This window comes from Rana temporaria, chromosome 6 (assembly GCF_905171775.1).
Source record: "Rana temporaria chromosome 6, aRanTem1.1, whole genome shotgun sequence".
In the NCBI taxonomy this organism is placed as follows: Eukaryota; Metazoa; Chordata; class Amphibia; order Anura; family Ranidae; genus Rana; species Rana temporaria.
The window spans coordinates 22,656,459-22,728,547 of NC_053494.1; the positions used below are offsets into that span (position 1 = coordinate 22,656,459).

General features: G+C 44.7%; 1 long non-coding RNA gene and 1 other non-coding gene across 2 annotated transcripts; one reads left to right on the forward strand and one right to left on the reverse strand.

Moving 5' to 3' along the window:
- Positions 1 to 14,535: 14,535 nt before the first annotated feature.
- Positions 14,536 to 17,691, reverse strand: LOC120942613. The gene is made up of 2 exons (XR_005750201.1): positions 17,072 to 17,691; positions 14,536 to 14,879 (listed from the first exon to the last, which is right to left on the reverse strand). It is a non-coding gene; the product is annotated as an uncharacterized LOC120942613 (long non-coding RNA).
- A 21,864-nt stretch (positions 17,692 to 39,555) lies between these two features.
- On the forward strand, positions 39,556 to 39,628 carry TRNAV-UAC. The gene has a single exon. It is a non-coding gene; the product is annotated as a tRNA-Val (tRNA).
- Positions 39,629 to 72,089: the final 32,461 nt, after the last annotated feature.

Sequence of the window (72,089 nt, forward strand, 5' to 3'; positions counted from 1 at the left end):
GTTTTTTTTTTTAAGTTATTCTATGTATTGAATATTGAATTGAATATTGAATTTTGCTATATCATTCTGTACTGAACACCTAGTAAACTCAAATTTTCATTTAGATTATGAACATTACTGTAGATACCGTGTTTCCCCGAAAATAAGCCCGGGTCTTATATTAATTGTGGCAACAAAAGACACAGTAGGGCTTATTTTTGGGGTAGGTCTTACCATGTAATGTGCTGTCTTCTCTTCCCCTCTCTCGACCTGCCTGTTAGGAATCCCCAGTGTGAACTGAGTTAAAATGCTTGTAAAATCTTGTAATCCACTCTATTACTGTAGTATATAATGTACAATGTGTGTGTTCCTGTAATATAATTGTGCCAAATACCTTCATTATAGCACCGCTCTGCGCTTTTGTGACATGCCGGAGCACTCTTCCCTGCATTTATGTTACAGAAACACACACATTGTACATTGTGTACTACTGTAATAGAGTGGGTTTTAAACTAGGGCTTATTTTCAGGGTAGGGCTTATATTGCAGTCCTCCTGGAAAATTACGCTAGGTCTTATTTTAGGGGTAGGTTTTATTTTCAGGGAAACAGGGTACCATGAATAATCTCCTACTCTGCATTTAGGGCACACTAATGGCTCGTATACACACTATGGCCTGTACAGACGGTCGGACACAACCGATGAGAATGGACCGAGGTTCAGTTTCATTGGTCCAAACCGACGGTGTGTATAGCCCATCGGTCTGTTGTCCTTCGGTCCAAAATTTTAAAACATGCTTTAAAATCGAACCGATGGACCGCTGACCGATCGGGCCAAACCGATGGTTAGTACAGAAAGCATTAGTTCTAAACCCGCGCATGCTCAGAATCAAGTCGACGCATGCTTGAAAGCATTGAACTTCATTTTATTCAGCACGCTGTGTGTTTGACGTCACCGCGTTCTGACCCGATCGGTTTTTGGAACAATGGTGTGTACGCACATCAGACCATCAGGCCACTTCAGCGGTGAACCGATGGAAATGACACCATTCATTTTGAATGGTCTTCCCCCCCACTCCAAAAATGCACCAGAATTTGGCACTGAGCAAGGCGCATTTGATGTTGCATGTTTTGCGGAGATTTTTGTGTGTTTTGTCACATGACAATCGCGCTGAAACAGCACCCCTTTTGGGGTGACATGAAGAAATAATGGCACCGCAATCGCTGCCTGCCATTTCAATGCGCTCTGGCGAGAACGGGGCTTATGGGTACCAGTCTGACTGCCATTGTAAGGGGAGCATTCTTCTATTGACCACCAAGGCAAGGGACATAGGCCCAGATTCACAAAAGAGATACGACGGCGTATCTCTGTTTTAGGGGCTTCCTAACTATGCGGCTGATTCATAGAATCAGTTACGCATAGATATCCCTAAGATCCGACAGATGTAATTGTTTTACACTGTCGGATCTTAGGATGCAATACCTCGGCCGCCGCAGGGGGGAGTTTGCGTCGTAAACCAGCGTCGGGTATGCAAATTAGTAGTTACGGCGATCCACAATGGTTTTTCGCGTTCGCTACGTCGCTGCTAGTCTAGTTTCCCGTCGCAAAGTTAGTCGTCGTTTTAGGTGCCCTAACTTTACACAGCAACACGTATGTGCTGTATAAAGTATGGCCGTCGTTCCCGTGTCAAAATTTTAAAATGTTTCCTTCTTGCGTAAGACGTCCGGGAATACGGAAGTACGCTACGCACGTCGCCATTCGAAAAAATGACGTCACTTCGCGCAAAGCACGGCGGGAAATTCAAAAGGGAGCATGCGCAGTAGGTCCGGCGCGGGAGCGCGCCTAATTTAAATGGCACACGCCCCTTTGAATTACGCGGGCTTACGCCGGAGGCCGCCAGTGTAAGTTTTCTCACAAGTGCTTTGTGAATCAGGCACTTGCGATGAAAACTTGCGGCGCTGTAACGTATCTACGATACGTTACGCCGCCGCGATTCTACGTGAATCTGACCCATGCTTCCCATTGATAATTGCAAGGGTTCCTCTGGAGTAAAAAAGTTGAGAAAGGCGTATGGGTATCCATATGAGCGCACATCCACTTTCATCCATTGATCTAGGGCAGGGGTCTCAAAACTTTACAAAGAAAGAGCTGGTTTACTGTCCTTCTGACAATGGGGCTTAACAATGCTGATCTTTGGTATTAGGGGCAGAAATTGTTGGTGTCATCGAGAGAAATAGTGCCCCATTTTTATTGTCAGTGGAAGGAATTATCCCCCATTGTTGGTGTCAGCAAAAGGAATATTGTCACATTGTTGGTGTCAGTGACAGAAATAGTGCCCCATTGTTGGTGTCAGTGGCAGGAATAGTGCCCCATTGTTGGTGTCAGTGGCAGGAATAGTGCCCCATTGTTGTTGTTAGTGGCAGGTCTTATGCTCATTATTGGTGTTAGTGACAGGAATAGTTCCCCATTGTTGGTGTTAGTGGCAGGTCTTACGCCTATTGTTGGTGTCAGTGGCAGGAATCAGTGGCGGCTGGTGCTTAAAATTTTTGGGGGGGCGCAAACAAACTGAAAAAAAAAACATCAATTGCAGCCACTGTGCCCATCAATTGCCCCCACCTTGCCCATCAAATGCAGCCACTGTGCCCATCAATTGCCCCCACCTTGCCCATCAAATGCAGCCACTGTGCCCATCAATTGCCCCCACCTTGCCCATCAAATGCAGCCACTGTGCCCATCAATTGCTGCCAGTTTGCCCCATCAAAGGCAGCCAGTTTGCCCCGCCCGGCACTTATCTTTCTCGGGTCAGCGCCATCCTCCACGCTCCCTCCGAGTCCTCGACGTCTTCTCCCGTTCTCTTCATGTCATCTCTGCTATAATGGGACGCCGGATAGGCATCCAATCACAGCACCTGTCGCTTCAGCTAATCAGGTGACCGGTATCCAGACCCGGTGCACCTGATTGGCTGAGAGGTGGGTCAGTGTTAGGGAAGCGATTCCCTGAGGCCCCGTATATACGACCGAACATGTCCGCTGAAACTGGTCCGTGGACCAGTTTCAGCGGACATGTTCGGTCGTCTGTACGTCCGACCGGACAATTTTCCGGCGGATCGGACAGGTTTCCGGCGGACAAATATTTCTTAGCATGCTAAGAAACATGTCCGCTGGAAGCCTGTCCGTCGGACATGTTCGATCGTCTGTACAGACTCACCATACATGTCCGATCGGCCGAAAGCCCTCGCATGCGTCAAAGTGATTCGAAGCATGCGTGGAAGCATTGACCTTCCAGCGGCGACGGCACGGCCACGTCACCGCGTATCGTGTCCGCGTGGATTTCTGTTTGATGGTGTGTACAACCATCAGACAGAAATCCGGCAGCAGACTGTCAGATGAAAACGGTCCGGCATAAAGCCCAGCAAATGGCCGCAGTTTGAAGACCACTGATCTGTAGAAAGCAGCAGGTGTCTCTCGGTTTATCCAGTGTAGTATCTCCCAGTCTTAGGAAGAACATCATGTTATCCTTAGTGATTAGATGGAATTGTCTGAGAGATTTTCTATTACCCTCCAACATTCTACGATGTAATTCAAGTAGAGAGGTCCTTCTATGGTTACGTGATAAAGGGTCAGTCCCCCCCCCCGTCCCCCCCCCCCTCCGAGTCCAAAGTCGTTTCTGGCTGCCGGTGCCTTCTCCATTATGGGAAGATACAAGCAAATAGGAAAGTAAATAAATTAGGGATCCAACGGGGAGAACCAATGTCCTACCTAATGGTCATGGAGGGCAGGCAGAGCTGGGAACTCATACCATGGGACTGGTCAAGGGATAGAAGATTCTTGTAGGTGATCGATCTTACCGACACCTAGTTAGGTATGAACCTATAGAGGAAATGTGTACTGGAGGGACATGGAGGCTGCTATTGATGACCAGGGCCGCCATCAGGGGGGTACATGCAGTACACCTGTAAGGGGCCCGGAGGCCCACAGGGCCCCAGATGGCAACCCCCCACCCTTTTTTTTTTTATAAAAAGGTGTATATTTTTTTAATATATTTTTATTAGATTTTTTATTAAAGGGACAATTTTTTTTTTTTTTTTTTTAGGGGTCCGGAGGTCCCCAGGGCCCTGGATGACAACCCCCCTTTTTTATAAAAAAAAATATATTTAAAGGTCTTGAAATGAAAGGAAATCTATTATGAAAGAAATATAAGAAAGAAAGTTACCGCTCCAGGTGGATTGTGTTAGGATGATCAGTATAGTCTCAGGAGATCAAGGGTGCTGGCAATGCACAAGGCAACAAATGGAAAAAGAAAATATGGACAGCCGCACTCCAAAAAAACCTTGATGGCTGTCTTTATTTAAAAAAGAAAAAATGCACTACAAGTCACAGCACACTACACGGGAGTAAAACAGCTGACGCGTTTCACACTATAAATTGGTGCTTAATCATAGCATGATTAAGCACTAATTTATAGTGCGAAACGCGTCAGTGTGTTACTACCATGTAGTGTGCTGTGACTTGTAGTGCATTTTTCCTTTTTTAAATAAAGACAGCCATTACACCGAACTGATTCTTTGACCCGGATGAAATAATGTCTAGCTTCCCCACTGGTACTGCCTATAAGAGTACCAGTACCAGCTGTTCTACTCTAATAAAGTAGAACGGCTAGTGGCTAGTGAAGGGGGAGAGGGGGTGCGGGTGGCCGGGGGGGTGCGGGAGTTGTTCAGCCGCCGTGGCAGAGACCTGTCAAAGTGGGCCAGTCTGGATGAAGTCCAGGGCCAAATTTTTGTCCCAGTCCATCCCTGGGCTAGTGTGAACCTAGCCCAGTGTTTCTCAATTCCAGTCCTCAGGCCCCCCCAACAGGTCAGGTTTTCAGGATTTCCCTCAGATGAAAAGGCTGTGGTGATTACTAAGGCAGTGAAACTGATCAAATCACCTGTGCAAAATAATGGAAATCCTGAAAACCTGACCTGTTGGGGGGGCCTGAGGACTGAAATTGAGAAACACTGACCTAGCCTAAGTACATTTTTTCGGGGGGGGGGGGGGGTGTGGTCTCACCAAAGCCGCTGCACGCTGAATGATTTGGATGAACCTCCTCTATTGATGAACTTCTTATTAGTCAAGTTCAGCACCTCGAGATAAAAAGCTACAAAAAAGAAAAGCTGCCCGAAATTTTTTATTCTTCTCCACTCTATCCAAAAAAATTAATAAAAATGTCCGGATCAGGCTTTAAGGAGTTAAATCCGCGACAGCTCTGCGTATCGGAGAGAATTTTTCCTTGTCAGGCGAGTAATTCCTCCATCTGTCTCTGGACGGAAGCTGAAGGCATCTGCGCGTTATATGTAACAGATACCTCCAGAAGTTTGCAAACTCATTATCAGCGGGAGCCCCCCCTCAGACTGTATCACTCGGGGTCATTCCCAGCTGTTGTTATGGGCTTAAGCGACGGCTAAATTGACAGCTGCAGGGAAAGTGAGGCCCGCTCGCTGCACTCACCAGTTGCCTGTTTCATAACAATATGGGGGACGGGGCGGCAAAAAAAAAAAAAAAATCGCCCTAATTAAGATATCTGCCAGGCTACGCTAAACCCTAATTGACCTTATTCCTGCTCTCGGCTATTCCACCAGGTCTTGTTCAACGCACGGATCGCTGAAATGAAACCATTCGGGAGGCTCACATGTGTCTACATAAATGCTTACTTCTCCGATCTTGTTCACACATTGGTGCTGATAGACCAGGAACCGGCTGAGCGCCAGAAAACTCCAACATAGGTCCTGATTTATCAAACGGCATCAGCATTTAAAGCCCCATTCCGTCTGTCGTTGGGTGTATTAACCACTTAAGACCCCGAACCTTTAGGCAGCTAAAGGACCCGGCCAGTTTTTGCGATTCGGCACTGCGTCGCTTTAACTGACAATTGCGCGGTCGTGCGACGTGGCTCCCAAACAAAATTGGCGTCCTTTTTTCCCCACAAATAGAGCTTTCTTTTGGTGGTATTTGATCACCTCTGCAGTTTTTATTTTTTGCGCTATAAGCAAAAATAGAGCGACAATTTTGAAAAAAATTCAATATTTTTTACTTTTTTCTATAATAAATATCCCCAAAAATATATAAAACAGATTTTTTTTTCCTCAGTTTAGGCCGATATGTATTCTTCTACCTATTTTTGGTAAAAAAAAAATTGCAATAAGCATTTATCGTTTGGTTTGCGCAAAATTTATATAGGTAGATTCAGGTAGATTGAACTAAACTTGCGGCGGCGTAGCTTAGCGTGTTTAGGCTACGCCGCCGTAAGTTAGCTAGGCAAGTACTTGATTCTCAAAGTACTTGCCTGCTAAGTTACGGCGGCGTAGCCTAAAGCGGGCGGGCGTAAGGGCGCCTAATTCAAATGTGTCTAAGGGGGCGTGTTTTATGTTAATGGGGCTTGACCTTACGTTTTTGACGTTTTTTTCAAACTGCGCATGCGCCGGGCGCCTACATTTCCCAGTGTGCATTGCGGCTAAGTACGCCGCACGGGCCTATTGATTTCGACCTGGACGTAAATGACGTAAATCCCTATTCACGGACGACTTACGCAAACAACGTAAAAATTTCGAATTTCGAAGCGGGAACGGCGGCCATACTTTAACATTACTATTCCATCTACAAGATGGAATAACTTTAGGCCTGATATTGCCTTACGGAAACGGCGTAAATGTACTGCGGCGGCCGGGCGTACGTTCGTGAATCGGCGTATCTACTAATTTACATCTTCTACGCCGACCGCAATGGAAGCGCCACCTAGCGGCCAGCCTCAATATTGCAACCTAAGATAGGACAGCGCAAGCCGTCCTATCTTAGATATGTTTAAGCATATCTCTGTTTGAGAATACACTTAAACATAAGTTGGCATAGATTCTGAGTTAGGTCGGCTTATCTACTGATACAACGACCTAACTCTTTGTGAATCTACCTAATAGCGTTTACAAAAAAGGGGATAGTTTAATTGCATTTTTATAATTTTTTTTTTTTTTACTACTAATGGCGGCGATCAGCGATTTTTTTCGTGACTGCGACATTATGGCGGACACTTCGGACAATTTTGACAAATTTTTGGGACCATTGTCATTTTCACAGCAAAAAATGCATTTAAAATGCATTGTTTACTGTAAAAATGACAATTGCCGTTTGGGAGTTAACCACAGGGGGCGCTGAAGGGGTTATGTGTGACCTCATTTGTGTTTCTAACTGTAGGGGGGTGTGGCTGTAGGTGTGACATCATCGATTGTGGTTCCCTATAAAAGGGAACACACGATCGATGACAGCGCCACAGTGAAGAACGGGGAAGCTGTGTTTACACACAGCTCTCCCCGTTCTTCAGCTCCGGGGACCGATCGCGGGACTCCAGCGGCGAGCGGGTCCGCGAGTCCCGTGGCCACGGTCACGGAGCTTCGGACCACGTGCGCGACCCCACGGCTGGGCTTAAAGAGCCACGTACATGTACGTGGATGTGCCCAGCCGTGCCATTCTGCCGACGTATATCGCCGTGAATGGGTCCTTAAGTGGTTAAAGGTGCACTTTGTATTGAATGTCAAGGCACATCCTACTGTCCATCAATGTGCATTGACACACACAGCGAAATGCCCAAAAAGAAGAAGGAAAATCTGAGGATTTAAAAGAATAACTAACTAATAATAAGTAACTATCAAATTATATGTACCGTATATTGGAATTTCCTTTCAAAATTGTCTGTTAGTGAAAGTAACGAATACAAATTTATCTGAAGTTACAAATTATCCAAAAAAAAGCCACATATAAAAAAAATGGAACGACACGAATTAATAATAACTATTAATAATAAAACGTTTTTATTATTGTTATTTATTATTATTAATTTGTTACGTTCCATTCACTTCGTTTTGAAAGGAAATTCGTTTTGAAAGGAAATATCTATAATTTAATACAGGCATACCCCGCTTTACGGACACTCACTTTACGTACACTCACGAGTACGGACATGCCCGCGAGTGTACGTAAAGTGTCTCACAAGTACAAATATTCCCGCGCCGTGCACCCGCATTAGACGGAACTGAAGTTCTGAGCACTTAGCCTGCCCAGTTCCAGTGTGCTCTTTCTGTATCCTGGCTGCCTCCCCACCTCCGGTGACATCACATCCCCTCAGGCTTCCCTGTCAGCCACAGAATGCCATCCAGCCTCTCAATAGCACTGTCCTTTGTGCACAGCGCGATGTCCGGGGGATGGATTGGAGCGGCCCCCCTTGCATCAGATGAGCTTATTTACATGTAAGTGTACCCCTGATGCCCCCACTAAAGCCCCTGGCACCCCCACTACAGCCTAGAAGTGAAAAAAGGCATTGCTTCACTTTAAGTACATTTTCGTTTTACATCAATGCTCTGGTCCCGTTGTGTACTTAAAAGTGGGGTATGCCTGTAGTTAGTAAAAGTTAAGTTATTATAAGTTATTATAAGTTAGTTATTATTTCAGATTTTCGGGTTTTTGGAATTTCGATTTTCCGAATTTATGAATTTCCGAATTTACAAATTTCCGATTTTTCGAATATTCTGAAAAAAAATGTAAACTGGTTTTCGTTAATTCGGATATTTCCAAATGAACAAATATGCCAAAACTTGTTAAAAAACTAATTCGCAACGAAACGAATTGCACATGTCTCCTTCAGAGTAGAAAAGCCTGTCCCCTGCCAGCACCTGTAAAGTGTGACCTTTTCTCTTTGTAGGGAAGCAGTGATCTCTCTGCAGAGATCCAACACACCAGCTGCTGGTCATACCAATGGCTTTCTAAAGCAGCCACACTCTGCAGGGTAGAAAAACATGTCCCCTGCCAGCACCTGCAAAGTGTCCACTGCCAGCACCTGCAAAGTGTCCACTGCCAGCACCTGCAAAGTGTCCTCTGCCAGCACCTGCAAAGTGGTCTCTCTGCAAAGATACAACACCCCCCCCCCCCCCGGCTCGAGATCTTGCACACCCCTTGCTAAGTTAGACCAATGACTTTCTAAAGCAGCCACAGTCTACAGAGTAGATAAGCTGGTCCCCTGCCAGCACCTGCAAAGTGCAGCTTTTCCTCTCTGTAGGGCAGAGATCCGACACCCCCCCCCTGCTGAGTCCGACCTATGGCTCTGCAATCAGCAAAGCTCATACTCCCTGTTGATTGGACAGCTCCGGCTCAGTCGGGTGTCATGCCAGATCTCTGCAGAGAGAGGGCAAGGGTCCTTCTCTGTCACATGCTGGCAGGGACGGGCCTTTCTAAGGCTGTGACTGCTTTTTAAAGAAAATCAGCTGTAAGATTTTGCACACCTTTTTTTTTCAATTCGCCTGGAATGTATTTATCTGATTTCAACTGAGAGTTCAGTTGGGCTTTAACCACTTGCTTACTGGGCACATATACCCCCCTCCTGCCCAGGTGAAATTTCAGCTTTCGGCACTGCGTCGCTTTAACTAACAATTGCGCGGTCGTGCGCCGTGGCTCCCAAACAAAATTGACGTCCTTTTTTCCCCACAAGTAGAGCTTTCTTTTGGTGGTATTTGATCGCCTGTGCGGTTTTTATTTTTTGCGCTATAAACAAAAAAGAGCGACAATTTTGAAAAAAATACAATATTTTTTACTTGTTGCTATAATAAATTTGCCAATTAAAAAAAAAAAAAAAAAAAATGTTTCTCAGTTTAGGCCGATACGTATTCTTCTACATATTTTTGGTAAAAAAAAAAAAAATCGCAAAAGTTATAGCGCCTACAAAATAGGGGACAGAATTATTATTTTTTATTATTTTTTTTTTTTACTAGAAATGGCGGCGATCTGCGATTTTTATTGGGACTGCGACGTTATGGCGGACACATCGGACACTTTTGACACATTTTTGGCGCCATTCACATTTATACTGCGATCAGTGCTATAAATGTGCACTAATTACAGTATAAATGTGACTGGCATTGAAGGGGTTAACACTAGGGGGTAAGGAAGGGGTTAAATGTATTCCCTGCATAGTGTTCTAACTGTAGGTGGAGGGGGGTGACTGGGGGGGTGACCGATCTATGTCCCTATGTACAAGAGACACAGATCGGTCTCCTCTCCAGAGACGGGACGCTGTCTCTGTGTGAGCCGGCAATGAGAGATGATCTCATATGTTTACATATGAGATCATCTCTGATTGGCCGCACAGATCGCGTCGCAAACGGCCACTCTGATTGGCCGTTCGCGGCGAACTGTAATTGGCTGTGTCCAAGAGACATGGCCAACACAGAGTTTCCCCGCTGCGCGCTCTGGAGCGCGCGCAGGGAACGCCCAAAGGGGCGGACGTCAATTGACGTCTAGTTGGATTTTCAGGTCCGCGCTGTAGCCATCATTTGACTATAGCACGGGTCTGAAGAAGTTAAGGCACCTTATGCATTAAAAACATAGGGGGGGTTCAAAAAATTTACACAGTAAACAACAATGTTTTTTGTTTTATTCATTTTTTTTTTCGGTGAAGGGGGTTGCACATTTTATTTTTAATTGATAATTTTTTTCACAGAAAGAAAAAAAATGAATAGAGAACTCAAAGGGACAGTTTGCCTTCCTCTTTAAATACAACAGTGATAATTATGTGAAGGGTCCTGATTTTCACTGGAATTGGAAACGTTCTCTGATACCCATCAGGCAGCTAGCAATTTCAGGACGGATGATCGGTATTTTCCTGTCTCTCAATCAGCAGTAAATGTAGCCGTCTGTGTCCAGTTGCCCCTTTTCAGTTTATAGTCATAGTAAGGGTGCTTGTAAAATTCCTGCTGGGAGTTGGAGGGAAGGACGGAGCAGGTGGCAGAGGACAGGTGTCGCATGAGCGGGAAGGAGAAAGTGACAAGGACTTGAGAAGTCAAGACAAGTGTGAGCGGAGGGGCTGCCGTCCATCTGCCATGACAAGTGCACCGCACAGACCAGTCTTATGTAATAAGGCCATGCAATGTGACGGAACCCATGACAACCAATTAAATGTCAACATTCCATCTACTCTAATCTGATGATGCTCAAATCTGATTTATGAAATATGCACATCATCATAGCCAACCACACTGAATGAACATAAAAAAGATGACATCATATATACTGTAAATCACATTAAATAATTTGTACAGAAAGAGCTTGCTTTTTTTCTGTGGGTATACTAGAAAGGACGTTGGCTTTGGGATTGACTGAAAAGTCACCTTCTTTTTTAAATAAGCTCTGTTGTGATAATGTGAAATTTTGGAACCTGTGTTGATAGGCTTTTGTTTACTTCAGGCTGGTTTTTCATTCCTTAAAGCGGGGGTTCACCCCCAATTTTTTTTTTAACATTACATTTTTTTTATTTTATCCCCATACATACCGTATTTTCACTGCCGCTTCCGGGTATGTCTTCTGTGGGACTGGGTGGTCCTAATTGGTTGACAGCCTTCCGACCGTCGCATACAGCGCGTCACGAGTTGCCGAAAGAAGCCGAACTGCGAGTCGGCTGTATACGGCAGCTGCGCACCGACGTTCGGCTTCCTTCGGCAACTCGTGACGCGCAGTATGCGACGGTCGGAAGGCTGTCAATCAATTAGGAACGCCCAGTCCCACAGAAGACATACCCGGAAGCGGCGGTGAAAATATGGTATGTACGGGGATAAAATAAAAAAAAACAGCCGATTGTCATTAGGACAACTCGGCTGAATGTAATGTTAAAATTTTTTTTTTTTGGGTGAACCTCCACTTTAAAAGCCGTTTCACACAGGGGCGACCTGGGATCCGACATGAAGTTGCCCCAAGTCGTCCCAAGTTGTGTGGTTGAGAAAATCAATGGAAGTTAATGGGAGCCGTCTTAATACACACTATTGAAGTCGCTCCGAACTTGTACCCATTGATTTCAATGGAAGTTGCCTCAGAAGTCTGATCACTGTCTTAACTGAAGCAACAATACAAGAAGATAACATACATTTCTCAGGCAAACCCCTCCCTCCCCCTTCCCTCCCACAGAGCTGATTTTTGTTTGATTGGCCACTGGAAAGCCTCCTGTCCTGGAGGCGACTTGAAGTTGCCTTGTAAGTTGCCTGATGATTCATACTCAAGTCGTGTCCAAGTTGCCTCCCAAAGTCGTGCTGGAAGTCGTGTTGCCCCTGTGTGAACCGGCTTTTGCATGTCTACAGAAATACAAAACACACTTGAAGCAAGTCAACTACAGGTCATAAGAAAGTCAGCTGCAGCTCAGATGGAGATCAACTGCATGTCAGAAAAAAGTCAACTACGGATCAGAAGGAGGTCAACTGCAAGTCAGAAGAAGGTAAAGTGCAAGTCATAAGGAGGTCAACTGCAGATCCGAAGGAGGTCAACTGCAAGTTAGAAGGAAGTCAACTGCAGATCAGAAGAAGGTCAACTACACATCAGAAGGAGGTTAACTGCAAGCCAGAAGAAGGTCAACTACACATCAGAAGGAGATCAACTGCAAGTCAGAAGGAGGTCAACTGCAGATCAGAAGGAGGTCAACTGCAGATCAGAAGGAGGTCAACTGCAGATCAGAAGGAGGTCAACTGCAGATCAGAAGAAGGTCAACTGCAGATCAGAAGGAGGTCAACTGCATCTGCGAAGAAGATCAACTGCAGATCAGAAGGAGGTCAACAGCAGATCAGAAGGAGGTCAACTGCAGATCAGAAGGAGGTCAACTACGGATCAGAAGGAGGTTAACTGCGTGTCAGAAGAAGGTCAACTGCAGATCAAAAGAAGAATGAACTCCTGTGCATGGGTAGGAATGATGTCATCCCTGCCCAGCCAATGACAGTGACTGCAGATCAAGACCCGGAAGTCGGCCTCCCAAAGATGTCAGTGGCCGGGCGGGAAGTTTAGGGACGCCGCACTGCTGGAGCTGAGGTGAGTATTGTTTTGATTTAAATCACATCTAAACCCATCAATTAACATTTATGGCATACCAAGAATGCAGTAACTTTCACATCTTTGGAATTTTTCACATCTGCTTTCAACCAAACTGCCAAACCATAAAATGGCCAGTGTCCTAGCTGATCACATGTGCAGCATCATGGCAGTTACAGATCAAACAGAAGCAAAGATGGCGACTTCCTCGGCTGAAAAGCACAGGAGGATTTAGTTCCGCTTTAAGGTTTTCTGAGCAAAAGGCCAGGTGATGTAAGCAACAAGTCAACCTTACTTACTGAAAAGTTAGGTGCTTCTAGTAACAGGTGATTCTCACTTAGTGACAGATTTGGTACTCTTAGCAACAGATCAGCCTTTTTTTAGCAACAGGTCACCTGCTCTTACCAGCAGGTCTTCCTGTTTTAGCAACAGGTCAGGTGTTCTTAGTGTAGCACTCTCTAGTGTAGAGTGCTAGGTAGGTACATGGATTTTTGTAGTGTAAGTAAATTTAGGCTTGGCTGGCAGCCCTGCCTGTGTTTTCGAATCTGGGTCAGGGTGAGTGACTCGGGGAGGCTGGATGACTCATCAGGCAGCACCTCTGGTATCTCCCCCTACTTGCTGGAATGTTTGAGAAACTTCCAGAAGAATGGAAGGGAGGTTAGGAGGAGCTGTCTGAAGTATTGATGAGGGCCCCAACCAATCCCTGGCCAATTGTGTTGGCAGGGAGAGCACTTCCTAAATACCTTGAGTCAACCCAGCAGGAGCAGTGAGAGTTTAGGTGGAAGCTGGAGATAGAGTGCTGAGGAGGCTGTCGGGGGTCCTTGAGGGTAACCCCCTAGTCTGGGGGGGGCTGACTTTGGGCCCGGGGCTCAGATGCTGAAGAGATCCTCTTAAAATACACAGAGGTATCCTGCCCGTTTAGGAGATATCCCCTGTCCTCTGCATGTGCTGATGTAATTGGCACATGCGCACTGAAGCAATGGCACCTATGTGCCGCTGCTTCAGTAAGTGTGCCGTTACCGGCGGCTCCAACGCGTATGACCTCATCGTGGCTCCGGCAAAATCACAGCGCTGGAGCCCGCGATACCTGGAAGTAACTCCGGGAGAGATGTCGCTGGCCAGAGGGGGGTACAAAACGGCTGAGGGGGCTTCGATGTAAGGTAAGTAATTCATAATGAGCTAGCTCATTATGCCTTTGTCTTGCAGGGTTTTTTTAACTAGGATTTACAACCACTTTAACCCCTAAATAAAAAAAAAATTAAAAACAAAGCTGCAAGGACTGTTTTCTGTCTCAGGCCTCATACACACGATCGAGTTTCTCGGCAAAAAACAGCAAGAAACTTGCTGGGAGATATTTTTTTGCAGAGGAAACCGGTCGTGTGTACATTTTCGTCGAGGAAACTGTCCAGAAACTCGACGAGCCAAAAAGAGAGCAAGTTCTCTATTTCCTTGACGGGAATGGAGAAAATTGGCTTGTCGAGTTCCTCGGTCGTGTGTACGAGGCTTCAGTGTAGAAATTCGGTGTGCCTGGCTGTGCTGGGTGGGGAATCTCTATTTACCAGCGACTCCTACGGGGGATGCGCTACATTAGAAACAGGTCAACCTCACCTAATGACAGGTTAGGTGCTCCTAGCAACAGGTCAGCCTCCCTTAGCAACAAGCCAACTTCTCCTAAAAAAAAGGTCACATAAAAACATAAAAATTTCAGGGTCTTTAATAAACAGGTGTTATGAATGGTCAGGCGATTGTAGCAATAAATCAGATACTTTTAGCAACTGTTCCGGCACTTTCTTCCAGAATCAGGGAAGGTCAGACATTGTCTCATCTCAGCTTGCCTTGAGGAGTCCAGCAGATACAATGTCTTGTCCCGGAAGTGAGTTTGTGGGTGTTCTGATTACAGGAATGACTGCGGATGATGCAGAGGGAATGGAATCTGGGAAAGGGAGGCGATCCCGGACATTGAGGGGGTGACGTCAGGAGAGGAGAAAGTTGCCTGCGTTGTCCGTAGCAATCAACTTCCTTCATTGCTTTCGTTCTGTGACCTGGGACACAAAATAAATTCTGGATAGGATTGGTCACTGCATCTTCAATTTCTCAAATTCATGAATCAGATCGGTCACTTTGGGCAACACCATCAGTCTTTTCTTAAGGGTCAGATGCATTGGAGTATATTACTGCGCATGCGTTGATGCGTTGTATTTCACATGTAAACCTGCATTACATTAGGGCAATCTATTAATCTTCAATAGGCTTCCAATACACCGCAAAGCAAAACATATTTTAATGGACATGCATATTTATTTGTATTTTTTAATGCTGCACATTCACTTCTGTGCATTGCTGTGCAGTAAAAATGCAAATACATTGTGCTGTGCTGCCTTGATGTGTTAGGGTGTTATTACCTGTTATCAGCTGTGCACATACACTATATTGTCAAAAGTATTGGGGCGCCTGCCTTTACACGCACATAAACTTTAATGGCATTCCAGTCTTAGTTCGTAGGGTTCAATATCAGTCTCTAACTTAATGATAATGACAGTCTCTAACATCCACCAGCTCCGTGTTGTCAGTGGCAACCTGTAAAGCTCTGGTGGACTCCATGCCCTAAAGGGTTAAGGAAATGCTGGAAAATAATGGTGGCCACACAAAGTGTTGACACTTTGGGCCCAATTTGGACATTTTTACTTTCACTTAGGGGTGCGCACACTTTTGTTGCCAGTGGTTTAGACATTAATGGGTGTGTGTTGAGCAGGGCGTTGCTAGGTGGCAAAAAGACCAGGGCCGGCAACGGGGGGGGGGGGGGGGGGGGGGGGCTGTATGTGACTTGGGCGGTGGGGTTGTGTGGCGGAGGGTAAGCTCACTTGCTGGTTGCTGTCTGACTTGCCATGCCCATCAATGCTGACCTCTAAACTCACCTGTCTGACACACTGACCACTACACTGACCTACCTACCTGACATACATACACTGACCTACCTACCTGACATGCATACACTGACCTACCTACCTGACATACATACACTGGCGGTAGTGTCATACATACACTGACCTACCTGACATACATACACTGACCTACCTACCTGACATACATACACTGACGGTAGTGTCATACATACACTGACCTACCTGACATACATACACTGACCTACCTACCTGACATACATACACTGACGGTAGTGTCATACATACACTGACCTACCTGACATACATACACTGACGGTAGTGTCATACATACACTGACCTACCTGACATACATACACTGACCTACCTACCTGACATACATACACTGACGGTAGTGTCATACATACACTGACCTACCTGACATACATACACTGACGGTAGTGTCATACATACACTGACCTACCTGACATACATACACTGACGGTAGTGTCATACATACACTGACCTACCTGACATACATACACTGACCTACCTACCTGACATACATACACTGACGGTAGTGTCATACATACACTGACCTACCTGACATACATACACTGACGGTAGTGTCATACATACACTGACCTACCTGACATACATACACTGACGGTAGGGACATAAACACACTGATCTACCTACCTGACATACATACACTGACCTACCTCACATACATACATACACTGACCTACCTGACCAGGAGACAGACTTCATGTGTCCGGCAGCAGCTCAGCTCAGCCATGGTGTGCGGTGTTCAGCGCGCCCAATTCCCATAATCACAGCAGATAGCCAGTCACCAGAGGAGGAAAGGAGAGGAGAGCCACCCGCCTGAGCGCTGAGTGGGGATGTTGCACGGCGGCCACATTGTAATTCCCGCCTTCTGAAGCCTGCTGCGCCTATGATGGATGTCACATGTCCCACGGTCCCGGCATTGGACCAGTGGTATGTCCATCATATGCGCTGCAGGCTCCAGAAGGCGGGACCTGCTATGTCACTTGGTCGCACTCGGCATCAGATCGGTCCCCGCTCAGCGGCTCGGGGCTAACAATAGAATGCTGCATGTCTGAGACCCAGGGCTTTTTGGGGACCCATACAGGGCTCCAGCCCCCCCTCCCAATGCCCCTGGTGTTGAGTTATTTTGAGGGGACAGCAAATTTACACTGTTATACAAGCTGTACACTCACTACTTTACATTGTAGCAAAGTGTCATTTCTTCAGTGTTGTCACATGAAAAGATATAATAAAATATTTATAAAAATGTGAGGGGTGTACTCACTTTTGTAAGATACTGTACTTACCAAATTCTTGATCGAGCTCCACCAACATATCTTCACTTTATTAAGCAAGGCTCAGATTGACTCGTTCCTCAATTGTGCAATTTATTTGGTGAAGTGACATTCAGTATGTATATTAATAAACCCATCCCATAAATTGGCTACCAAAGGTAACCTCAGGTGACAGGTGCTCTTTAACATCAGTAGCTCAGGCCTTGGCGTGATTGTGCCGTAATAATCGGATTTTATTTGAGGTGTCGTTGCAGCAGGTGATGACTTGGAGCAGTCGTGTCTGCTGGACAAAGCGATGAAATGATCCTAGCTGTTTGGTCTGCTCCCCGCCCCCGCTGCTGAATTGTTTTTGCTATTAAAATCCTTAGGCTGAGACAGATTATTTTACCATGCAGAGAAGCCACAGGACTGCAGTGAGAAAGCAGCTGACACTGGGCATCTTCCAGGTATCGTTTTTCATTACGTTTTTTTTTTTTTAAACGGTTTATAGACACACATGAGGATGACGTTCGACAAAAGCCGCTGTCTTAACTTAAATCATTCCCCTTTCACATATTCAGTTATATACGAGTATTCATGTGTATTTAGCATGGGGCAGTTAAAACCCTTGTACGTTTGTTTTTTTATTTGTTGTCTATTCCATTGGAGAAATTCCTTCTCACTTCCTGTCCTGGAGACACAACAGGAAGTGAGAGGAAATCTCTCCTAAATGATGGGGATGCCCTTGTGGAGAGTTGTCACTGGAACAAACATTCCCTTTGGAAGATTTCCACTCTATTTCTATGAAAAACCATAATATGCAGAATTTTCCCATAAGTTTCTGTGCGACAAAAATCACCAAGACATAAAGAGAGAGGGCCGGATTCAGAAAGAAGATACGACGGCGTATCTCCTGATACGCCGTTGTATCTCTGAGTCCGGCCGTCGTATCTATGCGCCTGATTCATAGAATCAGTTACGCATAGATATGCCTAAGATCCGACAGGTGTAAGTGACTTACACCGTCGGATCTTAGGCTGCAATTCCAGGCCGGCCGCTAGGTGGCGCTTCCATATCTTTTACGCGTTGAATATGCAAATGAGCATTTACGCTGATTCAGAAACGAACGACCTCCCGGCGCTTTTTTTTTACGTCGTTTGCGTTCGGCTTTTTCCGGCGGAAAGTTACCCCTGCTATAGGAGGGGTAAGTGCGGCGTATCCTATGTTAAGTATGGCCATCGTTCCCGCGACGAGTTTTGAATTTTTTACGTCGTTTGCGTAAGTCGTTCGCGAATACGGCCAGACGTAATTTACGTTAACGTCGAAACCAATGACGTCCTTGCGACGTCATTTGGAGCAATGCACGCTGGGAAAATTTGCGGACGGCGCATGCGCTGTTCGATCGGCGAGGGGACGCGCCTGATTTAAATTGTACACGCCCCCTAGCCGCGGAATTTGAATTCCGCCGGGGGATTTACGATACGCCGCCGCAACTTTAGAGGCAAGTGCTTTCTGAATAAAGCACTTGCCTCAAAAAATTGCGGCGGCGTAACGTAAATCAGATAGGTTACGCGTATCTAAAGATCCACTAACCTATCTGAATCTAGCCCAGAATCTCTCCAGTGGGGACACAAACAGCAGCAAAAGAGGGGTTCCAACACATTCCTACTCTCACTAATTGTAATTTAGTGAGAAATTTGGGGGGAAAAGTTCATGAGATATACTGGAAAATGTCGGGAGTAGAGAGGAATCTAAACATAGATATTTCATTGTTATCTTTGATTCCAGGCTCAATAAAGCGTATCAAGAAGGATATTTTTAACCATATGACTACGGCAGCTAGAACAATAATAGCTCGTAATTGGAGAGAAAATAAAAGCCCAAATATAGCAGATTGGTTATGTGAAATGAATGAAATACAATATATGGAAAGACAGATAAGAGAAGAAGGATACATAAATAGTCAAATGCCAGAAATATGGCAAAAATGGGTTGAATTTCGGCTCTCGGAAGGAATGAAAGAATATATATAAATGGAATATTAGGGGAAAATCCTAAAAAGGTGAAAAGTAAATGAAGCAGAAAATGTGAAAGAAAAAAGGAGAAGGTGGGGGAGGATGTTTTTTTTTTTTCTCTTTTTGGTATATGAATGGCAGTGAGGATGAATGGATATGTAGATAATAGGAGTATATGTAGATATATGTTTCTTGTTTTAATGATAAAGTAACTGATACTTACCAAGATTCGGTTTATTATCATTTAACGGGCATATTGTATATTGTAAATGAATCTTGTGTAAATGTAAAGTTTTTGTATCTGAGAAAAAGACTAATAAAAAGAAATTGAAAACAACACATTTATATCCTATTCTGCATTTTATAAGTTTACATACCCTGGCAGAATTTATGATTTCTTGGCCATTTTTCAGAGAATATAAATGATAACACAAAAACTTTTCTTTCACTCATGGTCAGTGTTTGGTTGAAGCCAGTTATTATCAATCAACTGTGTTTACTGTTTTTAAATCATAATGACAACAGAAAATACCCAAATGACCCTGATAAAAAAAAAAAAATACCCCAGTTCTTAATACCGTGTATTGCCCCCGTTACCATCAATGACAGCTTGAAGACTTTTGTGGTATTTGTGGATGAGGCTCTTTATCTTGAGTTGGTAAAGCTGCCCATTCCTCTTGGCAGAAAGCCTCCAGTTCCTGTAAATTCTTGGTCTGTCTCGCATGAACGGCACATTTGAGATCTCCCCAGAGTGGCTCAATGATATTGAGGTCAGGAGACTGAGATGGCCACTCCAGAACCTTCACTTTATTCTGCTGTAGCCAATGACCGGTGGACTTGGCCTTGTGTTTTGGATCATTGTCATGTTGGAATGTTCAAGTACATCCCATGCGCAGCTTCCTGGCTGATGAATGCAAATGTTCCTCCATACATATTGCATTCATCTTGCCATCAATTTTGACCAAATTTCCTGTGCCCTTGTAGCTCACACATCCCCAAAACATCAGCGATCCACCTCCGTGTTTCACAGTAGGAATGGTGTACCTTTCATCATAGGCCTTGTTGACTCCTCTACAAATGTAGCGTTTATGGTTGTGGCCAAAAAGCTAATTTTTGGTCTCATCACTTTTCACTGTACCCGCTTCCTCCCTGGTGTAGTGTTATTTTTTAATCTGGTGCATCTGTACCTGGTAGCCAATCAGCTTCAAAGTTCAGCTTGTTCAATTAAGCTTTGACAAAAAAAAAAATGGAACCTGATTCGTTACTATGCAGAGCTGCACCAGATTTTTCACTCTCCAGTTTTAGTAAATCAACCCCTATATCTATAACTCATGATACATTAGTGTGATGGTAAGTGGGAAGAATGCTCCTTATACTTGTGGTCATTGTGAAGAACTACCCCCTAACAGATACCTCCCAACTTTTTGAGATGGGAATGGGAACATGCATTCCCTGCCCAGACACGCCCATAAGACTTTAGCCAGCATTGTATTTATTGTATGTATTCTATTCATGTATTCTATTCCTATATTGTATTCATTGTATAGGACATCCTGTTAGAGGGATGTCCTTACATGGTGCTTGCTGTGTTGAGGGGACATCCTGTATTGACCACTCCCATGGGGGAGGTGATTAGCTGCCACAGTGGGCACTTCCTGTTTGTGGGAATAAAAGGAGCCGTGATAAGCCATTACAGGAAATGATGGCTGTGATGGCAAACTGAGAACAAGATGGTGGTGTTTGGTTATTGAATGAATGGCAGATCGGATGAATGGTGAGTGAACCTTTTAGCTTAAAGATGGATTATTTCACTAAGATGAAGTGTGTGCTTACTAGCACAGGAAAATGGCTGTGTGCTCTGCATACCACCAAAACTGCCACGTCAGTTGGTTCACTTACCTGTTCCTTCGATTTCCCTTCTAAATGTTTTTTTCTTTGTTTTCTTTGTCTGAATTTCTCACTTCCTGTTCCTCCTCAGTAAGCTGTTCTGGCTGACTAACCCCCGGTCAGAATGGCTCGGATGATTGTGGCAAGTTTACTGAGGAGAAACAGGAAGTGAGAAATTCAGACAAAGAAAAAAAACATTTAGGCCCAGATTCTCAAAGGACTTACGCCGTCGTAAGTCCTAATATGACCCGTCGTATCTATGCGACTGATTCTTAGAATCAGTTACGCATAGATATCCATTAGATCCGACAGGCCATAAGTCTCTTACACCGTCGGATCTAAACTGCATTTTTTTTGGACCGCTAGGTGGCGCTTCCGTCGAATTCCGCGTCGAGTATGCAAATTAGCTAGATACGCGAATTCCCGAACGTTACGTCGTTTGCGCAAGTCGTCCGTGAATGGGGCTGGACGTCATTTACGTTCACGTCTAAACCAATGACGTCCTTGTGGCGTACTTTGGAGCAATGCACACTCGGAAATTCCACGGAAGGCGCATAAAACACGCCCCCCCTTATCCAAATTTGAATTGGGCGGGCTTACGCTGGCCGAATTACGCTACGCCGCCGCAACTTACGGAGCAAGTGCTTTGAGAATACAGCACTTGCCCATCTAAGTTGCGGAGGCGTGACGTAAGTCTGATACGTTACGCCGCCGCAAGGATACGCCGTTCTACAAGAATCTGGCCCTTAAAAGGAAAATCAAAGGAAAAGGCAAGTGAACCAACAATGCACTAGCTTAAAGGAACCAAAGCGGAGTTCCGGCCACAATTTCACTTTTTTAAATATGAATACCCCTGTAATACACAAGCTTAATGTATTCTAGTAAAGTTAGTCTGTAAACTAAGGTCCGTTTTGTTAGGTTGTTACAGCATTTAGACACTTTATAAAATAGAAATTGACTGGGGCCATCTTAAGTGTGGGCATCATGAAGCCAGACTGTATGACTTCCTGGATTTCAGCCTTACAGATCTCGCACATGCTCAGTGCTGCACAAGCAGTGTCAGATCAGGTTTCAGCACCTGTGCTGTCCAAGTCACATGATTCTTTGAGACTGGGGAGTGCACAGACTCCTGGAAAGTTACACCCACTACATTCCCAGGAGTCTGTGCGGTGTAGGTTAGGAAGCTTAAGCACCTAGGTGCAGGAAGTGGGAAGATTAACTATTCTGCCTAGCAACAACACTTTGAAGGCATCTAAAAAGAAAAACATTTTGTAAAGGACTAATGACATTGTTTTAAAACTACTGATGTAATGTTATATTTATGGGTGGAACTCCACTTTAAGCCTATAATAAAGCTTACATGTAGGTAAAAAAAATATCTCCTAAAACTGTACAGTTTAACAGATATTCCCTTTGCATGCAGCTGCTGACTTCAGCGGCGCATGCGCTCTGAGTGCCCGGCTGAAGGTCTTCATCTTGCTGGAAAGAAGTCTCCCGCGCGCATGAGCGGGAGTGACGACATCGTGGCTACGGCCACTCACAGCGCCGGAGCCGCGATACCCGGAAGTCACGCCAAGGGAAAATGGTAGGTTCCTCGGTGTGGATCGAGATCACTTGCCGACACCTCGTTCTAAGGTAAGTATTTCATAATGAGTGCGGTGCATACTAGCTCATTATGCTTTTTGCCTTACAGGTTTAAAAGAATAAAAATAAAATGTGCAGGTATACAACCGCTTTAATAAAAACGCTGGTCCTCAGAGTACAACTGGTCTCCATGGCCGAAGGGGGTAAAAGAATATTTCCTAGTCAATAACCTGAGCCGTCCTTTCCACTTGTTTGAAATGACATTTGTCTGAACACACGCACATAACCTGACTTGAGTTTTTCACCCCATAAATAACCTGTAATCTTCAGGAATAAGGAGCGCAGTTCCGAGCTTGGATAGTAATCACAGACAGCTAAATATGTGCCTGTGTTTCCCACAGCACAGCTCCACTAAACACTTATAGGGGCTCTGGGACACCGACTTCCTCTGCTTACATGCGGCATTCCGGCCTCTGTCTAGTCAAAATTCTTTTTTTCTTCCTTTTTTACACGCTCCTGATGAGAAAATCAGAATTTGGGGAGAAGTCCCTTGTCCAGGCGCTATTCCTTCTTTTATCCCTGGCCTCGCCGAAATTCTCCCAGGTTTTATTTAAATCAGGAGCTTTGTGTTGGGATAAAATATATGTTTCACTTTAGGTTTTCAAAGGCTTCTCGCTGGAGAGTTGATGTATTTTACAGACTATTTATTGCTCTGGAGCTGCAAACGCTGTTCTGTAAATACTGTGTACACACATACTGGATGTTTATTGAAGTACGATGGTGATGACTGGCGGAGATGAAGGTAGAGAGGACCTTCCAAGCAGCAGGTGAACAGCAAAGAAAAGAACACCTGGCTAATGCAGACGTTGCATGTGAGTATTGCGAGACTGTTAGGAAGTATAGAAGCAAAGCCATGAGTCAGAAATGTCTGTTTTTACATTGGATGCATTTTACTAACCCAAGAACCAACTTTAGGGCATAGACCATTACCTACTTGACCTCCAAAAAGATTTTACTCATTTCACGACCAGAGCATTTTTTGCTATTCACCACTGTGCTACTTTTACCTCCTTAGCGGTGTCCCCGAGCGTGACTCGGGGTGGTTTTTCTATGGTTTTTCTTTGCTACTATCGGTATCCCCGAGCGCTCGGGGTGAGATGTGCAGAGCGTGCAGCGGCGCAGCTTACCTTTCGCAGCATCCACAGACAAAGTCCTTACCTTGTCCCTGGATCCTGCGATGCATCCCCGCTGTGTGAGCAAGCAGCGTCCTCGCTCGATTCACAGTCCCCGTGTGCCGCCGATCTCCGTTCCCTGCGACGTTACGACGCACGGGGCGGAGAACGGCGCCAAATTCAAAAAAGTAAACAAACACATTACATACAGTATACTGTAATCTTATAGATTACAGTACTGTATGTAAAAAATACACACCCCCTTGTCCCTAGTGGTCTGCCCAGTGTCCTACATGTCATTTTATATAATACAAACTGTTCTTTCTGCCTGCAAATTGTAGATTGTCCATAGCAACCAAAAGTGTCCCTTTATGTCAAAAATGGTTTTAGAGCAGCTAGAAAACAGCGATAATAAATTATAATCACTTGCAGAATTGTGCGATAGCGATTTGTGGGGAAATTCGTCATAAAAAAATAAAAGTAATGACAGCGACAATTCTGCAACTGAGAAAATTTCAGTGATTTTGAGTTGATTACATTATTGAATAATTTTTATTATAATTATTTATAATTCTTTATTATATTATAATTTATAATTTTGTTTTTAAAAAAAAAATCATACCCGGGATGCCTACTAGACTCTTGTTTGGTCAGATTTAAATGAGTTATTCCTAAGAATTGCAGGCCTACATTATAAAACACCAAATTTCCTTGCAAAATAATTGTACCGCTTTTGGTACGTAATTCCAGACAGAATCATACCGCCAGGGAGGTTAAAGTGGTTGTATACCCTTTTTTTTTTACGTTTACCTACAGGTAAGCCTATAATAAGGTTTACCTGTAGGTAAAAAGAATATCTCCTAAACCTGTACAGTTTAGGAGATATTCCCTTTGCATGCAGCTGCTGACGTCAGCGGCGCATGCACTCTGAATGCCCGGCTGAAGGTCTGGCAGACGCTGCTGGACCTTGCCAGAAAGAAGTCTCCCGCGAGCATTCACGGGAGTGACGACATCGCGGCTTCGGTCACTCACAACGCCGGAGCTGCCATACCCGGTAGACGCGCCAAGGGAAAATGTCAGCTGCCTCGGCGTGGACCGGGATGAGATACCAAATTTTAGAAACAATATATCCACATATAATTCAAATGTATAAAAAGAGGAGTATAAACACATTTTTTTATTTATAATTTTTATTTTTAACAGTTGTTGATAAAACTATTAACGTCCCAATCGATGTTCATCCCATAGGGAGTAGATGGTGTCAGCATTACGCTGCCATACACATATTCAGACAGTTCAGCTGGTTTTATCAGTGTGTGTGACCACCATTCCAGCATGACAGAAGGGACATACTAGAAAATGTTCCTGTAGCCGCGTATTCTGACAGTGGCAGGTGCTGCTGTTTGAATACAATGTTAAGGGGGAGGGATTCCTCCATCCACCTTGTTTCGGTGCATGCAGGAATCATTTAGGGATACATTTTTTAAATAGGTCCCTCCCGCTTGCGCTATAGCTGAAAGATGGCTACAGTGTGGCTCTCCAGTTCTGGAGGGCGCCCATAGACATTGGGCGCGCTCTGTGACCACAGTTTCCTTTTGGACACAGCTGATCACAAATCATGGTAAAGAGCCAATCACAGCCTGAACGGACTACTTAGCTGGAGCCGGAACGGCCCACTCTGCTTGGAGCCTGAACGGCCCACCCTGCCTAAATGGCCCACTCTTCTGGAGCCTGAACGGCCCACTCTTCTGGAGCCTAAACTGCCCACCCTGCTGGAGCCTAAATGGCCCACTCTTCTGGAGCCTGAACGGCCCACTCTTCTGGAGCCTAAACTGCCCACCCTGCTGGAGCCTAAATGGCCCACTCTTCTGGAGCCTGAACGGCCCACTCTTCTGGAGCCTGAACTGCCCACCCTTCTGAAACCTCAATGGTCCACACTTCTGGAGCCTGAACGCCCACTCTTCTGGAGCCTGAATGGCCCACCCTTCTGAAACCTCAATGGTCCACACTTCTGGAGCCTGAACGCCCACTCTTCTGGAGCCTGAATGGCCCACCCTTCTGAAACCTCAATGGTCCACACTTCTGGAGCCTGAACGCCCACCCTTCTGGAGCCTCAATGGTCCACCCTTCTAAAGCCTCAATGGTCCACACTTCTGGAGCCTGAACGGCCCACCCTTCTGGAGCCTCAATGGTCCACACTTCTGGAGCCTGAACCGCCCACCCTTCTGGAGCCTCGAAGGTCCACACTTCTGGAGCCTGAACGGCCCTCTCTGCTGGAACCTGAACAGCCCACTCTTCTGGAGCCTGAACGGCCCACTCTTCTGGAGCCTGAACAGCCCACCCTTCTGGAGCCTGTGTTGACTAGTCTTTGATTTATGGAACGTTTTCCTTTTGTAAAATCGATTTTATTGAAAGTACTAATGAATATACTGTGTATGTTTAATTCTATCAACTATTTATACTTTATTTCTTGAAAGTAGGTACGTAAATTGGGGCACGCTGGTAGGGGCCCAAGTGCATTACTTTGTACAGGGGCCCATGATGCTATTAAGAAGGCCCTGGTCTAAGGAGGGAGGAATAAGGAGGACTCCCCTCACTTCTTGAATATTTGGAACAGATATTCAAGGGAGGAAACCTCACCAACGAGACACAGACAGAAAACAAAAACGGACAGCGGTTTTAATTCTTCTCTACCCTATCCAAACCTAAAACAAAAATGGATTTAGATATACTTAAGACTCCAGGAGACAGATGGTAGGAGTGTACTCATCTGTGCCTTTCTCTGTTCTGGCAGAACAGCCACTACGGGGTCTCCAAGTGTTTCCATGGAGGTCAGCTTAGCGGGACACCGGCCCCTCTTAAGCGATTAAAAAGTGCGCTATGTTCTTACGAGTTGCCAGCGAACCCATGCCACGGCTAGTCTACTCAGCTATTTCCTCTTGTCGAAAAACAAAAAACGATATTTGGCATTTAAGCAGCTCTGCTATGCAGCCTATTGTTTCATGTTGGCTGCCAATGAGGCTCGCATGACAGTCGTTTTCTTCCTTGAGATTATACAGAGGAGATGGATCTCTACATTTTACTTAAATTCCAGCCAACATGAAACATCCATTTCAATTAGCCTGTGATTTGTACTTAGTAAATCATTGGTGAGAAAGAATATGACAAGATTCAAATATGCAGAAATCGTGCAGCATTTTTTTCCAATATGTAATCAATTCTTATTGATTTTTGTTTATTTATGAAAGAGTTTTTATTTTTATTTTTTTAAATACAAAAAAAAGAAGAGAAGAGAAAAAAAAACACAAAAAAGGAAGAAAAAAAAAAGACACCATCTGAAAAAGGATTTTTTTTAATTGCTTTTCAATGTGTCTCTGTCTACACTTTCTAGGAAACAGACACTCCAGGAACAGTCGTTTCCCTAGGGCAGCTCCAACCCTCCTTGCCCATCATAGACCACTCCTCTTTTTGGAATATGTAATTATCTGTCTGTGTTGGCCCAGCTCCTCAGCCCATGCCATCACTTCCCTTCAAAACTTTTGATGTAACTGCCAAAGGATGAACAAAGGGGAATATAGAGAAGCCATTCCCAGCCAGCGTTCCATAGAACCCTAGAGTTCCGCCAGAGGTTTTTAGAGGTTATTTGAGTTGTGGCCAACGTATATTCCATCTAATGGTGCCTACATAATTCTAGCCTAGAATTACTGTCTGTGATGGCCTAGCTCCTCAGCCCATGCCACCACCTTCCTTCAAAACTTTTTATGTAACTGCCGAGGGAGGAACTATGGCCCAGATTCACAAAAGAGATACGACGGCGTATCTCAGATACTCCGTCGTATCTCTCAGAGTATCTATGCGGCTGATTCATAGAATCAGTTACGCATAGATATCCCTAAGATCCGACAGGTGTAATTGTTTTACACTGTCGGATCTTAGGATGCAATACCGCGGCCGCCGCTGGGGGGAGTTCGCGTCGAAAACCAGCGTCGGGTATGCAAATTAGGAGTTACGGCGATCCATGACGGTTTTTCGCGTTTGCTACGTCGCCACTAGTCTAGTTTCCCCTCGCAAAGTTAGTCGTCGTTTTGGGTGCCTTAACTTTAGTCAGCAATCGTATTGCTGTCTAAAGTATGGCCGTCGTTCCCGCGTCGAAATTTAAAATTTCACGTCGTTTGCGTAACACGTCCGGGAATACGGAAGTACGCTACACGCGTCGCTGTTCGAAAAAATTACGTCACTTTGCGCAAAGCACGGCGGGAGTTATGAAACGGAGCATGTGCAGTAGGTCCGGCGCGGGAGCGCTTAATTTAAATGTTAGCCGCCCATTCGATTTGGACCGCCTTGCGCCGGACGTATTTACGCTACACCGCCGCAAGTTTCCAGGTAAGTGCTTTGTGGATCGGGCACTAAAACTGTTACGATACACCGCCGCAAGTTTCCAGGTAAGTGCTTTGTGGATCGGGCACTAAAACTGAAAACTTGGGGCGGTGTAACATAAACGGTTTACGTTACACCGGCGCTAATGTACCTGAATCTGGCCCATAATGTTTAATAAAAACATCTTTGCCATTCTGAAGCTTCCCTCCAACAACAACAACAACTCCAACAACTTTGCATATTATTTTATATATACTGTGATTCTGTACTTGCCAAATATGCTGCAGAACTCTCCCTCCACTGAGCCTGGCTGCATCCATTTGAACTGTGGACAGCTGAAGCTGCTGCCTGTTCACTTCCTGGATTTACACAGACAGCTCTCCTTGGCCCTCTTATGACTCATCCCCCCTCCCTTCCTGGCAAACTCTAAAGCGAGTGAGAGAGAGAGCTGTGCATTATGTAATAAGCCTAGGCTAATGAGCAGACAAGAAAGAGGAAGAGGACTGTATAAGGTATTTGTTACGCTGTAACAGACTGAAAAGCGTGAATCGTCTCTCACCAAACTTTTACTAACACGCGGTAACATGAGATTATCAAAAGCAGCCCCAAGGGTGGCGCCAGTGGAATAAAACTTCCCCTTTATAGTGTTGTTGTATGTGTTGTATGTCACCGCGTTTGAGAACGACGAGATTTTGTCTTGACAGTGTGTACGCAATGGAAGCTTGACAAGATTCTCGACAAGCCTGACAAGAAACTCGTCGAGGAAAACGATGTTTCTTTTACGACGAGATTCTCGGTCGTGTGTACGAGGCCATAGAGTCTGCAAAAGACTTGAGACTGGGGTGGAGGTTCACCTTTCAGCAGGACAACGACCCTAAACATACAGCCAGAGCTACAATGGAATGGTTTAGGTCAAAGCATATTCATGTGTTAGAATGACCCAGTCAAAGTCCAGACCTAAATCCAATTAAGAATCTGTGGCAATACTTAAAAATTGCTGTTTACAGACGCTCTCCATCCAATCTGACAGAGCTTGAGTTATTTTGCAAATATTCGAATATACCTCATAAGGTGGGATTGTGTAGGCAACACGCAAAAAAGATACAAAAATATATAAAAAATATATCAATTTATTACAAAATACACATACAAAAATATATAAAAAAAATCACATAAATATACAATGTACAGATCATGAATGATGCAAATACTGTCCAGCATACGGTACCATCACCATGGTTTGGGAGGTTAGTAGCTGAAAGCCGACGCGTTTCGAATGCTACGCATTCTACATCATGGCATATACAAGTATTGCATCTATTGTTTAAAAATGTTGTGCCTAAGGGTATGAGCCAAGAGCCCCCCGATATTTTGGGACATGGATGTCTCCTGTTGCAGGCTGTACCACATACAGGAGAGTTAGGAGACATTTTACACCCCCAAGGGTAATTGGCCTGGGGATAACCAGGAACCATTTTGGAATTTGGAGATATGACCTCAAGCTGGTGGATTTCCAACGCCACCCAATTGAACTAATTAGTTCTTTCCACTCTATGAGTGATATCAAATGGGGATTTTTTGTATGGTACAGCCTGCAACATCCATGTCCCAAAATATCGGGGGGCTCTTGTATATGCCATGATGAAGAAGTATTTGCATCATTCATGATCTGTACATTGTATATTTATGTGATTTTTTTTTATATATTTTTGTATGTGTATTTTGTAATAAATTGATATATTTTTTATATATTTTTGTATCTTTTTTGCGTGTTGCCTACACAATCCCACCTTATGAGGTATATTCGAATATTTTCAAGTATTATGGGATGATGGCAACCACATCTTGTCATATACGAGTCTTTTTTCGAGATATTTTGCAAAGAAGAATGGGCAAAAATGTCCCTCTCTAGATGTGCAAAGCTGGTAGAGACATCCCCAAAAAGACTGGCAGCTGTAATTGCAGTGAAAGGAGGTTCTACAAAGTATTGACTCTGGGGGGCGCCATACAAATGCCCCCCACACTTTTCACATATTTATTTGTTAAAGTTTTCCTTCCACTTCACAATTATGTGCCACTTTGTGTTGGTCTATCACCTAAAATCCCAATAAAATACATTTAGGGTCCTTTCACACGTGCGGACCGTTTTTTAGATCAGTTTTTTATCATCAGTTGATCCGTTTTTTCATCCGTTTTTCATCCGTTTTACATCCGTTTTTCATCAGTTTTCATCTGTTTTTCATCCGTTTTTCATCAGTTTTCATCCGTTTTTCATCCGTTTTTTCATCCGTTTTTTCATCCGTTTTATTTTTTTTGTTAGAACTTTATTTTTATTACATATTTTGATGAAAAACGGATGTTAGCGGATCGGATGTTAAACAGATCGTCCGCTAACATCCGTTTTTTGTCCGTTCCGTTTTTTTGACGGAAGAAAAATAGGGTTTTCTTCCGTTCAAAAAAACGGAGCTTAACGGAGACGGATGTTAACGGACGTTAGCGGATACTCATCCGCTAACGTACGCTATCCCATTGGAAAGCATTGCAGTCCGTAAACGGACGTATGAAAAAACGGACGCACGTGTGAAAGGACCCTTATGTTTTTGCTTGTAATATGCCAAAATGTGGAAAATTTCAAGGGGTGTGAATACTTTTTCAAGGCACTGTATAGTCCTAGCACTACAAGTCAAAAACAGTGAGGATCCTAAAGGATCCTGATTTTATTTGAGGTCGAACCTTTCCGCATATACAGCTACTTATAAGGGGTTTGCCTTTAAAATGCCCCCTCCTGCGATCAAAATTTTAAATAATCCTGAAAACGCTAAAGTGACATTCTATCGAGTCCCTTGTAATGGGAATTGTCTAAGGCTTAAACAGTTGGCGTGAAGCCAGTATAATTATTAGGTTCCCCTGTAACTGATTTCATCCCCCGAAGCATGCTAATCCCCTGGTGTTGTGCAGCGAGACCTGTCTGCATCACCCTTGTCTCCCTTCATTAGGAGCCAGGCGCTGAGGTAGAAGGCAGAGAGCTCGCAGGTATGGAAACTTCCCTGCCGAATGTGGCGAAACATCTGGAGAGTGTTTGTATAGCACTGCACACACGTGATTAGTACTTGCCATTATTACATTGTGCATCATAAAAGTTATTACAAGTAGTGTGAGTGTCTGAAGGATAGGAAGTACACACATAGCTCCCAACTCTCTCTTGGTTGAATTCAACCCCTCCTCCGCTACTCTTACCTCCATAGCTGTCCTTATTTCAGGTCTGCTGTATAGATCGCTACATAAATGTACTATGCAAGCTTTCTCACTTGCATAGAATATGGTTAGATTACCTGTCCAATTTTTATTGTTTTCTATTTTCCCATTTTGAGAGATTTCACTTCACTTCCTGTCCTGGTAACCACAGAGGAAGTAAAAGGAATCTCCACAATGGGGGGCATGGACGGACAGCAGTAGGCCCCATGCACACGGGACGCCGGTGCAAACTCTGCTAAACACACGAATTTAAAGGCTAAAACCGGCGTTTAAAAACGCCCGTTTTGCCGCAAAGTTTGCAGCGTTTTACCGCGTTTGCGTTTATAGGCGTTTAATTAAGAAACATCATAAGACCCTCCCTAAGCTCAAAAAACAGTATTATTTAACCATTTCAGCTAATTTTGTGAGACCAGAGTGAGTAGCAGCTGAGAGAGCAGCAGTGTACTTGTATTTAGCGTGTCACTTGCCACGTCACCTGCCACAAGTTGTGGATTGTCCACTTGCCACGTCACCAGGCCATGTCACCTGCCACAAGCTGCGGATTGTCCACTTGCCACGTCACCTGCCACAAGCTGCGGATTGTCCACTTGCCACGTCACCTGCCACAAGCTGCGGATTGTCCACTTGCCACGTCACCAGGCCATGTCACCTGCCACAAGCTGCGGATTGTCCACTTGCCACGTCACCAGGCCATGTCACCTGCCACAAGCTGTGGATTGTCCACTTGCCACGTCACCTGGCCACGCCACCTGCCACAAGTTGTGGATTGTCCACTTGCCATGTCACCTGGCCACGTTGCACCTTAGACTATGGGAATGTATATTGTTTTGGTATACAGTATATGAAAAAAAATTATGTGTATACGAATCATATGTAAAGCAATAAAGTCCTGTTTGCTGTGATGAAATATTGAAGTCCCAGAATAAAGTGTATTCCAAAGAGGAAAAAAAAAGGGTGTCTTCCAGTGTCCAAAGAAAACCTTCCACCTTCCACCACAACTTATGCTCAGTGTTAATAATGCACTCACCAGATTCTATGCTGCCATTAGCAGTCTTATCTGACCATTATGCCGCATACACACGATCATTTTTTGGCTTGTAAAAAACTACGTTTTTCAGCCTCTAGAAAAAAACAATGTTTTTTCCAACTTCATCATTAAAACGACGTTGCCCACACACGATCGTTAAAAAAAAAATTCTCTAGCAAAGCGCGGTGACGTACAACACGTACGACGGCTCTATAAAGGGGAAGTTCCATGCGGATGACGCCACCCTTGGGGCTGCTTTAGCTGATTCCTTGTTAGTAAAAGACGATTTGCGCTTTTCTGTCTGTTACAGCGTGATGAATGTGCTTACTCCATTATGAACGGTAGTTTTACCAGAACGATCGCGCCCGTCTCATAACTTGCTTCTGAGCATGCGCGGATTTTTCACGTCGTTTAAGCCCACACACGATCATTTTTTACAACCTGAAAAACGACATTGTTTAAAACGTCGTTAAAAAATGCAGCATGTTTGAATTTTTTTTTTGTCGTTTTTCAGAACCCGAAAAATGATGTGAAGCCCACACATGACCGTTTTAAATGACATTTTTAAAAAACGTCATTTTTTACAAGCCGAAAAATGATCGTGTGTACGCGGCATAACACCTTTTTTCATGGGGCCTCAAGATCTGTCAACAACAGATTGATGGCACAGTGGCTTCGTTTGATGGGGACAGTGGCTGCGATTGATGGGGACAGTGGCTGCGTTTGATGGGTACAGTGGCTGCGTTTGAAGGGCACAGTGGCTGCGTTTGAAGGGCACAGTGGCTGCGTTTGATGGGCACAGGGGCTGCGTTTGATGGGCACAGTGGCTGCGTTTGATGGGCACAGTGGCTGCGTTTGAAGGGCACAGTGGCTGCGTTTGAAGGGCACAGTGGCTGCATTTGAAGGGCACAGTGGTGGCAATTGATGGGCACAGTAGCTGCGTTTGATGGGCACAGTGGCTGCAATTGATTTTTTTTTCACTTTGTTTGCTCCCCCCTCCCCAAAAAAAAATTGAGCACCAGTCACCACTGCATACTGTGCAGTTGTGGAGCTCATAGGGTTACCTATTCTTCACTCTGGCATTATCATCAATGAACTATGAGGCTGGAGATGCTCAGAGTCCTCACACTGTGCAGTTGTGGAGTTTGGAGTATTCACTTCAGGAAATGAAAAGCCTGGTCTTGGTCTTATCGCTGATGAACTGCAAGATGAGGGGGAAAAAAAGAAGGATTCTCATGCTTGACTGGTAAAAGATTTCATAGTGTAGTGGTTATCACGTCTTCTTTACACGCCTAAGGTCCTGGGTGTGAAACCAGGTTTTCTTTGAGTGGTTTGAGCTCTTTTCTCATAATGCTTGGTTTTAAAAACTGCATCTGGCAGTGAAAGCAGTAAAATTTGGCATATACTTTGCCACATTTAGACATACTGAAAATTGTTTCTTGCATTTTGCTCTATAGTGTAGTGAAGAAAATGGAAAATTGAATGACAAATACTTACCGTAATTTTCCTTTCTTGACAAGCTCCATGTCAGCACATATAGCCCCCCCCCCCCATTCTTATGCTTCCAGGACTTAACTCATATCAATTTGAGCCCACCTACAGTCTTTGCGTTCTGAAACTAGTCCTACCAAGCTGGGTGGGATCTGTGCTGCCATGGAGCTCGTCGAGAAATGGAAAATTACGGTAAGTATTTGCCATTAAATTTTCCATTTTCCTGATGGCTCCATGTCAGCACAGCTGGGAACTAACTAGCCACACAGAGGAGGGCTAATGCTACAGACTCCTCAGTTCTGGCTAAAAACAGAAGCCAGGATGCCTCTGCCAAAGGAGGAAAAAAGAACAATGCCGAAGCTGTATGTGGGCTCAAATTTATATGAGTTAGGTCTGATGGACCATTTTCATCTGTCCAAACTGATCGTGTGCGGGCGCCATCGGTTATTTATCCATCGGTTAAAAAACAGCCAACTTGTTTTAAATTTAACCGATGGATTCCTAACCGATAGAAAAAAAACGATCGTTAGTAGGCACGACCATCGGTTAAAAATTCATGCATGCTCAGAAATTAAGTCGATACATGCTTGTAAGCATTGAACTTCATTTTTTTCAGCACGTCGTTGTGTTTTACGTCACCGCGTTCTGACACGATCGTTTTTTTAACCGATGGTGTGTAGGCACGACTCACCATCAGTCAGCTTCATCGGTTAACCGATGAAAACGGTCCATCAGACCGTTTTCATCGGATGGATCGATCGTGTGTACAGGGCTTAAGGGTAAAACAAATTTAAATGCCTAAGCACAATTTTGCAATTTGGACATGTGTTAGTACAACTGTACATTTCATCACAACTACTTTTTGCATCCCGGTGGCTTATACCGAGTTTTCTCCAGGACAAATTGGGCATTCATTCAATTCCTTCATCAAAGGATAACTGGCCCAAAATAGTAAAAATATGTATATTTCTTGCTTTTACCACAACCTACAACCACAAAACAACCTAAAATACATTCTCCTGCTCCTGAAGATTGCAGCGATACTACATATGTGTATGCTAGTTATTGTTTGTACCCGTAGTACAGCCCAGAAACAATAGTGTACATTTTTTTTAATCCTACCCAAAACACACTGACAATAAGAGCCCATTCACACAGGGGCAACTTGGGATCCGACTTGAAGTCGCCCCAAGTCGCGCTGTTGAGAAAAGCAATGGAAGTGAATGGAGCCGTCTTAATGTACACTACTGAAGTCGCTCCGACTTCAGAAAAGGTTCCTGTACTACTTCAATCAGACTTGGAGGCAACTTGTACCCATTGATTTCAATGGGACTCACCTCAGAAGTGGGATCACTGTCTTAACAGAAGCAACAATACAGGAAGAGAACATACATTTTTCAGGCAAACCCATCCCTCCCCCTCCCTCCCACAGAGCTGATTCTTGTTTGATTGGCCACTGGAAAGCCACCTGTCCCGGAGGCAACGTTAAGTTGCCTTGTAAGTTGCCTCAGGTCGCGCTGTGATTCATACTCAAGTCGTGTCCAAGTTGCCTCCCAAAGTTGTGCTGGAAGTCGTGTTGCCCCTGTGTGAATGAGCTCTAACTGACACTTATAGTTTCGTTTTTTGCATGTTATCCTGCCTCTGTGCTATACAGAGCCATAGAGCAGTGATGGTTTGGAACATGAAACTAGAAACTCCCAGTACTGTGGTCATCGGGAAACAGACAACCAGGAAGTGTCCAGAACAGAGAAGAATTACAGCAACATCAAAGCAAAAACAAACAATGAGGACATGAAACCAGGACTGCAGTAAGGTAAAGGAAGCTACTTAGCTAAAAAAAAAAAAATCCTTTAGTGACCCTTTAAGGAACCCCCTTGCATCCTTAGGAGGAGCCTTAGGGTTTCCTAGAACCCCGGTTGAGAATGGCTGTTCCAATGGGAAAAACCTGTTCTGGTGACATAGGAATGGATATCTCATAGCATTGGAGAACCAAATTTCTGAAGTGATTCTGGGACAGAAAGTGAAGGGAGATCTTCCAAACAGAAAAAGAAATAACCTGACAAGGGGTCTTAACTAATTCCTGTATTATCCAAAACGATACAAATATCTTTACATACACTTCAACGGCATCTTCTATAAACATTCTAAAATACTTGGTACCCTCACAAGTCACTCTTTGTTTAAATTGTAAAGAATACATTTTATTTGACGAAGGTGGCAGGGGCCCACTTGAATTATCTTTGCCCTGGGCCCACTTATGTCTTAAAGTGTCCCTGTATGCTACACGGCATATGTTTCTCAATGCGCATATTAAAATAATCACAAGCAATAACCTGAGTTGATCTTATGGCTCCCAAATGAGAAGCCCCGGGCCGTCTGGATGTGGAGCCTCTCACAACAGATGTCCCCGTGATGCTGATGAATGTATAATATGTCTCCTGCTGGGACTGTTACATGATCGGGCCTCTTCAGTTTATGTCTTTAACAGAACACAGCCTTATGCTGAAATATTGTCAATTTATTTCCTTTCAATATCTCATTTGGAGTAGTTAGTCCTGGGAACAAAGCTCTGCTCTGACTTTGTACACATCAGCGGCTGAACAAAAACATAATTCGCTGTTTTTGAAGGGATTATATCTAAAAGCTAATTTGCAAGAAGAAAACAAACCAATTTTTTTTTTAAATATATATACATGTACAGTATAAATATACACTATATTGTCATAAGTATCGGGATGCCTGCCGTTAAAGCAGTGTTTCTCAATTCCAGTCCTCAGGCCCCCCCAACAGGTCAGGTTTTCAGGATTTCCATTATTTTGCACAGGTGATTTGATCAGTTTCACTGCCTTAGTAATCACCACAGCCTTTTCATCTGAGGGAAATCCTGAAAACCTGACCTGTTGGGGGGGCCTGAGGACTGGAATTGAGAAACACTGCGTTAAAGGTACATGAATTTTAATGGCATGCCAGTCTTAGTCCGTAGGGTTCCATATTGAGTTGGCCCACCCTTTGCAGCTATAACACCTTCAACTCTTCTGGGAAGGCTGTCCACAGGGTTTAGGAGTGTATCTATGGGAATGTTTGACCATTCTTCCTGAAGCCCATTTGTGAGGTCAGGCACTGTTGTTGGACGAGGAGGCCTGTCTCACAGTCTCCGCATTAATTCATCCCAAAGGCATTCTTTTGGGTTGAGGTCAGGACTCTGTGTAGGCCAGTCAAGTTCCTCCACCCCAAACTCGCTAATTCATGTCTCTATAGACCTTGCTTTGTGCACTGGTCCAAATCATTTGGTGGAGGGGGGATTATGGTGTGAGGTTGTTTTTCAAGGGTTGGGTTTGGCCCCTTAGTTCCAGTGAAGGGAACTCTTTAGGCGTCAACATGTTAAGACATTTTGGACAATTTCATGCTCCTGACTTTGTAGAATACTGCTTGGGGATGGCCCCTTCCTGTTCCAACATGACTGAGTGAGGACCAGTGCACAAAGCAAGGTCCATAAAAACATGGATGAGCGAGTTTGGGGTGGATGAACTTGACAGGTCTGCACAGAGTCTTAACCTCAACCCAATAGAACACCTTTGGAATGAATTAGAGCGGAGACTGCGAGCCAGGCCTTCTCTCCAACATCAGCGCCTGACCTCAAAAATGCGCTTCTGGAAGAATGGTCAAACATTCCCATAGACACTCCTAAACCTTGTGGACGGCCTTCCCAGAAGAGTTGAAGCTGTTGATGCAAAGGGTGGGCCAACTCAATATTGGACCCTACAGACAAAGCTTGTGGGGCCATTAAAGATTAAAGTTCATGCATGTGTAAAGGCAGGTGTCCCAACAATTTTAAAAATAAAGGCCCACATTCACAGCGGAGATACGACGGCGTATCTCCAGATACGCCGTCGTAAGTCCGAATGTGAGGCGTCGTATCTCGGCGCCTGATTCAAAGAATCAGATACGCCAGAATTTGCCCAAGATTCGACTGACGTAAGTCTCTTACGCCATCGTATCTTAGGTGCATATTTACGCTGGCCGCTAAGGGCGCTTCCGTATATTTCCGCGTCAAATATGCAAATGAGCTAGATACGCCGATTCACGAACGTACTTGCGCCCGGCATATTAAAATACGCTGTTTACGTAAGGCGTACGACCGGCGTAACTTTACCCCTCATAAACCAGGGGTAAGTCATGTTAAGGTATGGACGTCGGAAACGTCGGAACAGCGTTGTATATTACGTCGTTTGCGTAAGTCGTATGTGAATGGGGATGGGCGTTTGTTAGGCGCGTCATTTACGTGGGGTCACGAATCATTTCCATACAACACGCCCCCTACCAGCCTACTTTGAATTACGCGGGCTTACGCCGGCCCATTTACGCTACGCCGCCGTAACCTAGGGCGCAAGTTGTTTGTGAATACGGTACCCGCCTCTCTAAGTTACGGCGGCGTAGCGTATATGAGATGCGCTACGCCCGCCTAAACTTAAGCCATTCTTTCTGAATGTGGCCCAAAGTGTGTGTGTGTGCGTGTGTATATATATATGTATATATATGTATATATATATATATATGTATATACATGTATATATATATATATATATATATATATACATATACATATATACATTTTAGCAACCAAAAATGTTCAGTTCTGTTCAGCCAGTGTTAAGATTGACACATTACTCCCACACTAAACAGTCTTTAGAATGCATCCAACATTTCTTGATTACATTTTAGATCTATCTTTGTCTCTCGCTCAGTTCACAATAGATTTGCAGTTTGATTACTAATCTAGTGTGCAGACTGGTGGCGGTAGACGTGACACCAGAATCTGCAAAGCTAAATCAGGAAAGTTGTGGTGTCACCTGACCTTTTGTGTAGTATAGGAGGTGTGTGAAGCACAAAAAGTGTCACATGACAGTAATTGAGCAAAGTCATTGGGCCAGATTCACATAGGTTAGCGGATCTTTAGAGCCGCGTAACCTATGTGATTTAAGATCCGCCGCCGCAATTTTTTAAAGCAAATGCTAATTCACAAAGCACTTTGCGGCGGCGTATCTTAAATCCCCCGGCGGAATTCAAATTCCGCGGCTAGGGGAGTGTAGTATTTAAATCAGGCGCGTCCCCGTGCCGACTTAACTGCGCATGCGCCGTCCGCAAATTTTCCCGGCGTGCATTGCTCCCAATGAAGTCGCTAGGATGTCATTGGTTTCGGCGTGAGCGTAACTTGCGTCCAGCGCTTTTGTGAATTGACGTACGCAAACGACGTAAAATTTCAAAATTTGACGCGGGAACGACGGCCATACTTAACATTGGCTGCGCCTCATAGAAGCAGGGGTAACTATACGCCGGAAAAAGCCGAACGCAAACGACGTAAAAAAAAAGCGGCGGGCGGTCGTTCGCTTCGGAATCGGCGTATCTCCTCATTTGCATAATCGTTGCGTAAATAAACCGAAACGCCACCTAGCGGCCGGCCTGGAATTGCAGCCTAAGATTCGACGGTGTAACACAGTTACACCTGTCGGATCTTAGGAATATCTATGTGTAACTGATTCTATGAATCAGTCGCATAGATACGACCAAAGTAAATCAGAGATATGACGGTGTATCAGGAGATACACCGTCGTATCTCTATGTGAATCTGGCCCTTTCTCAATTATATCATGATGCTAAATGTAATTGGTGTGATGACATCATCACATTTGCACTGATGTCATAGCAGGTGGTTTCATAGTGTAGTGGTTATCACGTCTGCTTTACACGCAGAAGGTCCTGGGTTCGATCCCCAGTGAAACCATGTTTGAATAGGTATTTTTTTTTTTTTCTGTGCACAGCACAGGTAGTAATAACCATATGAACTTTTTAAAGCCATAGCCTGGTCTGACCAGTCATTAAAGGTCCAAACATGATTCACTAACCACCATTTAAAGTGGAGTTCCAACCACAATTAGCATTTTTTTAAATGTATGTCCTTTCATCCTGCGTTTTTATAATATAAATCTGGTCACTTACTATTTTTCAATCCGCTGCCGATCCGCATAGATAATACGCCGTTGTCATTTTGCTTGTGGGCATTGTGAAGCCTACAAGCACTTACTTCCTGGAAGTCTTAGATGGGGAGTGATAATTGGACAGCGCACTGCATCCTGGGAAATGATGACACACATTTCCCAGGAGCATTAGAGGGAGATGATGTCAGAATCCTAGGTGGTTTCAAAGGCAGATTTCGTGGGGCCACATAGCAACAGGCATTTCCAGATGAGTAAAAAAAAAAATATATATATATTTTTTTCTTTTTTACGTGTAAGCTACAGTTTAAAGCAAAATTGTTTTTTTGATGGAACCTCCACTTTAAATATCAGAGCACAACAATTGCATTGGAACCACGTCTTTGGACCAAGGGAGAAAATAGCCATGGTAGCCTGCAAAACCTCTAAACGGTTAAATAAGCATTGTAAATATAATTGGAGCAAAGCCGGCAAAAAAAAAAAAACAGATACCTTTTAATGGCTGTCTTAAAAATATTTTAGTTTCCAAGATCTAAGAAATGACATCCATAAGTCTCCCAAGCCAACAATCAATTATTGAGGATTATTGACTTGTCTTAAACTAGTTTCGCCCGCGGTTATGCAGAATCCGCATTCCTGGCTGAATATCTCTCAGTACAAAATAAAAATGTACACAAAATCCATAAGTTCGGTAGGACTAAATTACATTTATAATGATCATCCTCCCGAATGTAGAATAGGATTACAATCATTTGAAGGCCTCCTTCACGTGTCCATGTAGCATGAATGGACCATTTTTTTTATAGCGTCTCAACTTCTAGGTAATGTGTCAAGTCAACCCATTGAGAGCCCTTGGGATACAGCTGTGGGCTAGCAGCCTTGAGCAAACATTGTCGGCATGATTTGGATTAAAGTTTTTTTTTTTTTTGACCAGAAAATAGAGGTAAGTTTTGGAGATGTGACGTCTTTTTTCTAAACAATTTCGAGCTCTCCCATTTCAAAACGAAGGATGGAAGGTATGTGAGGCTGGTATTATTTTGGCATTGTCTCTGTAACCAAGTTTTAACCACTTCAGCCCCGGAGGATTTGGCTGCCAAATGACCAGGCCACTTCTTGCAATTTGACACTGCATCAGTTTAACTGATAATTGCGTGGTCGTGCGACGTGGCTCCCAACCAAAATTGACATCCTTTTTTCTCACAAATAGAGCTTTCTTTTGGTTGTATTTGATCTCTTCTGCAAAAATAGAGCGATTTTTTTTAAAAAAAAGGCAATATTTTTTACTTTTTGCTATAATAAATATCGCCAAAACATATATATATATATATATATATATATATATATATATATATATATATATATATATATATATCAAACAAAAATTCCTCAGATTAGGTCAATATGTATTCTTCTACATATTTTTGGTAAAAAAAAAAAATCGCAATAAGAGTTTATTGATCGGTTTGCGCAAAAGTTATAGCATCTACAAAATAGGGGATAGTTTTATGGCATTTTTTTAATATATTTTTTTATTAGTAAAGGCGGCGATCATGATTTTTATTGTGACTGCGACATTATGGCGGACACATCAGACACTTTTGATGCCATTTATACAGCGATCACTGCTATAAAAATTAGTGCTGTTACTGATTAAAATGTTTGTGTTCGATTAATCGTTTTTTTTTTTTAATCGATTAATCGACTAATTTCGATTAATTATAACGCACATACAGATCCAACTACTTTAGCTGGTCTCCTTACAGGCTGATTCCCAGTGCAGCTACTGTACAACCACTGGAAAAATGGATAGCAGGATACAAAAAACACACAAAGGCAGCGCTCGATGGGAATAGCAATAAAACTTTTATAGTCTTCAAGTAGGTAACAAAATAAATATTGCACTGGAGATTAAATCGACGTAGCTACATAAACTGTAAAAATGGTGCGAGTAATACCAAACGGTACCAAAGGCAGTCATAAAAACACGTAGCTAAGTATGATACTGGTATAAAAATGTGTACAACGATACCACTGCTGAATCCAGATGAGGAGAGGTTAACATCAGTCCGTCGGGATGTAGATGTCCCGCGAAGGGAACTATCACAACTCCCAGTGGATGGTTGTAGAATCCCAGGTTGATAGAGGGAAGTGTAACAGCCCTTGCGTGTGGCAGATAGTAAGGTCCCGCCGGCATGCAGATATGAAGGCACAGCAAAGGAGCCCTTCAGATGGACACGGCAAGCCCCGCCAGTGTCATCACCAGATCTCCGACGGAACTCCCGGAAGCCAGTGGAGAGGCGAGTACCAATCAAAAGAATTTTGATCGATCCAAAAAAATTGGATCGATCAAAAAAATTAAAGATTAATCAATTAATTAATAGTTAATTTCCACAGCCCTAATAAAAATGCACTGATTACTGTGTAAATGACACTCGCAGGGAAGAGGTTAACCACTAGGGGGCGAGGAAGGGGTTAAGTGTGTCCTAGGTAGTGATTCTAACTGTGGGGGGCTAGGCTTACTGTCACACGACACTGATCGCTGCTCCCCTTTCTGTCGCTCTGTGACACGATCGCGGGACACCGGCGGACATTGAGTCCGCGGGTCCCTCGGGCACGGTTACAGAGCTTGCGGCAGGTGCACGCGGCGGCGCGCACGTGCCCACACGGCGCAAAATTCAGAGCAACGTAAATATATACGGTGCTTTGCGCAGCCGTGACATTCTGCCGACGTAAAAGTGCGTTAGCCGATCGGCAAGCGGTTAAAGGCCTTTCTCAGTAAATGCAGTATGGAAGTAGCCGATGATAAATCAAGTTGTATAGAGTAAAGGAACCTGTATGCTGTAAATACTCCATCAAATGAGTATTAGCTAAAAGGAGGTATACATATTTTCTTCTCCTCTGACATAAAGCAGCGGAGTCTGCAAAATGATTTGTGTCTCGTATTGTGAAACAGATTAACCCGCTGATCTTCTCCTGCAGAAATAATAGCACAATCTCCCAGGTGGATGCTGATGTGTGGGGGGTTACAAGCATTTATTATAACTTTAAAACAACCTGTCCCTCTTGTGATATCCCATACTTCAATCTCTTTTTTGTTGGTTGTGTGATTTTCTACTTACGTATTCCAGGAAGTACAGACTGTAAAGACATGGTCTAGTTGTTTTCACAATGTAGCACTATTTGTACTTCAGATGACTAACAGCTACATTACTAATGTCCTAAACAATCTTACATGGCCAAGAGACCCAAAAGGTGCTGTTTCAGCATGCTCCAGCAGGATGTGCTAGAGAGATACTATTCTGTGTTATGAATGCTTAAAGTGGAGGTTCAACCAAAAAATACATTTTTAACATTACATTCAGCCGAGTTGTCCTAATGACAATCGGCTGTTTTTTTCCCCCGTACATACCTTATTTTCACCGCCGCTTCCGGGTATGTCTTCTGCGGGACTGGGCATTCCTATCTGATTGACAGGCTTCCGACCGTCGCATACTACGCGTCACGAGTTGCCGAAAGAAGCCGAACGTCGGTGCGCAGGCGCCGTATAGAGCCGCACCGACGTTCGGCTTCTTTCGGCAACTCGTGACGCCCACTATGCGACGGTCGGAAGCCCGTCAATCAGATAGGAACGACCAGTCCCGAGAAGACATACAAGACATACCCGGAAGCGGCGGTGAAAATAAGGTATGTACGAAAAAAATAAAAAAAATGCCGATTGTCATTAGGACAACTCGGCTGAATGTAATGTTAAAAATAAATTTTTGGGTGAACCTCCACTTTAAAGGGGTTGTAAAGGTAATTTTTTTCCCTAAGTAGCTTCCCTTACCTTAGTGCAGTCCTCCTTCACTTACCTCATCCTTCCATTTTGCTTTTAAATGTCCTTATTTCTTCTGAGAAATCCTCACTTCCTGTTCTTCTGTCTGTAACTCCACACAGTAATGCGAGGCTTTCTCCCTGGTGTGGAGTGTCGGGCTCGCCCCCTCCCTTGGACTACAGGAGAGTCAGAACACCCACTAATACACAGCTGCTTTCTCTATCTCCAACGTAGAGAGAGTCCTGACTCTCCGGTAGTCCAAGGGAGGGGGCGAGCACGACACTCCACACCAGGGAGAAAGCCTTGCATTACTGTTAGTGCACAGAGCAGCCTGGATCCTCCTCTTCTCAGGTCCCTCTTCTTTGGGTCCCCTGGCCCCTCTCCTCCTGCCGGGTGCCCCCACAGCAAGCAACTTGCATGACTGCGCAATTGGCAGTAGCGCAGTGCTAAATAGCAAAAATGGCCTGTTGTGAAGGGGGAAAATCTTTCAGAGCTGAAGTGGTTAATTTGCGGCATTGGTTCTTTTCTCAGGGTTTATAAAAGATTGGTGCCAGTCATTTTAGTGAGCTCAAAACAAGAACTGGTTATTGCAGATTGCAATATGTGAAGGAGAGCGAGGTGCAGATCAGGATATCCCCCAAATATAGAGGGTCTCAAACACCAGACTAGGGTCTATTTTCTTCTTAACCACTTCAGCCCCGGATGATTTTACCCCCTTACTGACCAGAGCACTGCGTTGCTTTAACTGTCAATTGCGCGGGCGTGTGACACTCTCGTGCTGTGTCAAGTCGGCAGGGTGCGCACGCATGGTGAACTTGGAAGACACGTGACCACATCCCTCTAGTGAGGAAACGTTGGGAGGAACGACGTTCTGACGTCACCGCGTTGTGCGCCAGACCCGGAAGATACGGGCTGCTGAATCGAAGAGCCGGCCGGCTCGATTGTATTTTATTTGCCTTATCTCACTTCTTCGATGTAAGTGTGCATTTTTATGTTACTTATTAAAAATTTTAAGGGTTTTACACTATGTCAGTCCCTTCCTTTTTTTATGTGGTCCATCCTGAAAAGTTTGAGATATCTTCTATTTCTTCTATGCAATATTGAACTACACTGAGGGATTTATACTACCAATAGAGACCCCAGGCTGGGATATCAACCATATGCGCATATCGATCTCCTTTAATTAGAGATCACATCCATCTGGTAAGCGGCAGTGTTATTGTTTGGTGGAGGCACTATCCTGTCAGCACTTTTTATGGACTATTGGATTAGGGGATTTTGGGGATATTTAAGTTTATATGGACACTCTGCATTAGTATTTGTTAATATATTCACATTTTTTTTTTACCTTTGACGCTACTGTTATTTGGTATTCCTAAGGATTTTTTTGGTTTGTTCACACAGACTGCTATTTATTCACTTGGTCATTTTCAGGTTTCTACCTAATTTAGGAATTAAACCCTTCTTGTTATCTTATTAAAGTGGTAGTAAACTTTGTACAGATAAGCCTATAATAAGGCTTACCTGTAGGTATAAAGAATATCTCATAAACCTGTACAGTTTAGGAAATATTCCCCTCGCAATGCGCCGCTGAATGCAGCGGCGCATGCACAGCGGGGATCCTCGGCTAAAGGCCAGTCAGCCGCCGGACCTTGCCGGAAAGAAGTCTCCCGCGCGCATGCACGGGAGTGACGTCATCGCCGCTCCAGCCACTCACAGCGCTGGAGCGGCGATACCTGGAAGACACGCTGAGGCAAGATGACATCTCCCTCGGCGTGGACCAGGTAAGTTCCCCACGCCTTGTTCCAAGGTAAGTATTTCATAATGAGTTGTATGCGGTGCATACTAGCTCATTATGGCTTTTGCCTTTCAGGTACTGTAGGTAAAAAAAAAAACAGCAACGGGTTTACTACCGCTTTAAGGTCTTGCAGACCTATTTACAGATATATTTTTTTATTTTTCACTCAGTCGGTGTTTCAGAATTTTAATTGTTATTTATCTAGCACTTCATTGTCACTAGTGTCACATTTTAATCTGACAGCTCTTCCTTTGACCAGGAAAATACAGGTACTTTATCCGGCCTGCCTGTGCCACCCGTCTGCAGTAAATCTACTGTGGGCTGGCGGCAAGTACCGTATTTATTGGCGTATAACACGCACCCCAATTTAAGAGGGAAGTTTCAGGAAAAAAATGTTTAAAAAAAAAATAAAACACTTTGAAGCAAAATGATGGTATCTGAGCATCAATGCAGCCTGATCTGTGCCCATCTGCAGTCTCAATGCAGCCTGATCTATGCCCATCTGCAGTCTCAATGCAGCCTGATCTGTGCCCATCTGCAGTCTCAATGCAGCCAGATCTGTGCCCATCTCCAGTCTCAATGCAGCCAGATCTGTGTCTATCTGCAGCTTCAGTGCAGCCTGATCTGTGCCCATCTGCAACGTTGCTCCTCACTGCAGCCTGATTAGTGCCCATCTGCAGCCTATACATTTACCAAAATGCCCTGCCTGTTCAGTGCCCATCTGCAGTCTTACCTTTTATTGTCAGATCATCCCTGCTGTCTCCAAGGGAAGAGGGGGAGCAAACGCCACTGAATTACATAGAGCCGTGATCTCCTTCCTGTGTACCCGGCGCTCCGTCACTCACAGCCACGCCTCCTGCCCCTGCTCATATGATAGACAGTACAGTGGTCCAATGCGGGGCCAGGAGGCGTGGCTGTGCGCGACGGAGCGCCGGATACACAGGAAGGAGATCACGGCTCTATGTAATTCAGCGGCGTTCGCTCCTCTTCCCTCAGACAGCAGGGATCGGTGTATAACACGTACACGCGATTTTATCGGCGTATAACGCACTTTTTTCCCCTTTAAAATTAGGGGAAAATCGCGTGTACGTGTTATACACCGGTATAACACGTACACGCGATTTTCCCCTGATTTTAAGGGGAAAAAAGTGCGTTATACGCCGATAAATACGGTAGTTAATGTTACGTTAAAATTAGATAAAAATTTTAACTGTCTCACTGTCTACACTGGACCTCCAATACAACACTTTTAGCAAGTACATTGTAATAGCTCATTACCATATCTACTGAACAGAAGAATTTATCAAAAAAAAGTTTGCAAAAAGATGAGATTCTTATAACTTATGTTCCATGTAGCTTAAAAAAATAGGTTTTCTAAAAAAGAACTTCATACTGGCGGTGGCGAGCCCTACAGACTTCCATAACGCAATGTGGTAACGCACACAATTCTGCAATACGAATCCTACTTTATAATCTCAAATGTAATTCATTCACTGCCCATTATGTTATTATAAGCCAGCAGCCACACATTATTTCATAAAACAGACCATTTACACCGGGCGTGGGGGCAGGGTGAGGCGTTCCACTCCATTGGAACCAGTTACGTTCCCCAGCAAAGAAAACGCAGAGCACTCCCTCTTGAGAGGCTTCTCACCTTGAGCTGCGAGTGTAAAAGACCGCGGAGTCCTTTAATAAGTGTAAGGAAAGCTGGCTTGGCAGCCAAGACCCATTTATCCCCTATGGCAACGTGTTCAGAGAGACCTTTCAATGCTCCCTTAGCAGGTACAGCAGGGCCGCCATCAGGAATCATGGGGCCCCTTACACAGCTTCAGGCATGGGCCCCCTGGAGCAGAGAACCGGGGGGGGGGGCTGCCGCCTGAGATTGAGAAGCGGGGGGGGGGGGGGCCCTTTCATAAAAATACATATATATATGTGCGCATCTTTCTGAATCTGGCCCACTGCTTTTTTTCACTATAGCTTGAGGTGATACAAAGAGAAGCTAAGCGAAAAAGTCACCTTACTGAGCATGCCCAAACATAAAAAGACATTTCTTTGAAAACTAGGACATTATCATGGACACAGGCAACCTTTCAGAGGCTGCTTTAGGTACCCCTGTTTGTAGACCCCCGGGAGCCCCAACCTGCAGGACATCAAGTGTTAATCCTCCATGTTTTATACTGGCATTAGCGCGCCGCACACAGAAGCCCTCCTCAAAGGGGTTAAACTGTGTACCATATGGACAGCACGCGATCCCATTCTCTTTGTACCTGAGGCTCATGGATTTGAAGGTTTCACCCCTGTCTTTATTTCCCCGTGCCTGGCGCGTCCCTGGCGCAGTATATCACCTGTTTTATAGGGTCACGTGGGATCTGTTAATGGGGTGCTTGCTTCTTGATGACTTCAGGATGAGTTCTCCTATGGCACCTGGAACCTATTCTGCCACCTGGAGCAGCCGCAATTACCTTCATATGTGGATCCAGGGGCGCTTTTCCAAATCGGTTATAGACTTCTCATATTACCGGGACTTCTAGCAGGAAAAAAAACTACTGTGTATTTTCTGGCCCAGATTCAGGTACATTTGCGCGATATTTGCGGGGGAGCAGGGCAACGATTTTGCCCTGCGCCCCCGCAAATATTTTGCGCTGCCCTCGATTCACGGAGCAGTAGCTCCGTAAATTGCGAGGGCGCGCCGGCAAAATTGCCCGGCGTAAGCGCGCGCAATGTAAATGATCCCGGCGGGAATCATTTAAATTAGGCGCGCTCCTGCGCCGAGCGTACAGCGCATGCTCCGTCGGGAAACTTTCCCGACGTGCATTGCGGCAAACGACGTCGCAAGGACATCATTTGCTTCAAAGTGAACGTGAATGGCGTCCAGCGCCATTCACGAATCACTTACGCAAACGACGTGAAATTCCAATTTCACGTCGCGGGAGCGGCGGCTATACTTTAGCATTGGCTGCCCCTACTATTAGAAGGGGCAGCCTTGCGCTAAAGTTGCCGTACGGAAACTCCGTACCTGGCTTGCGCAGGGCCCGCGCAAGTTTGTGAATCAGTGGTAGTATGCAATTTGCATACTACACGCTTATAACAATGGGAGCGCCCCCTAGCGGCCCACGCAAGAATGCAGCCTAAAATCTGCGCGGCATAAGAGCCTTATGCCGCGCAGATTTTAGGCTGCAGTCGGTGTAACGAGGTTCCTGAATCAGGAGCACTCGTTACACCGGAGCAAGTAAGCAATTGCGCCGTGTAACCTATGGTTACACGGGCGCAATTGCTTCTTGAATCTGGGCCTCTGTTCAATAAAGTACTGGTCGGATCTTCCCAGTCTTATATGCTTGCAGCTTCACAATTTTGAGATAATATTGCATGCACAGGTACACTATATTGTTAAAAGTATTGGGACACCTGCCTTTCCACTCATATTAAGCCGATCGGATTTTCTGCGGACAAAGCGTAGGATTTTTGTCCGAAGGGCGTTGGCCAGGAACTTGTCTTGCATACAAATGGCAAAGAATAGTCAGCCAACAAACACAAAACTACGTGGTTTTTTAACAATTTTAAAGCACGCTATCCCACATTTTTCCGTGGAAAATCTGACAACAATTGTCCAATGGAGCGTACAAACTGTCGGATTCTCCGCCAACAGCCTGTCATCACACAATTCTGGTCGGATAATCCGAACGTGTGTACGAGGCTTTAGTCTTATGTTTTCTTTTTGTTTCAGGTGGTGGCAGGGGTCTCTGGTTCCTGAGGGTCGGATGGTGGTTGATATATACCGTATTTATCGGCGTATACCGCACACTTTTTTGGCCCTGAATATCAGGGCAAAATCGTGGGTGCGCGATATACGCCGATACCCGCTTCCCGTGCCGAGTTTGAACCACTGCGCCGGCATATACCGAGCGCAGTACACTCGGGTATAGTCGGGCAGTCTTGGCTCCTCTCGCGGTCACGTCCTGGATGTACAGGACGCACAGGACGTGACCGCGAGAGGAGCCGAGCCTGCCCGACTATACTGCGCTCGGTATATGCCGGCGCAGTGGTTCAAACTTAGCGCGGGAAGCGGGGATCGAGCGGGGAGGACACCGCAGAAGGACGCCGGACCCGACGAGGAGGACACCACCGAAGCCGCAGACCAACGCCGGACCCGACGAGGCCGCCGATGGATGCCGCGCAAGACACCAAAACTGTAAGTACTAAAAAAAATTTTTTACAGGAATGCGGGTCCACTTTAGCTTAAAATTGGCCTGGAAAGAAAGGGGGTGAAAGCGCCCCGTACTGAAGTGGTTAAATACAAATTGGTAAGTCTAGGACAGCAGAGTTTTCCTTTAAGTGTGATTCCATCTGCGTCATGGCTGCCGGTAAGAGTCAATGTACACCAGAGAGACACGCAGCTCAGGGAAGAAGAAGTTCCGGAACACAGGGTCATGATCTGAAATTAGGGATTGGCAGACACAAGGGACATGTGAGTAACAGAGTAAATAGTAAACACATAATAGGCGGTGTAATTCATGGCGTGATCTCCCAGCAGAGGCAATAACAGCCATTAAGATATTTTAAAGTGCTGCTGGGAATTTCCCCAAAGTGTAAGAAAACAATCTCCCATCAGCTGCACCCACAACTTTGACCCGTACCACCATCGGCGTGTAAAAGTACCACTAACCTCCACACAAAGACTCCGTACAGAATAAGAAGAATTGTTCTTTGCAACTGGACAGAAGTAGCACATTTAAGTGTACAAGCATTTTTAAGAAAAGTTTTCAGAGCCTTGAATTTTTTGAATGGAATAAGGAAGGGTTAGAACCTCTGTCAGGGTTGTATTGGAGTCTTTGACACTGCATGAGAGATTTTTCGTACTTCACATCCTTGTGACCACATACAGTAGATGATAAGCTTTTCTCACTCTATTAATCACTTTAAGAAAAAGCTTTTTCTGGCACTTTTTGTTTAAATCAGCATTTTTTGCTAGAAAATTACTTACAACCCCCAAAGATTATATCGATTTTTGACTCTAGGTAACAAAATGACGACTGTTGAAATTTTTAGGTTACACGGTATTCGCGCAGCCTAATATATATATATTAGTGCTGCAGCGAAATGGAAATTTCAGAACCGAAACAAAACCGAAATAAAAAAAAAAGTCAGGCCGAAACCGAAACGGAAAATGACTTTTCTTTTTTTTTTAAATAATTACTTTTTTTTTATGGTGATTATTTTATTTTATTTTTTAGTATTTTTTTTTTAGGGGGGGGGGGGTAGTGGATTGTCAGTGTGTTTCTTTATTTTTTATTATTATTTACATTTTATTTTTTATTATTATTTACATTTTATTTTTTAAATTATTTATTGCAAATTTTTTTTTTTTAATTATCCTTGTTGGGGGGACTTTGGTGAGATATCAGGGGTCTTAACAGACCTCTGACATCTCCCCTCTGAGACAGGGAAAGGGACTAGGGACACAGATTCCCCAATCCCTTTCTCTGCAGCTTCAGCTGCGCTGAAAATGAATGGACAGAAGACAGCCGCTTCTCTTCATTCATAAACTGAAACATTGTAAACACAGTTTACGATGTTTCAGTTATGTGAATGGACAGTCAGTCATCACTGACTCTGTCCATTCGGAACAGTAAGGAGCCGGATTTACCGGCTCCTACCCCACTCTCCATCCTGACAGTTCCAGGGGGTGGAGGAGGAGCACGGAAGGAGAGAGAAACACGGTGGGGGACACGGAGGGATACACGGAGGGATACACGGAGGGAGAGAGAAACACGGGGGGGACACGGAGGCATACACGGAGGGAGAGAGAAACATGGGGGGGACACGGAGGCATACACGGAGGGAGAGAGAAACATGGGGGGGACACGGAGGCATACACGGAGGGAGAGAGAAACACGGGGGGGACACGGAGGCATACACGGAGGGAGAGAGAAACACGGGGGGGACACGGAGGCATACACGGAGGGAGAGAGAAACACGGGGGGGACACGGAGGGAGATAAAAACACAGCGGGATACGCTACGCCGCCGCAACTTTATAGGCAAGTGCTTTGTGAATCAAGCACTTGCCCATAAAACTTGCGGCGGCGTAACGTAAATGTCATACGTTACGCCGCCGCAGTTTTGCGTGCCCCTACCTGAATCTACCCCTATTTTTGTTTATAGCACAAAAAATAAAAACCGCAGAGGTGATCAAATACCACCAAAAGAAAGCTCTATTTGTGGGGAAAAAAGGACGCCAATTTTGTTTGGGAGCCACGTCGCACGACCGCGCAATTGTTAGTTAAAGCGACGCAGTGCCGAATCGCAAAAACTGGCCAGGTCCTTTAGCTGCCTAAAGGTCCGGGTCTTAAGTGGTTAATGAATACAAAGCTGTATTCATTTGCATTCTTGTATATTTCTAGAGTTCAGCTGTATTGCCTGCAAATAATTGATGCCTTTGGAGCAATATAACAACCAGGCAGCAAGCATTTTCAAAAAGGGTTTCAAAGGGCATCCTGTGTATTTCTTTCAAAACAAAATTTAGTTTGAGTCAAAACATAAAATTCATGAAGCACAGAACAAATTAGTTTGCAATAGGAGGGGAAAAAATACGTTGTTTATTGAATGTATGACCAATCATGGGCTCTATCTCCAGGGGCCACAATCATTTAAAGGGACAGACACGAAACAATTTTCCTAAGGCAGGACAAGAGACGCCTGTAAGCACGTTTCTGTTTCCAAGTCATACAAGAGATCTGCATGGTGTCAACAAGGATTATCCTGGAAAGCTATAAATGATGTAATTAAGTGCAGGCTCTGTGTAATTAAAAGCAAAAAATTAAACACGTTGGATCCAAACCTCGTCGTAAATCGTTCGGCGGGCCCTTCCCATATGAAAAACATCTGCTGTAGGATCTGGATTTTTTTTTTTTCCCCCATATCTTGGCGCGGAGCTGTGACTCTGTGTGTGCTGCAGGAATAGCTGGCAAGTTTATTGCATCCTCACTTTCCAATAACATTTAGTATAGCATGAAATGACCTGAATCCGTGTACTGTACAGGCCTGACCTTCTATTAAAGAGGCTATTCGCTTATTATTTAAAAAAGGACTTGTACTTTCTACAATATAAAGAAAGTTACGACTTTTTTTAAATACACCTCATTTGCCAAAATTTGTATTTATTGCAAAAAAAAAGAAAGAAGTCTATGCTATTCTTGCATGCAAAGACTTGGCCTGACTCTCGACTGTCCGTTATAGGACATGTCAGGGGAATGTAGACTAAACAGCCGCCAGTTTGAGGAGGCTTGACCTACACACCTATATGAGCTTATTGGACATCCCATTCTGCCAACTAACCACTTAAGTGGCGGACCATTATGCAGCTAAAGGACCAGGCCCCTTTCGGCACTGCATCGCTTTAACCACTTACCCCTCGGACCATATTGCTGCCCAAAGACCAGAGTACTTTTTGCGATTCGGGACAGCGTCGCTTTAACAGACAATTGCGCGGTCGTGCGACGTGGCTCCCAAACAAAATTGGCGTCCTTTTTTTCCCACAAATAGAGCTTTCTTTTGGTGGTATTTGATCACCTCTGCGTTTTTTATTTTTTGCGCTATAAACAAAAATAGAGCGACAATTTTGAAAAAAATCAATATTTTTTACTTTTTGCTGTAATAAATATCCCCCAAAAATATATAAAAAAACTTTTTTTTTCCTCAGTTTAGGCCGATACGTATTCTTCTACATATTTTTCGTAAAAAAAAAATCGCAATAAGCGTTTATTGATTGGTTTGCGCAAAAGTTATAGCGTTTACAAAATAGGGGGTATTTTTATGTCATTTTTATTAATATATTTTTTTTACTAGTAATGGCGGTGATCAGCAATTTTTTTTCGGTATTGCGACATTATGGCGGACACTTCGGACACTTTTGACACATTTTTGGGACCATTGGCATTTTTATAGCGATCATTGCTATAAAAATGCCTCGGATTACTATAAAAATGCCACTGGCAGTGAAGGGGTTAACACTAGGGGGCGGGGAAGGGGTTAAGTATGTCCCTTGTGTGTTCTTACTGTGGGGGGGGGGGCCTCACTAGGGGAAACACTGACTCACTAGGGGAAACTCCCAGTCCCCGCTCTGTACCGAGCGATCGCGTGTGCCCGGTGGCGATCGCGCCCGCCGGGCACACGCACGGGAGTCGGGGGCGAGTGGAGGGCGCGCGCGCGCCCCTAGTGGCGGCTGAGAGAGAGGACGTTATACTACATGCTCTCGCCCAGCCGAGCCGACCTGCCGACGTAGAACGGCGGTGCGCGGTCGGCTAGTGGTTAACTGACAATTGCGCGGTCGTGCAACCTGACCCCTCCTCCTGTTTAGTGCCCCCACAGCAAGCAGCTTGCTATGGGAACACCTGAGCTGAGTCACAGCTCCCTGTGTCCATTCAGACACGAAGCCCTGACCCGGCCTCGCTCCCTCTCTCCCCCCTGATTGGCTAGCTGACTTTGATTGATAGCAGCGTGAGCCAATAGAGCCAAGTGTTAGGGGGGCTGCTGCACACTGAAGGCTTTTTATCTTAATGTATAGAATGCATTAAGGTAAAAAAAACTTCTGACTTTACAACCCCCTTAAGGCTGACACCTGCAGGACTCTAGTAGTGAGAGATCTTCAGCTGTACTATATCCTGACGGACTCTTCTTTGGCTCCTACCAATCTGTCCTTCCTCTTCTGTGTTGACCCAAGATTGTTCCCAACCACAATTTCTACATGCCAGTGGTCCTTCACTGCCTGTAGGTGTCAGAGAAGCTAGTAGACCAGACTGTGTGACTGCCCAGAGGAGACCAAAAACGCATGTAGGTGAAAATATAATCATTTATTAAGATAAGTGAACAACACAAAACCAATAAACAGTGACCCAAAAATAACTATAGACAATGGGCCAGATTCAGGTAGGACTTACGCCGACGTATCTTCTTATACGCCGCGTAAGTCCACGGATGCGCCATCCGACCAACGTAAGTCTCCTACGCCGTCGTATCTTGGGTGCATATTTACGCTGGCCGCTAGGGGCGCTTACATTGATTTACGCGTCGAATATGTAAATGACCTAGATACGCCGATTCACGAACGTACTTGCGCCCGTCGCAATAAGCTATGCCGTTTACGTAAGGCGTACGTCCGGCGTAAAGTTATCCCACCTAAAGCAGGGGTAAGTCATGTTAGGGTATGGACGTCGGAACAGCCGTCGTATTTTACGTCGTTTACGTAAGTCGTACGTGAATGGGGCTGGGCGTAGGTTATGTTCACGTCGTACGCATTGAGCCGTCGTAGCTTAGGGAGTATATGCAACGTGATTCTGAGCATGCGCCGTTCGTTCGGCCATTAATTTACATAGGGTCACGGTTAATTTTAATACAACACGCCCACTACCTTCCGAATTTGAATTAGGCGGGCTTACGCCGGCCCATTTACACTACGCGGCCGTAACTTAGGGAGCAAGTGCTTTGTGAATACTGGTCTTGCCTCTCTATGTTACGTCGGCGTAGCGCATATGAGATGTGCTACGCCCGCTCAAAGTTACGCCGCTGTACCTGAATCTGGCCCAATATGTACAAAAATGGGAGATACCAGAATCGTAGTAAAAGCCAGGCCGAGGTCATGCACAAGGGGATATCAGCAGGTGGGAAGGATGGAAAACCAACAGGAACAGGGAGGGGACAGATGGAAAAGCTGCAGAGTAGGGATCCAAAGTAATCAGGACGACAGGTATCTGTGGTAATCAGGGGACAGGTACAGGATGGGCTCAGGATCGGGTTGGATCGGGTCAGGTAAGATGCAGGCTCAAAGTCAGGATAGCAGGCTCAAGGTCAAGGAGATAGATACCAAGGCAAGGTGTGCTTGTACTCGCCGGGTATAAATAGGGATGTCAATGATTGGCTTTAAGTCACTCCTGACAGTTCCAAACTGCCAGGAGACACCTGCTGGTGGACCACAGTACTGCAAGCCAAATAATAATAAAAATATTACCAGCGGATGGAACCTTTCCTGACAGTAGGTTGCTAACGTGGCCTGTTGCTGACTCAGACTCTGTCTGCTGTATTGATATCATCTCATCTAACTGTTGAAGACCATGGCTCGTTCTTGAACTCTTCTCAGTGGTGAATCGCATCTCCTATCACTTCCGGGCACATGATGACAATGCGCATACATGTCACCCGTGGACTGGAGTAGCAAGAGAGGCCATCCTCGTTATCTCAGGACAACAGTTGTCCCCCTTTGGAAGCTATCCCCTCTATTCATGTTGCAATCATATCTCAAGTTGTTGTATTCCCTCTCACTTTCATTCCCCCATGACGGTGGTCACCAGGTGTAAGGACAAATAGAAACGGTAAAGTGCCGAAACGGTAAAGTGCCCCAACGGTAAAGTGCCCCAACGGGGACACAAACCTAGAACCAAAAGGACGAATCCTACTACAAAAAGGCCCACCGCAATAAATCTTGGCCCAGATTCTCAAAGGGCTTACGACGGCGCAACGCAATGTACGCCGTCGTAAGTCCTAATCTGGGCCGTCGTATCTATGCGACTGATTCTTAGAATCAGTTACGCATACATATCCATTAGATCCGACAGGTGTAAGGCTCTTACGCTGTCGGATCTTAAATGCAATTTTTTTTTTTTTGCCGCTAGGTGTCGCCTCCGTCATTTTCCCCGTCGAGTATGCAAATTAGCTAAATACGCGAATTCCCGAACGTACGCGCGGTCGACGCAGTGAAGTTACGACGTTTACGTTAGTTTTGCGCAGCGTAAAGTTGCCCATGCTATATGAGGGGCAACCAATGTTAAGTATGGCCGTCGTTCCCGCGTCAACATTTTAAAATTTACGTCGTTTGCGTAAGTCGTCCGTGAATGGGGCTGGATGCCATTTACGTTCACGTCGAAACCAATGACGTCCTTGTGACGTCATTTGGAGCAATGCACCCTGGGATATTTTCAGGACGGCGGGAACGCGCCTAATTTAAATGCTACACACCCCCTACCCGGCTAATTTGAATTAGGCGGGCTTGCGCCGGGTGATTTACGCTACACCGCCGCAACTTTACAGGCAAGTTCTTTGTGAATAAAGCACTTGCCAGTAAAACTTGCGGCGGCGTACCGTAAATCAGATACGTTACGCCCGCGCAGTTTTACGCCCAGATACGAGAATCTGGGCCCTTCTGTTTAACCAGGAAGCCTTCCAGAACAAACACGATACCAAGAGACTCTCCAAGATAAGCCAAATATTTAAAATGTTTATAGCAAAGATCCAAAGGGCCCTTTTATATGAGAGAATAATAAAAGAAAATTCAAACTAAGAGGCCTTTCTCACGTTAGGATTCTGACATCTACAGGTTAAGTCTGACTGTTTTTATCCTCCGCCCAATCTGCTTCCCATCAATGGTGAATCTTTTGATTGTCTTGACCTCCTCCTCTCACTTTCTTTGGCTGTATGTTTATCTGTTCTGACAGTAATATCTCTCGAGGTCTCACTGGGAGATGTAGTGCTGGCTGAGACCCAACTTCCACCTCTGCCTCTAGAGTGTCAGAATATTTGTTCCATTTATTGAATTTAACTAATAGAGGTAGTTAAGATGGACAGCTTGGCATGAATGGCTGCTTCTTGAGCTGGGGATGGCGTTACGACTGGCTTCTTTCTTGGAAAGATGGTTGTTACGTAGCGCTAAACACAGTAACACTTGTTAGATCATAGATTCTCGGATAGGATTCCACATCTGCTGACAAGTTTGTATCATTTAAAAGTGTTTTTATGATTCCAATAGATGAATCCTTGCCCTGGATATTTAAGGAAAACTGACATACACTGTGGGTTTTGGCGGAAGATTTTAAGGGTGGCACGCTGCCTTTCATGTTTTTTAGATCATTTTTTTTTTCTCCGGAAGAAAAATATTAGGAAAATACACCTTCTATAGAATTTATATCATTTCAAGGTTGCAGAGGCTTGCAGCCTTAAAGACCAACATAATCTTGGTGGGAGGCACAGCACATGTGGGCTATAGTGTGTGTATATATGTACTGTATCTATATATATATATATATATATATATATATATATATATATATATATATATATATATACATATATATATATACCGTATATACTCGAATATAAGCCGAGGTACCTAATTTTACCACAAAAAAATGGGAAAACGTATTGACTCCAGTATAAGCCTAGGGTGAGAATGCAGCAGCTACTGTAAGCGGAAAAGAGGGTCAACAATACCCATTTGCACGCCTCACTGTGCCCATTGCAACCTCACTGTGCCAACCTCACTGTGCCCAACCTCACTGTGCCTATTGCAACCTCACTGTGCCAACCTCACTGTGCCCATTGAAACCTGACTGTGCCAACCTCACTGTTCCCATTGCAACCTCACTGTGCCCATTGCAACCTTAGCGTGCCAACTTCACTGTGCCCATTCCAACCTCACTGTGCCATCCTCACTGTGCCCATCCTCACTGTCCCTATCCTCACTGTGCCCATCCTCACTGTGCCAGAGTCAGTGTACCTGAAATTGGCAGGCCGTGGGCGTTCATTCATTGTTTAAATCTCCTCCTGGTCTCTTCCATGATAGGCGTTTCTCAGCAGACACAGTTCCGCCAATCACGAACATTCTCTCATCCTCGGACTCAATCTCCCAGCAGACACTGTGTTCAGTGTTCCGCTAATCACGGACATCCTATTGTCCGAGGATGAAAAGACGTCTGTGATTGGCAGAACACTGAACACAGTAGTGGGCCGGATTCAGATACAAGATACGACGGCGTATCTCCTGATACGCCGTCGTATCTCTGAGTGCGGGCCGTCGTATCTATGCGCCTGATTCAGAGAATCAGTTACGCATAGATTTCCCTAAGATCCGACCGGCGTAAGTGTCTTACACCGTCGTATCTTGGGCTGCATATTCACGCTGGCCGCTAGGTGGCGCTTCCGTTTAGTTACGCGAGGAATATGCTAATTAGGTATTTACGCCGATTTAGAAATGTACGGCTTCAAAATAGGGTGGGCTCCGGAGCCCACCCAAGTGTGTTATTATTATTATTATTATTATATATTCATTCGCTGTTGAAACACTGATTCTCAATCCGGCCAAACAGAAGTGGGTGTGAGACCTGTTTTCCGATTGGCCAAAAAGAGAAGACTCCCGATTGGCCGCCGAGGTGCAGGGAGGAAACGGAAGCCGCCACCGCGGTCGCCATGATGACCAGGAGAACTGGAGGTTGCCACTCCCAAGGAGGGGAAGCCGTCGGTGATGGGGTAAGTGCTACCTACCTACCTACCGACCCGCTGACCAACGGGTGTGTTGGCAAACTGTTTGCCGTCCTACCCCCCAAAAAATCCACTGGCTGCCACTGGGGGGGGGGGGGTAGGCAGTTGTTTTCGGGGCAGGAAGATCCATGGTAATAATAGTATGACAAAGGTATTAACACTCCCTAACTTTTCTTAAAAAGAGAAATACTAAGGCAAATACTACAATAATAAATTACAATATGTGCTGAATAGTTACCATATTGTCACTGAAAGATCTGCAAGGTTTTTCAGCAACCAGTTATTGCCAATTTTCCATCTGCTGGAGAAGGAGAATTTGAGTTGTTGCTAAGGGCATCACAGACAGCCTAAATTTTCATACAATTAAATAAAGGAGACCCAGGTTCAGCCAACTGAGCCTGTACATTTTATTATGGCAACCCCTTGGAGAAGAGGACAGCGGGGAGGGCGTGGGCTGGAACGCACAATTCCCCTTCTTTGTGCTTGATTAATTAGAGGAGAGCTGCTTTTGGCCCCGTCCATAAATTGTTCTGCAGTGCTTAATTTTCCACAAGGCACTTTGCTAATTGTGTTGCAACCTACTTGGCTGTGACCCACAGGTTTGAGGCACTGGGAAAAGTGCTAAATTGATTGGGTAATTGTGCGTTGCGGACAGGCTCCCTTTTTTTTTTCTCGCTGGCTCTGTTGAGGCGTTTTAGAATAAAACATGATTAAGAAAGAAAGAAATACATGAAGTTTCCAATGATTGGTTCTAATAATGCTGCAGCACAGAGGCGTAACTAGAACCTTTAGGCCCCGGTGCAAGAAAACATAAAGGGCCACTCTGACTAGGGATGAGCCGAACACCCCCCCCCCCCCCGTTCGGTTCGCACCAGAACCTTCGAACGGACCGAACGTTCGCGCAAACATTTCGAACCCCATTGACGTCAATGGGACTCAAACGTTCGAATTCAAAAGTGCTCATTTTAAAGCCTAATATGCAAGTTATTGTCGGAAAACGGGTTTGGGGACCCGGGTCTTGCCCCAGGGAACATGTATCAATGGAAAAAAGAGTTTTAAAAACGGTTGTTTTTTTCTGGAGCAGCGATTTTAATGATGCCTAAAGTGAAAAAAAAAATCCTTTAAATATCGTACCTGCTGGGTGTCTATAGTAGTGGCACGTGTTTAGAACTGTCCCTGCACAAAATTAGATTACTATAAGAAAAAAGTAATTTAAAACTGCTTGCGGCTTTAATGTAATGTTTGGTCCCTGCAATATGGATGAAAATCATTGAGAAAAATAGACAGACACAGACAGTACACACACCACGTAGCTTTAGGTGCACACTGCAGAGGACACGTGCAAACTACAGAGCACAAGTGCAGTACACACCAAGTAGGTTTAGGTGCAAACTACAGAGCACAAGTGCAGTACACACCAAGTAGCTTTAGGTGCAAACTACAGAGCACATGGGCAATACACCATGTGAGAATACTGTAGCTAGCACAATCAACTGCCTGACAGTAAATTAGGAAGAACTGATCTAGCTAAACTATACAGTGTATAAATATATGTACAACACCTGGGATGTATATATATCCTCTACAAACTCTAACTTTAACTGACTAGCCTGCCTGCCTGCTCTATCTACCTAGAAAAACTCTCTCTCTGACAGATCTCTAACCAGCGCTGCAACACACTACACAAGGCCACCCTGCAGGTGGCCTTTTATAGTGTGGGGCGTGTACTAAAGCCCTGAGCCATAATTGGCCAAAGCCACCCTGGCAATTATGGTTCTCAGAAACGGTCCGCTCCGTGTGAAAGAGCCCTAAAAGGGGTCTAATGGACCATCTTCTGTACTATTGTCTGCAGTCTCTGACTATCTCCTGTTCTATGTCTGCAGTCTCTGACCATCTCCTGTATTATGTCTGCAGTCTCTAATCATCTCCTGTACTATGTCTGCAGTCTCTAATTATCTCCTATATCATGTCTGCAGTCTCTGACCATCTCCTATATCATGTCTGCAGTCTCTGACCATCTCCTATATCATGTCTGCAGTCTCTGACCATCTCCTGTATTATGTCTGCAGTCTCTGATCATCTCCTGTATCATGTCTGTAGTATGTCCGCGGGGTCTTTCTAACAGAAGCCCTCTCTGTGTCCATCAGAGAGGCCCTCCAGATCCCATCTGCTTCTCTTCCTGTATTTTGTTTATTGTTAAGAGATCATGTAAGGATCCCAGGGTAATGAAGACTTTGTGGAGAAGCATCTCTGTGGTTGAGTCATTGCCATAGAAACATTTGTAAAGGGGAGGAGTTAGTGAAATGACCACGCTCATGTGGGGGTGCCAGAAATATTTCTGCACCCAGGCGCCTGTGACCCTAGGATCAGCCCTGGTTCAGCCTTCCCTATTTTCCACCCCAATCCTATCCTTTTACCTCTCTTAATTCTTTCCCCAACCCCTCCACAGCCCCATCCACCCCCCTTATTTTTTTTTTCTTCTTCTTTCTTTCACTTCCCCCTTTCCTTATGTTCTCTCTCTTCTTTATATCTAGTCCTTTTCCTTTTTCCTAGTTAGCCCAAGTGCTCTGGGTCTGGGTGTAACCCCTGGCTTGCTTAAACTCTTGGAAGAAGATATAAGAATGACTGGTTGGGAGAACAAGCCACTAAGCCCTTTTCGGTTATTAAGGGTGATGGGGTAGTCCTGGGGGGCCTTCTCTGGGAATGGGTGGAAGCAAGTTATTAATAATTAAAAAATAAATGTATTGGGAAAAAAATATATATAGATGTATGAAAAACAATATTTAGGCGGTGCTGCTTATCATCTGTATAAAAACCTACTATCATCACAGTCTGGTCAATAGAACATGGTGCCGAAATGTTGTACGGTGATATTCTTTCCAACTCAATGGTCCAAAATTGAAAATTCAATATTTAAACACAGAAGATGTTCCAAATAAATGTTGCGTCATCAAAAGAGCTGGCTTTTCCACATAAAGATTGAGGCCCGGATTCAGAAAGCCCGACGTAACTTTGTGCGGGCGTAGCATATCTCAGATACGCTACGCCGCCGTAACTTAGTGAGGCAGGTTCTGTATTCAGAAAGAACCTGCGCCCTAAGTTACGGCGGCGTAGCGTATGTGGTCCGGCGTAAGCCCGCAAAATACAAATTATCCAGGCAGTGGGCGTGTTGTATGGTAATGAATGGTGACCCCACGTAAATTACGTTTTTTTACTAACGGCCCATGCGCCGTCCGTGGACGTATCCCAGTGCGCATGCTCCAAATAACGCCGCAAAGCCTCATTGGTTTCGACATGAACGTAACTTACGCAAAGCCCTATTCGCGAACGACTTACGCAAACGACGTAAACGACGCAAAATTCGACGCTGGCCCGACGTCCATACTTAACATTGGCTACACCTCATATAGCAGAGGTAACTTTATGCCGGAAAAAGCCTTACGTAAACGACGTAAAAAAATTTGCCGGGCGGACGTACGTTTCTAAATCGGCGTATCTACCTAATTTACATATTCTACGCGTAAATCTCCGGAAGTGCCACCTAGCGGCCAGCGTAAATATGCAACTAAGATACGACGGCGTAAGAGACTTACGTCAGTCGGATCTTAGCCGAATTTCGGCGTATCTTGCTTTCTGAATACAGAAAGAAGATACGCCGGAGCATCCTAGAATTTACGCGGCGTATCAATAGATGTTCTGTCGCCGCCATCATGGTACTCTCGTCCGCAGTAAGGCTGCAGTTAGAAGTCAGCAAGCGGAGTTAACCCGGAAGTGACGCCGCCGCCATCTTGGTACCCTCGTCCGCAGCAAGGCTACAGTTAGAAGTCAGCAAGCGGACATCTTTTTACACCCACCGAAGTCTTGCAGTTTACACGTATTTTTACCAGTAAACTGATCTTATATACTATATAAGCTTTATATAGTATATAAGCTCAGTTTACTGGTAAAAATACATGTAAAATACAAGACTTTAGTGGGTGTAAAAAGATGTCCGCTTGCCGACTTCTAACTGTAGCCTTGCTGCGGACGAGGGTACCAAGATGGCGGCGGCGTCACTTCCGGTTAATATAATAGACGGGTTGCTGATGCTGACGGAACACCTGAGGTAACCTGAGGTACTTTGGCAAGCCAGGCACTAAATACCGGTAATTAAGGCATTTTTGTCACAGCAGTGTAATTAATACATCGATTTTGATTAAATAAGTCTGACATGACTGTGAAAAATATAATTGTGGTACAATACATATCATTTATATATAAACGTCCCAGTTGGTTCCTCAAAAGTGGTTATTCCGTGTCAGTGCTAGATACATGTTTGGGTGCTATACACTTTGAATATCTAGCACTGACACGGAATAACCACTTTTGAGGAACCAACTGGGACGTTCATATATAAATGATATGTCTTGTTCCATAATAATTTTTTTCTTGCATAGCCACGTCATGTTGGACTTAAAGCGGAGTTCCGCAATTTTTTTTTTTTTTTTTAAGTCCAACATGACGTGGCTATGCAAGAAAATAATATGGAACAAGACATATCATTTATGTATGAACGTCCCAGTTGCTTCCTCAAAAGTTGTTATTCCGTGTCAGTGCTAGATACATGCTTGGGTGCTATACACTTTGGGGCAGATCCACAAAGAGAGTACGCCGGCGTATCTACTGATACGCCGGCGTACTTTCAAATTTCCCGCGTCGTATCTTTGTTTTGAATCCTCAAAACAAGATACGACGGCATCTGGGTTAGATCCGACAGGCGTACGTCTTCGTACGCCTTCGGATCTTAGATGCAATTCTTCGGCGTCCGCTGGGTGGCGTTCCCGTCGTAATCCGCGTCGAGTATGCAAATTAGCTATTTCCGACGATCCACGAACATACGAGCGGCCGTCGCATTCTTTTACGTCGTCTCTAGTCGGCTTTTCCCGGCATATAGTTAAAGCTGCTATATGGTGGCATACTCAATGTTAAGTATGGCCGTCGTTCCCACGTATAATTTTGAAAATGTTATTTTGTTTGTGTAAGTAGTCCGTGAATCGGGCTGGACGTAATTTACGTCCACGTCAAAACAATGACGTCCTTGCAACGTCATTTAGCGCAATGCACGGCGGGAAATTTAGGGACGGCGCATGCGCAGTTCGTTCGGCGCGGGGACGCGCTTCACTTAAATGAAACACGCCCCCTACTTGCCGCATTTGAATTGCGCGCCATTACGCCGCGAGAGATACACTACGCCGCCGTAACTTACGGCGCAAATTCTTTGTGGATTCGAAGCTGGGAACAGTAAGTTACAGCGGCGTAGCGTATCTCACATACGCTGCGCCCATGCAATTGTTTGTGAATCTGCCCCTTTGTAAATAATTTTACTGTTGGGGGTCCCCACAACTTGGGAAATTTCATCAAGGGGTCACGGTACTAGAAAGGTTAAGAACCACTGTGTTAGTGGAAAGGCAACGTTTGTGCAAATAGTCCTTCAAGTGGAAATTTTGCTTCTGAAGATTTTATTGATCGCTATTTTGCTGTTTTGATTGCATGTGCTATATGACGGATTGTACAAATGCAGCCCAAAGGGAAATAGGACACATACAAATCGGAAAAAAACTGCTTTATGTTTTATAAGTTCCTGTTATGATCCTGTGGGGAGTTTGTTAATGATCAGTAAAACTGTACACTGTCACTCATCCAAAACATCCTTCTTGTAATACACATCATATGCTGGATCTATATAATATACATCAGATGGCCAAGATTTGTACACCGCTATTTATACTGTCTGATAAAGCCTTTTAAAACAATTTCAATTCAATGTACAGTATATATGGATTGCAATGGCAGAGCCCATATTTCTCTTAAAGTGGACCTGTCATAAAATAATTTTTTTCAGTATGTGCATGGTAGGTAAGGTGTACGTCTAAAGTGTTACTAAACCCACAACAGTAAAATCAGTCTGTATATATGTACAGTAAAGCATGCTTGTTATACTCACTATGGAACCTAAGGAGTTAATCCTGTGTATTGTGTAAAAAGGCTGTTTGATCCTGTCTTCTCTGGTCCTCTCACTGTCCCCATCAACATACTGCATTCATTTTGTCATCAATTTTGACCACATTTTCTGTGCCTTTGTAGCTCACAAATCCCTAAAACATCAGCGATCCACCTCCGTGTTTCACAGTAGGGATGGTGGACCTTTCATCATAGGCCTTGTTGTCTCCTCTCCAAATGTAGTGTTTATGGTTGTGGCCAAAAAGCAACATTTTGGTCTCATCACTCCAAATGACTTTGTGGCAGAAGGTTTGAGGCTCGTCTCTGTGCTGTTTGGCGTATTGTAAGCGAGATACTTTGTGGCATTTGTGTAGTGATGGCTTTCTTCTGGCGACTCGACCATGCAGCCCATCTTTCTTCAAGTGCCTCCTTATTGTGCATCTTGAAACAGCCACACCACATGTTTTCAGAGGGTGCTGTATTTCACCTGGAGTTATTTGTGGGGTTTTCTTTACATCCCGAACAATTTTCCTGGTAGCTGTGGCTGAAATTTTAGTTGGTCTACCTGACCGTGGTTTGGTTTCAACAGAACCCCTAATTTTCCACTTCTGGTTTAGAGTTTGAACACTGCTAATTGGCATTCTCAACTCTTTGGATATCTTTTTACATCCCTTTTCTGTTTTATACAGTTCAACTACCTTTTCCCGCAGATCCTTTGACAATTCTTTTACTTTTCCCATGACTCAGAATCCAGAAACTTCAGTGCAGCACTGATGAAAGATGCAAGGGTCTGTCAGGAGTCCAGAAACTCATTGACCTTTTATACACACACACTAATTACAAGAAAACAGATCACAGGTGAGGAGGGTTACCTTTAATAGCCATTCAAACCCCTTTGTGTCAACTTGTGTGCATGCTATCAGGCCAAAATCACCAGGGTATGTAAACTTTTGATCAGGGTCATTTGGGTAGTTTCTGTTGTGATTATGATTTAAAAAGAGTTAATACAGTAGATTGATAATAAATGGCTTCAGCCAAACACTAACCATGAGTGAAAGAAATGTTTTTGTGTTATCATTCATATAGCCAGATTCAGGTACGTTTACGCCGACGTATCAGTAGATACGCCGTCGTAACTCTGAATCTACGCCAGTGTTAATTTAAGCGTATTCTTGAAACCAGATACGCTTAAATTAGGCTAAGATACGAGTGGCGTAAGTCTCCTACGCCGTCGTATCTTAGGGTACAATTTTCCCGCTGGCCGATAGATGGCGCTTCCGTCGAGTTCGGCGTAGAATATGTAAATGACTAGATACGCCGATTCACGAACGTACGTGCGCCCGGCGCATTTTTTTTACGTCGTTTACGTATGGCTTTTTCCGGCGTAAAGTTATTCCAACAAATAGCTGGCCTAGCCAATGTTAAGTATGGCCGTCGTTCCCGCGTCAAAATTAGAAAATTTTACGTTGTTTGCGTAAGTCGTCCGTGAATGGGGCTGGACCTAATTTACGTTCACCTCAAAACCAATACGTCCTTGCGGCGTTCTTTGGAGCAATGCACACTGGGATATGTACACGGACGTCGGGTCACCAAACATTAACATAAAACACGCCCCCCCCATCCTCATTTGAATTAGGCGCGCTTACGCCGGCCCCATTTACGCTACGCCGCCGTAAGTTAGAAGGCAAGTGCTTTGTGAATACAGTACTTGCCTCTCTGACTTAAGGTGGCGTAACGTAAATACGATACGCTACGCCGCCTTAAAGATACGCGCCCCTACCTGAATCCGGCTAATAGTCTCTGAAAAATGGCCAAGAAATCATAAATTCTGCTAGGGTGTGTAAACTTATGAGCACAACTGTATGTGTATGAGAGGTAACACTGACAACCCCCCCCCCCACACACACACACAACGTTTGCACAGATACAAAGCTATTTGCGTCATGTGTATCCTTGCTGTCAGGCACCATTACATGTGACGGATCGTTATTCAAGGAGGCAGCTGCTGGCTGCCGATCGCGGCCGCTCGTTCCCCCCAGTAAGGTTTAGATTTTTCTTCTTATAACATGGGTTTATCAATCTCGATTGTGATATGCCAGAAGACAAAAAAAAATAAAAAATCTAGGTGGGGGACCTGCCAAGCGGCTTGTTGTCATTCCAAGAAATTAGGCATTTTGTTTGAAAAACAATAGAGTGGCGACAGAAAGTTGGATTGGAGTGGAGTCTGGTCATCGCGGGACAGATTACACCACCTCGTGCCTGCTCTCCGAAGACTCCTCTAATGAGAGCCCAGACTACGCTGTCAGCAGATCAGGTAATATCTGCTCCAGGACAGGCATTTATCTGCTCCAGGACAGGCATTTATCTGCTCCAGGAACCCACCATTTTGAAAAAAAAAACACATCCCAAAAAAATATATAAAAAATAAAATGGATTCTAGGCCAATATGTGTTCTGCTACATAATTTTAGTAAAAAAAATCGCAATAAGCGTATATTGATTGGTTTAGCGTCTACAAAATAGGGGATAGATTTATAGGCCCAGATTCTCAAAGGGCTTACGACGGCGCAACGCCATGTACGCTGTCGTAAGTCCTAATCTGGGCCGTCGTATCTATGCGACTGATTCTTAGAATCAGTTACGCATAGATATCCATTAGATCCGACAGGCGTAAGGCTCTTACGCTGTCGGATCTTAAATGCAATTTTTTTTTTTTGCCGCTAGGTGTCGCCTCCGTCGTTTTCCCCATCGAATATTGCAAATTAGCTAGATAAGTGAATTCCTGAACGTACGTGCGGTCGACGCAGTGAAGTCACGACGTTTACGTTAGGTTTGCGCGGCGTAAAGTTGCCCCTGCTATATGAGGGGCAACCAATGTTAAGTATGGCCGTCGTTCCCGCGTCGAAATTTATAAAATTACGTTGTTTGCGTAAGTCGTCCGTGAATGGGGCTGGACGCCATTTACGTTCAGGTCGAAATCAATGACGTCCTTGCGACGTCATTTGGAGCAATGCACCCTGGGATATTTTTCGGACGGCGCATGCGCAGTACGTTCGGCGCGGGAACGCGCTTAATTTAAATGCTCCACGCCCCCTACCCGGCTAATTTGAATTAGGCAGGCTTGCGCCGGGTGATTTAGGCTACGCCGCCGCAACTTTACAGGCAAGTTCTTTGTGAATAAAGCACTTGCTGTAAAACTTGCGGCAACGTAACGTAAATGAGATACGTTACGCCCGCGGAGTTTTACGCCGATCTACGAGAATCTGGGCCATAGACTTTTATTATTTTTTTATGTTTTTACTGCTGCAATTTTTAGTGGGACTGCGACATTGCAGCGGACAAATCTGACCCCAAGTGACACTTTTTGGGAACCAGTGACATTATTACAATGATCGGTGGTAAAAGAAATGCACTGATCGATGTATAAATTACACTGGCAGGGAAGGGATTAACACTAGGGGGCAATCATGAGGTTAAAGTGGTGTTCCGCCCAGAAAAAAAATAAAAGCCAGCAGCTACACATACTGCAGCTGCTGGCTTTTAATAAATGGACACTTACCTGTCCTGTAGTCCAACAATGTCGGCACTACAGCTGATGTTTCCATCAGCTGTCGGGTGCTGCCATCACCATTCCGGGTAAGGGAACCGAGCAGTGTAGCCTTTCGGCTTCACGCTGGGAACCCTAATGTGCATGTGTGAGGCCCCTGCTCCTCTCTCCTATTGGCTCGGCGGCCGGGGGAGGAGGAGGGAGCCCTACGGTGATGTGACGGGCCACGGCCTGGACTCCCGGAAGTGGGAAAGGATACCTGTCAAAGACCTCTCCCCCCCGAAAGGTGCCAATTGTGACACTCGGTTAGCGAGTGTTGTCTCACAAAACAAGCAGGATTCGAGGCTCTGCGGTGTGCAGTACCGCATGTGGCCAGAGGTGCCAGGGCGCCCGAGCCGATCGGAGCTGTTCAGTGGAACCTCGGATTACGAGGATAATCCGTTCCAGGAGAATGCTCGTAATCCAAAGCACTCGCATACCAAAGCGATTTTTTCCATAGAAGTCAATGGAAACAAAAATAATTTGTTCCGCATTGACTTTAATGGCATGCAATACCGCATGCGGTCAGAGGCAGGGGGCGCCGGAGAGCTTTGGAAACGGCCGGAAAGGCCGAAAACAGTTCGGCTGACCTCGGAAAGACTCCGTTCACAAGCTTTCCTGAAGTTCGCCGAGGTGAGCCGAACTGTCCTCGGACTTTCCGTGCATTTTCAAATGGCGAAGATCGGCTGCGCTCGGCGCCGTTCAGCTCCGGCACTCCCCACCTCAGGCCAAAAGCGGTACTGCACACCGCTTCACCCTGAATCGTGCTCGTCTTGCGAGACAACACTCGCTATCCGAGTTAGGATTTTTAGAAATACAGTGATCGCATTGCGAAACGCTCGTTAACTGTGTTATTCGCAATCCCAGGTTCCACTGTATTCGGAAACACTTGGAAATACTCCATTCAAGAGCCTTTCCAAGGTTTTCCAAGTTCAGCCGAGCTGTCCCCAAGTATTTTCCGAGGCTCTCCGTCGCCCCCCACCTCTGGCCACATGTGGTATTGCATGCCATAGAAGTCGATGCGGAGCAAATTTTTTTCATTTCCATTGACTTCTATGGGGAAACTCGCTTTGGTATGCGAGTGCTTTGGATTACAAGCATTCTCCTGGAACGGATTATCCTCGTAATCCGAGGTTCCGCTGTGATTGCATAACAAAGAGCCAGCCCACTGCTTGCATCAGGAAGGGCGTTTTTGTGATGTTTTCGGGAACTTATGTGCAGCACCCTGCCGGAACCTCCCACCAGCTATGATCTGCTGGCATTGCATAGAGCAGGGATCGACAAATCCCGGGCGCCAGGTCGCAATGGCGACTAGAAATAGTGTCCTGGCGACTTGGCTTGGAAGGTGGGCAAAAAAAAAAAAAATATATATATTTTTTTTTTTGTGAGCTGGTGCCATCTGGTGGTGAGCCTTTGGTATTACAAGTTATTACCACCAGATGTGAGCTGGCGCCATCTGGTGGTGGCCGTTGGTATTACAAGTTAAGCATTACAAGTTAAACAGCAATTCTAATGTCATTTTTCACTATTTGCACTGCCATTTTCTTCCCTCTAATTAGAACCCCCAAACATTATATATATATATTTTTATCCTAACACCCTAGAGAATAAAATGGCGGTCGTTGCAATACTTTCTGTCACGCCGTATTTGCGCAGCGGTCTTACAAGCGCACTTTTTTGGGAAAAAATTACACTTTTTTTAATAAAAAAATAAGACAACAGTAAAGTTATCCCCATTTTTTTTTTATATTATGAAAGATAATGTTACGCCGAGTATTGCGTTTGAACACCGTTTACATATGCGGGCGCTGCTCACGTATGTGTTCGCTTCTGCGCGCAAGCTTGTCGGGACGGGGTGCGTTTTCTGGCTCCTAACTTTTTTAGCTGGCTCCTAGATTCCAAGTAAATTTGTCAACCCCTGGCATAGAGAAGCATAGACACCCAGTGATGACATCACTGAGTCTACAATAGGATATATAATGAAAACAGAAAGGTTTTATTGGAAAATCTCATTAGCATGATAATGAGGGGGGGGGGGGGGGGGGGGATCAGGGAAGCCATAATATAAGCAGAATAAATTTCAGTTGTAACGGGCGAATCGCACCTCTTCATGTGCTGCCAAGGTTTGCTTATGTTTTCAGGCACTTTATTCCCCGATAGAGGTAAATAAAACATTTAATGAATTTATCTTTCTGGCGGGTGCCTGCAGGGTGCTGTGGGGGGGTGGGGGGGGGGGAGATGGGTGGGACAGCAGCCGGATCTGAGTAATTGAAAACATATTGGGAGAGACGCACAAGGCAGCGAAAGCAGCTGTCACTTTCCGTCAGCTTCGGGGGATAGTATATTAAACAGATGTTTATCATAAACCAGGCAGGATGGGGGCGCGGGACTGCGATACGGACCGGGGAGCTGGGCGGGTGGTGGGCAGTGGAGGGGTAAGGGTTAATATCATGATGAATAAAATGATCACAAATCAAATTTGATGAATACAACTCGGCGCATTTCAGAAGGACCTTCCCCATGTCCATCCATAGTACCAGTGATGGGAAGAGTTTATGCCACTTTAGCCCCGGGAAGAATTGGCTGCTGAATGACCGGGCTATTTATTGCAATTCGGCACTGCGTCGCTTTAACTGACAATCGTGCGGTCGTGCGACGTTGCACCAAAACAAAATTGACGTCCTTTTTTCCCCACAAATAGAGCTTTCTTTTGGTGGTATTTGATCACCTCTGCAATTCTTTTTTTATGCGCTATAAACAAAACAAAAAAAAATTTGAAAAAAACACAATATGCTTTTTGCTATAATAAATATCCCAAAATTAAAAAAAAAAAAAGTTTAGGCCGATACGTATTCTATATATTTTTGGTAAAAAAAAAAAATCGCAATAAGTGTTTATTGATCTACAAAATAGGGGGTATTTTAATGGCATTTTTATTAATATATTTTTTTTACTAGTAATGGCGGCGATCAGAGGTTTTTTATCGTGACTGCGACATTATGGCAGACACATCGGACACTTTTGACGCCATTTCGTGACTATTGTCATTGATACAGTGATCAGTGCTATAAAAATGCACTGATTACTGTAAAAATTACACTGGCAGTGAAGGGGTTAACCAGTAGGGCAGCGCTGAAAAGGGTTAAATGGGTTGTAAAGGTAATTTTTTTCCCCTAAATAGCTTCCTTAGTGCAGTCCTCCTTCACTTACCTCATCCTTCCATTTTGCTTTTAAATGTCCTTATTTCTTCTGAGAAATCCTCACTTCCTGTTCTTCTGTCTGTAACTCCACACAGTGATGCAAGGCTTTCTCCCTGGTGTGGAGAAAGCCTCTTGAGGGGTGAGGGGGCGAGTAGGCAAGTCACGACACTCTCTACTTTGCAGATAGAGAAAGGAGCTGTGTGTTAGGGTCCTTTCACACGTGCGGACCGTTCGTCCGTTTTTTCATACGTCCGTTTACGGACTGCAATGCTTTCCAATGGGATAGCGTACATTAGCGGATAAGCATCCGCTAACGTCCGTTAACATCCGTCTCCGTTAAGCTCCGTTTTTTTGAACGGAAGAAAACCATATTTTTCTTCCGTCAAAAAAACGGAACGGACGAAAAACGGATGTTAGCTGACGATCCGTTTAACATCCGATCCGCTAAAATCTGTTTTTCATCAAAATATGTAATAAAAATAAAGTTCTAACAAAAAAAAACGGATGAAAAACTGATGAAAAACGGATAAAAAACGGATGAAAAAAAGGATGAAAACGGATGAAAAACGGATG